The sequence below is a fragment of the Akebia trifoliata genome, chromosome 2 (assembly GCF_017979445.1).
Source record: "Akebia trifoliata isolate Shusen 1 chromosome 2, ASM1797944v1, whole genome shotgun sequence".
NCBI lineage: Eukaryota > Viridiplantae > Streptophyta > Magnoliopsida > Ranunculales > Lardizabalaceae > Akebia > Akebia trifoliata.
In genome coordinates this window covers 6864877-6936965 of record NC_141376.1, presented here as the reverse complement: position 1 = coordinate 6936965, position 72089 = coordinate 6864877, and the positions used below count along the sequence as shown (strand labels likewise).

Sequence of the window (72089 nt, the reverse complement as noted above, 5' to 3'; positions counted from 1 at the left end):
GTGGTTTGGGTTTCTTTCTCCCAATGTTTCCAACGCTTCATCTTTAGAAAATTAACAACAAAAAAGGTTAATCAAAATAAACAAACCCCAACTTCAAATTGACTTAACTAAAACTTTTATACTTTGTATATATATATATATATATAATCAATCACTAAAATATATTAAAATATGAAATATTATAATAACAAGCATGCTTTGAATATTTAGCCAATTAAATAAAATAATAATTAAAAATCAACAACTTGAATTAGTTTGGAATTTTTCTGTTTGTAACTTAACTTGGAATTTTTCTGTTTGTAACTTAACTTTGACTTTTTTCTATTTGTAAAGCTACCCAACTCTCAGAATTAACTTGGAGTTTTTCTATTTGTAAAATTAACTTGTAATTTTTCTGATTGTAAAGCTACCCAACTCTCAGAATTAACTTGTAATTATACATTTATAAGGGTAATCTGATAGTTTTTTATGCATTATGTTGGACTGAGTGTTATGCAGGTATTTCGTTTATCAAGAATATTTCATATGTCTATTTTTAATATGAGATGCTATTGAAATTTCTATAGAATTATAAATTTTTCTATATTTTTTTTTAAATTATAAATATTTGAAAATTAATACAATTATTTTTTTAAATTTTTTATATAATTTTATTATATTTAGTGTAATTATATATTTACAGGGGTATTTTAGTAATTTTTAATGCATTCTAAGTGCACTATCAACCTTAAGGGTATTCTGGTCATTTTATCCTAATATCCTAATACAATAGATTCTAGAAGCTGTATCAAACAGTAATTACCAGATTCTGGTAACAGCATAACACTTTTACAAATCTCTATCAAACAAATTTTTCAATATTTCAATTTCTAACAGCAAATTGAAGCAACTGAGTCAAACGGGACCTTAATCATTTAAATGCAATTGTAATACTTGATGCCCAATATTTTTTAATATAATCAGATTTTTTCATAACCTATATTATATATATGAGTTGTACTGTGGTGACACAGGATTTATTGTGGTTCTCACAATTCTAATGTGGAGATGCATATATAACCGTAGATGATTTTTACTCGTATTACGAGAAATACATCTATGGTTATGTGCACATTCCATGTAAGAGTTGTGAGAATCACATAAAATACCTGTGTCATTCTAGTATTTTCATATATATTATATATAATATACATAAAAGTCGCTTGGGGCAGGTTGGACTGCAAATATAAGAAAAAAAAAAAAAATCAACCCAAACCTTGAGGAAGGATTAACACATATCTGGGTTGGGCCCGCCAAAGTTTCACCCTACCTAAATTATTGTAGTCTTACCTCAGAGGTCTGACCAAATCCATTTCGAGGGAATCACATTTAAAGTAGTAATTTATTTAATAAACAATAAACGTGAATTATTAATAATTAATTAAGTTTTCTTCTTCCCCCTTCTTTCTTCAATCTTCTAGTTTCCAAATCTACGTCGATCAATATACAAGTCAAAGTCAACGACTTATAAAGTTGGAGGGTGTCTTTGTAATTTTTGAACTATTTTTGGGCAATTTAATTACAGTACAAAGCATAATACCTTATTCTCTATTCTAATAAGCCAACCTGACGCCAGCTGGACCACACTGGGTCCATTTCCACGTTGGATTGACTTGCTTTATTGAACTAAACCCACCAACTCGTACCCGACGCGTACATGTCACGCATCGGAAAAATAATAAAATGGGACCATAGGACGGCTAGAGGGTTTAGTTGAGCATTGAATTCAACCCAACCCAACCCAACAACGTGGGTTAGGGATTCCATCGGATTCTACATTAATTACACTGAAAACAATCGACACGTGTCCTTCCCTTAAATAGATCCAGGCCAATATGTCAATTTACCATGACCCGAGTCATCTCCCATATGATAATTCATAGGAGCGATTTAGATCAATTTCGATTAAATTCCACTTATATAATAGAGTAATGATATATATGTTTAATAAGTAATTATGCGAGTTGGAAACTTATGCAAGTTGCTCAACTTTACACGTTTGAAAAAGTTAACAAATGCAAATTGGCAATTTTTTAACTTTCAAAGTCTCTTGTTGTTTGTGTAGTTCAATATTCACCTCTCAAGGTGAAAGTTGAGAACATTTGTTCGAGGGTTCAACACTCTTCACTCCATCATATAGTCTTTCTCTCTAAGGTTTTCTCTCTTGAGAGTGACCGAATTCATGTGAGGTAGATGAATGAGGTTGGAGATCTGATCTTCTACCATTTTAATATTTTAATGAAATTTTAAGATAAATCCTAATTCGAATATGATTTTGCAATTTGAAAAAAAAAAAATATAAGATGTAATTTAAACTCTTAGAACAACCAAACATAAAAACTATAATAAATTCTCACCATCAACATTTAAGAACTTTCCTAAGTCTCTTAAAAAACTTTCCTCCATCAAACACATCCTAAGTCTAATCTCATTAACTTGGTAAGATTTCAAATCTTATTAAGGATTGTTGAGCTTACGTTGTAGTATCCAAGAACATGATTTGATGCCCGAAAGATGCAATGGACAAAATTTGATTTTTTTTATAATTTTTTTTTATTTTCACTGTTAAATTTTAACTTTAAATTTAGAAGTTCAGTGAGAATTCAATAACCATCCTTTTTAAAACCTTGGATCAAGTCCAAAATGTAATACTTTTTTTTTTTAATATGAAATTTTTCATAAAATCTAGAAGGGTGTAACGTTGGATTGCCAATTTAATAACTCATTTCAATTCAACCACCCTTAACAGGAAAAATTTTTCTCTATAGAATTTTCAGTAAACCAAACTTTGGAAAGAAAATCATAAAAAATAAGGATGTGAAGTTTTTGTTGTTGTTGTTGTTTCTAGTTGTAAAAAGAGTTGGCATTCTAATTTGAATGAAAATATATTTACTTTTAATTTGTGCATTATTTATTAATTAAATTATTCAATGTATTTATAAATATATTATATTTTAAAATTAAAAATAAATAAATAATGGCATACATAATGATCGAACCAGAACCAACTACTTTGTATCGTATACGTTAGTTAATGGGGGGTAACTTGTTACCCAGCCAAAAGCACCCTTAATTCATAGTACGCCACTAATACATTGCAAAGAATATGGGTCCCATAATAACCTCTACCAAGCGAAAGTGGTGGGGGAGGGCAACACAATCATCGCGGCGTGATCAAGGTTGGACCCATTTTAGTAGCAAATCACGTGGGCCATACCAACGGTTGTCGCACCATTATGGGTGGGCCTCACCTTGCTATAATAATTCCACCTTATTTCTTTGATAAATTTAGAAGGAACAGGAAGCTTTACGAATCGAAAAATAAAAAAAATGACAGGTCATCATGACGTGGACCAATTAAACTTGTCATTTTCTATTCTCTATTCTCTAACCCTAAGTCAAGTCACAAATGATATACGCCCCCCTTTAAAACCCCTCTTGTTGCCCAAACCTCAAAAACGGCGAAAGAGGAAGGAGGAGAGGGAGCCACGAAGCCCAACACAGCCCCTTCAAAGGGGTTGGAGGGTGGGTCCATGTCAGAACCCAAAGCACCGCTCCCACTGTACAGGCAGCGATCTTGGTCGTCCGATGCGTATCGTGATGAGGCGTGGTTGAGACGTAAAGGAAATAACAATAGGAGACGAAAGAGTAAGAGCGTTACGGATGATGATCTCGATGAACTCAAGGCTTGTATTGAGTTAGGTTTTGGATTTGACTCACCCGAGTTGGATCGCAAGCTCTCAGATACCCTACCTGCTTTGGGACTTTACTATGCTGTTAACAAACAGTACAACGATAGCTTCTCCAAGATTTCTTCAACGTCATCGACGACCTCTGATTGCGAAGCATCGTCATCGCTAGATAGTCCTCACACCATAATCGATCCAGGTAATTCTTCTATTTGATTAGTTTTCTAGCATTGATTTATGAATCGGTGCGTCGTGATTGACGTAATATTGATCCAACGGCTAAGATCTTGTCTGTAATTGATTTATTTGATCGTATATGTATGTTGTGTGCGTTCTAACCTTTATTTGTTGCTATATATATGTGTATGTGAAGGTGATGATCCTGAGCTGGTGAAGACAAGATTGAGGCAGTGGGCCCAAGTAGTAGCTTGCTCGGTGCGCCAATCTTCCTGATTTTATGCGAAACAACTGTGTTATTAGGGAAAAAGAAAAAAAAGAAAAAGAAAGAAAGAACTTAAATGATTTGGATTAACTTTTTCTGATTTTACTGTTTCTTATATTTCGTCTTCTTTAGATTAAAAACTAAAAATGATTCTCTCTCTCGATTTATCTCTCTTTAACTGTAACTTAGAAAACAAAATTCTTTGTCCTTAAGCGTGTTTCTCCGAGTGTGATGATGCCGAATTCTGTGAACTTTACTAACGTCAACCAAACGGATGAGGCTCTCCATCAAACAGACGGTTGAAATAAGAGGGAAAAAACAATAGATCTGTTTATTTGGGAAACACATTCTAAATCCCCATAAAAAAATGTGCAGTTGTGTATCTCGAGAACCTATGATTCTGTCCATGCCACATCAGCCGATTGAGTTCGAATATCATTACTCTTTCCTATTTTGTTTGTTTGTTTTAAGAGACCTAATAACATGACTCTCCATATGGCATGTTCAATCCACCTCCTAACATTGATATGTATGTCTTGGGATACATTTTCTATGGGAAACTAATTCCCAGGATGTACAAGTCTACGATTCTTGAACTTGTCACGTCAAGGAGTAGATCGAGTATGCCACCTAATGAGTCGTATTATCACAACTATTGTTTAAAACTTTAAATGATTAAAGAGTGAAATGTCCCTTGCCCAATACCATGTCAAGGGCAAGGGCATGCAAGTAAGGCTATGATGATAATTTTTCAGCCATTCCTTGAGATATTGACCTCCACTTAGTTTATATAAGTTTCTCCTTTCATGTTTTATTTGTTATATCACTCTAATAATCAAGTCAATAGAAAATACAGTAAGATAAGATTTTTGTTCATTATTGTGGAGTCGGGGATCACATCAACTTGGTTTTCTCTATTAACATATTTCCTTTTTCTATTATATGAATTTTTTTTTTTAAATAGTCCATAACTTTTAGGGCTTCTATTAATGAGAAATGTACAGCACTCAACCATTTACCCAACAATTTTTCCTACATGGGTTAGAAGTTTTGGAATGGGCTGATTTTTGGTGAGATCATCTTCACCAAAAATTAGCCCATTCCAACTTCTAACCCCATGTTTACAAGTTGAAAATCGTGGACCGTCCATTTTTTGTAAATCATTTGTGATGGGGTTAGAAATTTTGGAATGAGCTGATTTTTTGGTGAGGATGATCTCCTCACCAAAAATCAACTTATTCCAAAACTTCTAATCCATGTAGGACAAAACATGTTGGGCAAATTGTTGGGTAAATGGTTGGGTGTCGAACGGGACCCTCTATTAATAGCCCATTTAGTAAAACTTTTCTTTCTAATCAATCTTTGAACTAATCTCACCTCACATTTCTCAAGATTGAAACATTGAATGTGCTCTCACTGTTCGAACTTAACATTTTCATCCAAAAAATTGTATTTTAAGCATTCCAATCAAATTTAGGAGACTTCATTTTGACGTTAAGAATTTGAGAAGGAAGAAAAAATCATTTTCAAGGGTTTTGAAAATGTATGTAGAAAACTAGGGGTTTTTCAAATTTTTTTGCTTCGTTTTTAGATGAAAATCGATCAAAGATGGTTTTTTTGGTTTGAAATCATTTAAATAAGTTATTATGTCAAGTTTTTAGTCGATCTTTAAAAAAAAAAAAAAAAAAAACAAGTGGCTTTTACATTGTCAAATTCAACAATAAAACAATAAAAAGCTCGACAATAATAAGGGACCGTTAAAAAGAAGGAAAAAAAGTTTACTAAGACTGTGTTTGTTTGTGCTATTTTTTAGCGTTTAATGCTAGAAAAAAAATTCAGTACTTTTTGTCAAATTAGCATATTTATTAACTCCATCTTTTTAGCGTTTATAAATGAAAATAAGTGAAAAAAATTCAGTACTATTTTGATGCTTAATTTTTGCGTTGAAGCAATAATCACTTCTCTTTTTCAGCATGGACAAGCATGTTCATATACTTAAAAGGATATTATTTTTTATATCCCATGGATAATTATATAAGCACTCTACAAATTAATAAACCCACACCATGACCGAATTGTTTTGTCTTATATGGGTTAAAAGTTTTGGAATGAGTTGATTTTTGGTGAGGATGATCTCATCATCTTGAAACTTGTAACCACATCAAAGCAAGTTCAAGAACCATAAATCGTCCATTTTTTTTTTGGAAACCAATTTTGATGTGGTTAGAAGTTTCGGAATGGGCTAATTTTTTGTGAGGATAATCTCCATACCATATAGATCATCCTCATCAAAATTTGGCTTATTCCAAAAATTTTAATCCATATAAGACAAAAAAAAATTTATATGGTTTGGATTGCCCTTATTAATTTGTGGGGTGCTTTTATTATTACACATCCTTCATTTCCATCGAAAATTATTCATAAAAAATAACTTCTTTCAATGTTGATTTCAAAATTTTGTAACTTGTATGGTATTATTATTTTTAATTTGAAATTTGTGGGGTTTTAAAAATTAAAATTATTATTTAGAAATTAAAATTTTGAGTATTACTTATTATTTAAAAATGAATTGTATTTTAATTTTATAAGAAATAATATGTTTTACTATGTTTGATAAGAAATAGGCATTTGAAACATGTAAACAATGTATAATATAATTGTAAGGGTAAAAAAGATAATTTATCAATTTCGGCAATGTGTAATAAATAACTTTTTCAACACTTAAATTCAGAATTTATAAGTTTCAACACTTATTTTTTTCAGTTTAACAAACAACACCTAAGTGGACTACCAAGCTAGGGCCCAAAATTCAAGGATTATTAAGAAAGAAAACCCTCCACCAGGGACCTTTAAGTAATTTTCCCTTATTTTGGTATGTAAGGTTGAACAAAACCTCTTATTTGCAATATGCGGAAAGACAGAAGGACATATGTCCACGTTTAAAAAATGGAACTTTAAATAAGTGAAGTAAAGAAGTGAAAAAAGGAGCATATTTGATGCTCTTCAATACCTAAGATCGGCCTATTTGTTGAGTTCTAGCCATGGATTCAAACATATTCTATCAATAGTTGGTTGGAATGGGCTCAATGATGGGCCCAATTCCGTGATAGACAAAATTTTAAATTCATATTCTGTAAGCCAGAAATAAAGCTGTTAAATGTGGAGGTCCACCAAATAGTGGGCTGTTCCAATATGAATGTACCCAGAAGAATATGTCACGTGGAATAATAAATTGGAGGTTGAGCTGGCTACCTGATCCGCACTCGTTTTTCAAATATTTCTAAAGATTTAAAAGTATGGGTAAAATTAATGACCATAGGTCGTGAGTTTGATACCTAATATAAGCATTAATCGCTCAGGGGCTACCCGCAAGGGTACACCCTCATTTACCTGGCGAGTGAGATGTGCGGGTGTTGTACGTGCCTCGGGACTAATCCTTAGACAAGACCATGGTCTATAGACTGGGAAAAGCCCATATACGAGCTCGGTCCACTATCTACAGGGATACCCCGTTATCAAAAACATATATCAAGAATTCTTTAATTTCTAGGCGTAAATTATATACTTAGAGTTTCTTTTTCCTGAAAAAAGAGAGTAAAATTCTGAGTTGTTTCCAATTGTTAAATGTTGCTGAGTTTTTTTTTTTTAATGAAGTTTTGAAACACTGATTTGAAGTATCTTACTATGTTTACTGATTCAGATATATTTCTTGTTTACATACATAAATATAGGCAAGTCTTGTAATTGGCCAAGTTTGGGCTCATCCCGGTCCATACGATCGTGGACCTGGATATGGGTATGTAAAATAATAAATGAAATTTTTTGTCATCTTGTTTCCAGGGGATTTATTTGTGTTTAAGCATTTTTCATCATGAGCCTTGGACCCAAACATGGACCTGTTAAAAAAGCCCAAGATGGAAAATCTAAAATCCAATTTTCCAATGTCCAAAATTTCCAATCAGGTTGATTTCATTTTGTAGTTTGCTCCAAGAGGTAGGTCATAGTTAATTTGGGTCAGTGAAGACAGTTTTGGGTGGACCTAAGTGAAGCCCAAGTCCAAAAGATGCTACCTCATTGAAGTTCAATTACAAGACGTGCTCCCTTGTACCGATTCATGGCAAGACATTTAAAAGAAAGAAAAAGCCATAACAGGTGTTACAGTTGGAACGATTCTGATGTGGTTGGTCAAGGTCACTCTGACCTAGACCAACGGTTGTAACCAGGTCATGTGCATTATTCTCTATTAGCATCGTGTATCCTTGATCCATAAGAATGTGGATTGAGATCGTGAAAGGTGACATGAACAAACATTTGATAATAATAATAATAATAATAAGAGTGATGCTAAATGGACGCTTTTTTTGGCCAACGCCTCTTTCTCTCTCTTGTTCATAGTGAAAAAAAAGCAAACTTTATGATTTGATCACCTTGTGACATTCAAAAACATGATCTGATGCAATGGAGTTATAGAGGACAAAATTATATGAACTTTAAAAAAAAAATAGTTATTTTACACAGTTGAATTTTATTTTTAAATTTGGGTGCTCGGTGGCTGTTCACTTCTAACACCTTGGACCAAGTTCGAAAAATAATATTTTTTTAATGTCTCTCTTTTTCTAATATGAATATTTTCATGAAATCTAAAAGACTATATTGTTGGATTGTCAATATGATAATCAATGTGGGCCCAACGACCCTTTATAAGATTTGAAATCTAAAAAAAAAAAAAATGTAGGCAGGAGGTAAGAGAGAGAAGCTCTCTCTATTGCTGATGTCATTGTGCCACAGGTCAAACGTTTGTTGGGCTGTGAGCCAATACGTCATAGGGTGTATGGAGCGTTGGCCAAAAAAGGTGTTCATTTAGCATTTCTCTAATAATAATAATAATGTGGCTATGGACAAAGTGGAATAGAGGAATATGATTCATTTAGCAAATCCTAATTTCTTGGCTTAGGCTTTGATGATGATGAAAATCTTGTGGATCCTATTAAATATCTCTTCGATTAATATATACTTTGCAAAAGAAGTCCGATAGCAAAGGGTGGGTTTGAGATGCGCGACATGCCCAATCCTAAAGAGCTGGATTGTACCTTAGCTAGCCAGCCCTTAAAATTCTATGGGGTTTGGGTCAAATTCGTCCTCGACTCATGCTTGATAAAGTTAATTGTGAAAACTTTTAGTCACAGTTGTGGGCTTATATGGATAACATTTTCGGTGATCCAACCTAGCCTTGAAGAATCTACATCATTATGATCATTGTGAGGGTAAAAAATAGTGTCCATTCTAACATTATTATTTTTGTAAGAATAAAAGAAGACATGTAATCTCTGGTGTTTACGTGTCTTCCCTAAGATTTCTGATAATATGAAATGGGTGACCTAACACGAAGCCCATAAGTTGGAGGAGTCGGGATCTTATTCATCTAGGGTGGCGGATTGAAACCCTCCTCCCACACCTCAATACATGCCATATCCCACTGAAAGGAATAGTCCTAGCGTAGTGCTTGCATGTACATAAAACTCGCATGACAAAGGGCTCTCAAAATGTCAATTATGTCAAGATGTTTCAAATGTCATATATCATCTCAAAAATGTGCTGAATGCTCCCGCAAAACCTCAAAATGTGATAAGGAAAAAATGATAGTTATCCACTTTTAAGTCCATTTAAAGACAAATGTATACGATTTTCTCTAATCCAAAACAATATTAAAATAGAAAACTGACACGAGAGATCGATGAGTTAATCACATTTTGTTAAGGTGTCAAAAGGCACATGGACTTGGATCGGACCACGCTGAAACCAAAAGAGGTGGACTAAACCTTACCCAACCTTAAACTCATACGGCCCTCAAGTCTTGCTTGTCCCTTATAGTGCGCCTATGTTCATAATAAATTGATTATAAACATTTTACTCCCTCAAGTGAGGTCATGTGGAAAACATTTTGATTCATCACACTGAGTATTGAGTAATCCTCATCATGATGATTATACAATTTTCTCTAACCCAAATTAACACTGTGAAATTAGAAACTGATTTACGGTTTAAAGTGTAAATTACTACCACCTCTTGTAAATAAGAGAATGATCAGATAAGAGTTTACCAAACGGACCTTACTTCTTGTAACGCTCTTGAGGTGTTTAGAAGATTTTATCCTCAAGTACAAAATGAATAGTAAAATTGTTCTAAAATTCAGTAAATTGAACACTCCAATTTAACTTCAAAATCAACTTTTCTTGAGATTATGAATGTCATTAATGGGGATTGAATTTTTATAAGGATAGTAGTGATGTTGAACCATAAAACTCAAATTAGTTTTGTTATCCATTTCGTCTATAGTTGTTTGTTTTCTTGGTATAACTCATAATCACAATTTGAAGTCGTTTTGATAGTCTATTTTTTATTTTTATTTTATGTTTGGAGAGTAATTTTATAATTTCAGTCTTACGGATAATTTTTTACTGCTTGATTGGAATTTCAAATTTGCTTTTCATGGATGTAATCAGTTTATACATTTGCTCTAATTTGAAAGTATATTCTCATCTCCCTTGCTTCATTTTAGCCTTAATCAAGAGAGTAACTATTACCACACCTACTTTTGTTAATGCCAAACCTATTCCTATGTAAATCACCACAGAATTGCACACAGTTGGTGTGGCAATATCAACTCTCTTAATCAAATAGCCTCCGATGTATATATGGACAATTTATGCTGCGTCAGATAATCTGCGCAAATTCAACCCTAATTGGATTATATTAGAGTGTTGATAATTAGACGGACTTTTGGCACATGCACTTGATGTTCGCTAATGTTGAATCACATAACTTATTTTAAAAAAAATCGAGAAAGTTTCTCTCTCTTACCCATTCTCTGCCTATATATTTATTTTTTTAGATTTCAAATCTTAAAAAGATCGTTGGGCCCACATTGATTACAACATTGACAATTCAACAACTCAGTCATCTAGATTTCATGAAAACATTCATATTAAAAAAGAAAAAAAGAAAAAAAAAAAACAATTGTTTTTTGAACTAGATCCAAGGTGTTTAAAACGGATGGCTACCGAGTACCCAAATTTAAAAATAAAATTCAACGGTGAAAAATAATATTTTTTTGTTTTTTTAAAGCTAATATAATTTTATCCTTTACAACCCCATTTCATCTGATTATGATTTTGAATGTCACGATGTAATCAGATCTGAAAGTTTCTTTTTTTCACTTGGACATGAGAGAGAAACTCTCTCTCTCTTAAAAAAAAAAAAGAAAGTTATGTGCTTCCACGTTAGCGTGCGTGCCCAAAAAGTACGTTAAATTATCAGCACTTATTATATTAAAATGCAATTTTTTTATATTTCTCTTTGATAAAAGTTATTACTTTTGTCTGGTTATGAGCTACCTATGCTTTAAATTTCTAATGGCAAAAATAACTTTTGAGTGGCAGTTTACCAAAACACAATTTTAAATTTAAGATATGGGAATTTTTTTAAAATAAATCTAAGATTGGATGACGTGGATTGTTTCTTGACTCTCTTCTCTTATTCACCTTTACTTGCCATTTTTCTCCCCCACTATCTTTCTTCGATCAAAACCCTTCAATCTCCTCATCCTCTTCAATCTCCCTCTCTTCCCCGATAATAGGGTTGCCAATGGATTAGGTCTGAATCGGATGCTATTTGGTATCGATTCAATAAGGATCGGATCCAAAATTAATTCGATAAATATCAAGTCAAATCCTTATCAGAATCCAAAACATCGATCAAGACCCAAGGTTATCCAATTGGAATGAGTCAGATTTTGGGTTTGGTCCCATTCATTGACAACCCTATCTAATAGAATTCATTTTTTTAAATGTATCATTTTATTATTAGGAATTTTTATGCTCATAAAGGCTTTTGTCGTGTTAAAAAAAAACTATTTCAATCATAAATTATAATAATTTTTAAGAAAATAATGACTATTATATCCGTTATTTTGATGTTTTCCACATCGATGGCAAAGCAGACTACTTATAAAATTAGTTAGGTTAGAGGAAGTGATCCACTGACATATCTTAATATGGTTTACCATCACAATCCCTCTCCCTACATATTATTTATTAGAAGAAACCTATTGTATTTTCTCCACCTTGACTGATCCAATTAATTAACCAATTCTTCTCTAAACTCGTTTACACTATTACATATAAATCAGTTTTGACTACTAAACATTAATTGGACCCCTTCATGTTCTTTCTATTTGCCCCCCACAATCGTTGAAAACAAGTACAAACCTTGACAACCTCCCCCATCCCAATTTTTTTTTTTTTATAAAGAAAACCCATATGTAAAATATCAATTTTATTTTATTTTATGTTTGAATTTGGACCCTATACACCTAGGGAGGATGGTTGAAATCGCACTTCCACATCTCAAATCTTGCCACGTTCATCGCTTGTCAAAAGATAGAATAATGTTGAAGTGACCTTGAGATTGTACCTCATATCGCATGTCATGATGTGAAAGCGTGTAAGAGTCAGTAAAAAACATTTATGATTCCTACACACTTTTTCGTGAAGATGTACGATATGAGGTACAATATTAAGGTTACCCCAGCACGACTCAAAGAAATAATATCTTTCTTTTATCATATTAATGAAGAGATCTAACTGTTAAGATTTGAGGTGTGAAAATGCTTAGAATGTTTAGAAAAGCACTCCCTCTCCTTCTTTTTCAAGTATTAAAGAAAATGAGGTATGTAAGTGGCGTTAATTTTACTCTGTTATATATGATAGGAACTAGACCATTATTCATATGGAATTGGTCTTCTATAACCCTTTTTCTATATTTTTTAGCTGTGGGATTGCGATTTGGTGGGATACGGAAGGGCACTATTAGACCAATAGGACTTCCATCCCCACTTAGATTTTAATTAAAAAATTAGGAGCGATTGATAATTGAGAGAAGAATAAATATGTTGGTTAGGCTTTTAGTTTTAATTTGTAATCAAATATTTGACTAATGTTTCAAGTCCTCGATGGGAAATCTAAGATGTTGCTTCCAAATACCTATCAACCCATGTATCGGTCATTCCAAAAATTAATTATATTGGGACGTATTTCTTTCTCTTTTTTTTGGTCGGTAAGCTAGGGTTATGAAGGCCCCACCTTATAATATTAAAAACAGAGGCTAACGTCTAATACAATTACAAATTTGATCCTCTAAATGAATTAAAATAAAATTACAAATTTGGCAAAGAGCCCCTTTCTTCAATCCATGACTTGAGGATCTCTTGACCCATTCTCCCTCATTTTTCCTATTTGATGAGATCATTCTTTTAAGTGAACATATAACTTCAAATGAAAGTATAACAAAGGGTTATAAGGCTTGGACATAAGGACTTGTTTGGAAGGCCTAGTTGTGAAAATTGGGGTCTCGAGAGTTGACATTTAACAACAACTTCCCAAATGAATTTTAAATATTTAACTCTTGATTTGCTCATAATAAGTAATCAAGGTACTATATATTAACCGATGGATGAGATGGAGGGGTCGTGATTTGACTTTGACCCTTTTATTGAGAGTTACAATTATAGTTTAAAATATCAAAATGTACTGGTCGATAAGTATCATAGAGACCCATACAAAATATTGACTCCAAAACATTGAATGTTTCAAGATTTCTAATATGTATCAAAGTATATAATATATCCAGTTGTACCATATCAATTTTTTCATTAAGCAAAGCATTTCTTCGATTTGGTATAGTGATGCAATACGTTTCAACTTTCGTTTTATCACGTTATACATGTGCCTTAACTCACAAACACCAATGGGATGGGTGCGCCAACCCTAAAAGATGGCTAAGTAGGACAAATACTTGAGCTTCATTTGCAGATGTACTTCGCTGAATCAATCAAAATTCTTTATAGAAATTAAATAAATTTTCTCCATGATGGGCCCCAGGAATTTGGAGTAGAGGCGTGATAAATAGACGCGGCAAAACATACATAGTCTGAATGCAGTTGATGTGGAAGGATACAGAACCGTTGATTTTTTCCTTCAGCGGTTCTGTATCCCACGTACAAATTGTGTATGTTTTGCCATGTTGATTTATCATTAGTCATTGGAGTATTAGACCCGTTTGCTCCAACGAAGATGGAAGATAATTGTCTTGCATGGTATCACAAAATAATATCTCAAACAGAAAATATTTTTAAATTTTAAAAAATTACTTAAAGGACCTTGACAAAAAGATTTATTTCTAAATAATCCTTAAGTTTTGCATGTTAACTTGATATGATATTTAGTAAACTTTTTATTTCTTAATTGTCCTTCATTATTGGCGAACTCACCGCTTTTTTATTTGCTGTCGAGTTCACCACTTTTTATTTATTATTGAACTCGACGCTTTTTTTATTTATTGTCAAGTTCATAGTTTTTACTATCATACTCACCACTATTTATTGTCAACTTAAAAAGTGGGGAACTTAACTGATAAAACCCACAAATTTTCAAAATTTGAGATTTTTCTACTAAAATATATAAAAATATCGACTAAAAACTTGAGATAATGACTTCTTTAGATGATTTCAACCCCAAAACAACCATTCTTAATCGACTTTCATTCAATAATTATATAATATAAAAAAGTCAAAAAAAAATATCTAATTTTTTTTATACATCTTTTAATTATTTGAAAAAATCCTTGAAAATGATTATTCTTCCTTCTTAATTCCTTTCCAACATAATGGAGTCTTTGAACTCGACTGAGATGTCAAAAATCTAATTTTTTGGGATGAAAACCATGAGTTCTAAAGGTTAGAGTATTCAATCATGAAAAATGTGGGAGATGAGATTCACGAATGGGTAAGAAAATAAAAGTTTACTAAATTGACTATTAAGATACATGCCCAAAACTTAAGGATTATTTAGAAAAAAATCTCTCCATTAAGGTCTTCTTAAGTAATTTTTCCTTAAATTTTTAAGGATGGTTTGTATTTGGGCGGAACCAAAGCAGGTGGAGTCCTTTCTTCTGATTTTTCATCTAATTAAAAAAGAAAAAAAAATGTAAATAAGTTTAAAATTGTATGAATTATAATATGCTGATTATATACAGTATGAAATTCATTCCTTAAACTCAACCATAAGATTTAAGCTGAAAAATGATCAGTTTGTTCCTATTTTTAAGAGTAGGGTGCATCAAGGATGATGGTCCTCAAATAGGACCAAAAGAAATTCCTTTAATGAAAAATTCATTGTTAAAAATATATTTTATTTTAAATGAAAATATTATTAAAAATTCTAGACCCTTTTGGAGAAATTGGTACCACCTTTTTGAAACATTTAATGGATACATCTTCTTTACAATTTCCATAGAAGACCCAAAACACGCGTTCAAACTTTAAAGTCTCTCACTTTTATTACAGTTAATAATATCAACTACCACTTGATATATTATTTTATAAATAATAATAAGAATAAAAATTTAATATTATTCAACTTGTAAAGTATATTACATCTTATATTACTTTATAAGATTATTGATGTATATATATAAAACATTAGGAGATCGTTCAAGGGATATAAGTAAAAATAATCATTTTTCAAAATATGAGTTAGAGGTTTCAGGTTGAGCTGATTTTTTGTGAGGATGATCTCTATGATGAGAAGATCATCCTCACAAAAAAATTAGTCCAATCTGAACTTTCTAACACCATTAAAAGTGATTTAGAATGTGGATTGTTGATTTTTACTAATAATTTGTAAACTACTTGTAATGGATGTATTAGTTTCAAATTGGACTGATTTTTTGTGAGGTATAAAAAATTAACTCAATCCGAAAATTTTAAGCCATGTTTTGAAAAATGATGTTTTTTACATATATTTTTAACTTATGTCCCTTGAACACCCCCATAAGACTATTATATATGTTGAAAAATAAAGATTTATCCCCACGCCTTTCATAAATCATAAGCAAATCCTTAAAAGTTATAAATGGTTTCCAAGCATCTAAATTGAGTCCAACAACTACTAATGATTTTGTGTGACTTGAACTTGGATTTTTGAAATTCATAGATGGAACATATTCAAATTGATCTATATCAAGTATTGGACCTACAAATCTAATAAAAAGGGTTAATTCATGATCATGTCGATAAATTCACCAAATGGATTGATCCAATAATCAAATAGCCTAATGGTGAGTTTTATCACAAGAATGAGACCCATGAAAATATCTAAAACCATCAAAAAAGGAATGTGACAAGTTGACCATGATAAGTAGGTAAGTGCACATAACTGTAGAACTATCCCTTGTGTATCTCAAAGAAAACCATCTATGATTCTATGCACTTGCCACGTCTATCACATACAGATCACGTATATGATAGCACGTCATTTACCACCACTCTTCAAATTTTGATGTAAAAAAATACCTATTCCACCTGATCCTCTCATTATAATAATAAAGATAAAAATAATAATAATAATAATAATAATAATTTGAAGAAGCCCAAATATCAGAGAATTTTCTTTAATCTCAAAAGAGGGTGATGGACAACTAACTCAAAAGTATTATTTTATTTTAAACATTGGATGGAGACTAAACTTAAAGAAAGATAAAAGAATGTGTATGTATATAGTGTTGAATGAAGAATTCGCGTGGTCGTGGAAACTTCCTCAGCTGCGGGTCCATCTGACGTACGTAACAGAGACCAACATGGTCCCACCAACTGATATTCCTCGGCCAATAGGGAAAACCGAAACTCTTTATATAAATATATATGGGTCACGTTATTACGACCCCCTTTGCGACACACCTTTTTGTCTTATATGGGCAAAAATGTTTGGAATGGACTGATTTTTTGTGAGGATGATCTCTATGGTGAGGGGATCATCCTGGCAAAAAATCATCCCATTCCAAAACTTCTAGACCGTCCGATTTTTGTTGAAAAATTATAGACCGTCCAATTTTTGTAAATCAATTTTGATGGGATTAGAAGTTTTGGAATGGGATGATTTTTTTCCAGGATGATCCCCTCACCATAGAGATCATCCTCACAAAAAATCAGCCCATTCCAAACATTTTTTCCCATATAAGTCAAAAAGGTGTGTCGCAAAGGGGGTCGTTATAACGCGACCCAATATATATATATATTTTTTATAATTCTGTTCTTGACAAACTGTTACATTGAGACTTGACAACTCAAAATTGGCCAGTTGTCAACCAGTTATTAATGAATGGGACTATAGGACAATATTGATGATACAAGGTTTTGAATTTTATTAAGGACGGCTGTAGTCGTCTCACGTCAAGCTGTTGGACGGATGAGAATCACAATCACCATGAATCCAATGGATCTACTAGTAACAACGATGGTCTAAACTCGATCATGGTTTTGAGTTCTTGATTTGGCTCTCTTTCAATCTTCATATATAGGCGACGATTCATGACTGATTCATGGTTAGGATGACAAGTGAAGCCATCCGAAGCAATAGTTTTAAGAGTGACAATGAATCAGGTCATGTTGTGTCGAAGTAAGGATGTTATGAAAATTTAATAAACCTAAACTTGACTTATTTAATAATTGTGTCAAAAACTTTAATTTGAATTTGACATATTTTTTAAATAGGTAATCTGATTTGACTTATATAATCTATTTAATAAAATTCTGTTATTTATTGAAAAAAATAAAAAATATATTTATAAAAAAATAATTTTCACATAACCATAAAACCAATATCTATCAACATAAATTAAGTTTTATCACAAAAATTGAATGGTTGAAAAAAGAAGAAAAATAAAATAGATAATTATTTTAAAAAAAATCTTAAAACATCATCTATATTTTATGATTTAAAATGAAATGTTAATGACAAAAAAATTAAACGTGTCAAAACAGGTTGACATCCTTAACCTAGACCTGACCCATTTAATAATATGTTAGACGGGTTAATACTATTATAATCCAAATCCAATTAAGCTTAATCAATACCCACCAATTTCAAGTCATTTTGAGTTTTTTGCCGATCGTGTTAAGATTACCACTCCTAAATGGCTTAAGTAAAATATCAAGTCATAGAATAAAATCGATTAAATATCAAGGTGTCCAGATATTGAACACATCTACAATTGAGTCACCAAGTCTAATTTGTGACTATAATAAATCCAAAACCTTTATTTGACTCGTGATTGTGGATATTTCTACATTGATAGGATTATTTTGGTCATATTATTTTAAGGATAATAATGTGTGTTCTTTTCTTCTTTAGTGGTAGCTTCAAGGTTCAAGGGTCGCTAACCACCAAACACTTCCGAACGGGTAATTTGTTGTCCCCTTATAGACAAGAACCTTGATGTTGTCCCCTTTCATAGAGATCATCCTCACAAAAAATCAGCTCATTCCAAAGCTTCTAACCCATATTTTGAAAAATGTTTGGCACCAAACTTGGCAAACTTTAGGGCCGCTGAACCATCCCCATATATATATATATGAGCTGGATGAGTAGAAGGATATCTGAGATGAGTAGAATTTTTCATGTTTTAAGATTAAACTATCGTCAAAACTGAAATAGAACAATTGAATCTAAGTTATGATAGTAGTTTCTTTTCCTTCTTTTCTTACAAGTGAATAATTTCGATTTGACGAATTCAATTATCTTACTAGTGGGCTTTGGATAAGCCCACGAGTGGGTCTATTAATGCTTGAATCCAATGGAGGTTTACAATATATAATAAGTATATTGATCTTCTAACACACGCCCCACCACAGAACCGTAGATCATTTACCTCAATATACATATAATCCTAAATCTTTTTCTTGTGTATCCTGAGGCAAATGATCTACAAATCTGTAATGGAGGTGTAGGGGGGAGTGTGTTAGAGGGGGGTGTCGTATTGTCACGGCTCATTTAATTAGGTCTATTAATGGTGTATTTTGGGGTAAGTTCTCTCAAGTCCAAAAGTGAATCAAAATTTTCTCCAGTCCACGATAATAATGAGTTTCAAAAGAAAGAAATTAAAGAAGGAAAATAGTCAGTGGCATGCGCCATAATGGCCAGTTTCTTCCAAAGTTGGCTGTAATGACTGTTTAACTTTTTGACATAGAATTTCTTGTGAGGTCACTTATGAAATAGTAAGTGTGATTCAGTTACGTAGGGAATTAATTTTTCTTCTCTCACCTTTTATTTATTTTTTATTTTCTTCTTTTATACAAGAAAAACAAACTACCAACTAACAAGGCGGATTGACACTTCCCAACAGTCTATGGATTAATGAGCTATTGCAACAGATTAAAAAAATTCTAACACTATTACCCCACGAAAAAAAATTCACTCTTAGTTGTCCTCACAAATTTGTTTCTACTCTTAGTTGTCCCTATGTGGGTAAAATCTTGGCTCCGCCCTTGCCAACTAGATGTGTTAATGGATTGGTTCCAATTTAATTTTTAAAGAAATTGGAACTAGAATTGTTAAATTTTATCCATTTCAATTCCTATTAATTCGGATTTGATTATCAAAATAATGGAACTAGAGTTGGAGTTGTTGTCAAAATCTTTATCCTTGAAGAAGAGGAATTCTTATGATGTTTTATGCCATCAATGTGTACATAATGTTACTACCTCAAAGTAACCATTTTCGTTATTTAGATTCAATTGTCCATGATAATTGAAAGATTGGTGAAGATGTGTGACCCCATCAGATTAATATTTGATGGATAAAGTAGAGGAACTCTTTATGATGTTTTGTATAAGGAAAATGCTGAATTAATATTGAAATTGACATTGTTTCACACATTGCTGATGTGAATATGTGCACAGAACCATTGATACTTTTCATCAAGATACGAGTGAAAAGCATATACAATTAAGTGCACCAATGTGTGAAACTATGTCAGTTCTATGTCACTCCAACACGATTCTTTATGCAATAGTGTACTAGTCAAACTAAATTTTTTTGAGTGACCTCATCAGGTGAAACCTTGACGTGATGGCGCACATGTTCGTAGATGCGTTTTACTCTTATCTCTGAGAAAACACATCTACGGGCATGCGCATGCCACCACGTCAATATAGTCCCCCTGTGTGTTGCCCACTAAGGTCACTCCAGCATTAATCATATATTTTTGTGTGCATGAAATCAATTATATCATCAATGATGTTTGAATGAGTTGAACAGTTGTCAGTTAAAGAAAAATAATGAAGTAATATTGAAATTGACATCGTTTTAGACATAGTTGACGTGGATGTGTCCATAGAATCATAAATATTTTTCATCAAGATACAAGTGAGAAGTATCCATGCATGGTTCTATGCATACCAATATCCCAAATGATGTCAATTTCAATTTTACTCTAGCCCGACTCCAAAACAAAATATCCATAGAACAAAGGAACACAATAAATATGAGAATATTAATATAGATAAATGGTTAGAATAAAAAACATGAGAATATTCAAGGGAAAAATAGAAAATATAAAAATAAATCCAACTAGAGATAAAATTGAGGGTAATTGTTTAAGATAACTTTGTTGCTTATATAGAAGATTGATAACATATAGACTGATGGCAAGTTGAATCTATATATATAACAAGATATGGAACATGATAAGATATGAAGATACATGTTTTCACCAATGATAGTAGATCCAAAATAGAGGAATAAAAATATATAAGATCTGTAGAAGTAAAATCTCGGATATCGTCGATTTCTTGAGATTTACCCCTAACAATTGATTATCACTGTTATTGATGCACATGAACGATCAAAATCACACAAAAAATCATTAAAGAAAAGGTAAAAAAGAGAGAGAAGATAAAAAATAATATTTGTACACGGGGTTTGTCCCAAATCTGGACTACATCCCCAGGCTCCATAAAGCGATTCCACTATTCTTGAAACAAATACAAGATTTACAAAAACCAAACCTCCTTTCCTTTCAAACCCTAAAAGGAAAGTAAAACAATTAAGAGATTTTCTATTTATGAATAAGACTACAATCTTCACTAAACAAATATAATTCAAGATATACCAATCAATGCCTTGAGATACGCATTAAAATTTTTATGTGATCAATGTTCACCTTATTTACGTCATGTGTCTAATGTCGATTTTACCTACTACATGATCCTTGTACCAAATCCAACAATTAGGATAATATATAAGTTGGAATTTTAATTTTAATTTTATTTTATTTTTAGAAATATATTTCTCTTATGTTCTTTTTAGTGGAAAAAAGTAAAGATCTTGTTGTCAGAGGCGGATTAACAGTGAGGGCAATGGGGGCGTTTGACCCCAACAAATTTTGTAAAGTTTACAAGGGACTATGATCTATTGCGATAGATAATAGCGGTAATTAAAAAGATTTGTTGTCATTGCCCTCACAATTTATTATTATTTTTTACTTTCTTTTGCCCCCACAAAAATTTTCCCACTCTTACTCTTAGACGAAATACTGGCTCCGCCCCTGTTTGTTTTCATTACCTAAATCAAAATTTTGTAAACATAACAAAACTTAAAAAAGACAAATGATTGAATTTCCATGGAACTTATTAAGTCTCTAAAGGAAAATTATATTTGCAAAAACTTCAAATTAAAATTATCAACATCTTCAAAGGGACTATTTCACCAAGAACAAAATAAAAATACGGACCATTTCAATTCTTCATAAATAGAACAATGCTAGAGTAACTGCGCAGGACACCGAGCTGATGTTATGGTATGCACGGAACCATAGATGTTTTACTCTCATATCTCGAGGAAAAACATCCATAGTCTTCTATACCCCTACACTTCCGCGCAATGTTGCAGGAAATCACATTAGCATTATTCTTGTAGCATGGTAGCATGAGGTACTTGATACACACCAAATCACCAATCATCACACTGATTGTAGTTTCTTGGATATGAGCTTGAGCTTTGTGGACAGGCCCAAGATCAAAATTCTCAAATCGGACGGGGAATCACGAATGACATCAAACTTTTTTATTAAGATATTGTAGCAAATAGATTTTCCACAAACAGTCTCTCTAAAGTCAATTTTAAGATTCCAACATCGCTGCTTGCAAAGAAAAAACGTTTAAGCTTCCTTGTTCACGCCACCAGAGAATTATAAACGAAACTGCTGAGCCGACTTATTTCGACACTGCGCTCAACACTATACTGACGTGGCAGTACGTAGAAAACCATATATTTTTGTTTGACAGCTATCTCGAGAATTTTTTTTGTGGTTCTCCACACTGACACGTCTGCGCAATATCGAAGGTAGTCAGTTTAGAACAACTCAAAAATAAATTAAATCCAAGAATAAAACAAAATTTTATTGTGACAGAGAGGAAAGGGTACCTTTGAAGTACCTTACAAAAACAGCTAGACTTTTTCACACCTGGCAAAGGTTTTCTTGAATTTTCTCTCTCTCTCTCTCTCTCTCTCTCCCACCAATGCCAGGAAGCTTCTTATGAAATAACGTACATGTTTCCAGACCTCTTCTCTCCTTTAAAACCACTAACACAATCCAACTTTGTACCCTTTTTATTCAAGTTTTTCTTCTGGCGAAATGGGTTTTGTTGGATCTTTCAAGAAGCGAAATTCCAGAAGTAGGGTTATGGAGGTTGGTTCGATTCGAGTTCTTAGGCAAGAGGCGTAGTGATGGAGTAAAGAGAGGCGTTATTACGGTTCAGTTTCTTGGTTTATTGTTAGGGTTAGGAGTTATTTGAAGATCGAAGATTGAAAATCTGAATTAGAAGAAAAGAAACTGTGTTTTTGGTTAAATTTTTGTTGGAGAATTAATTGTAAAATAGTTGAGGGGTAAAAATGGGAAATAAAGGTGTTCCTGCGCCATTTCTGACGAAAACGTACGATTTGGTGGAAGATCCGAGCACGAACGATGTGATATCGTGGGGCGAAAATGGTACTACGTTCGTGGTGTGGAAACCGGCAGAGTTCGCTAGGGATTTGCTTCCCAATTACTTCAAACACAACAATTTCTCAAGCTTTGTCCGCCAACTTAACACCTATGTAAGTTTTCGTCCATCGAAATATCAATTTTTTTTTTCACTTTACCGCTAATCATTGGATTTCGAATCAATGGTTCTGAGTCATCATCAGAATAACTTGGGATTAAAAAGCAGTTTCTTGAATCATAATCATAAAATACTATGGATTTTTAAAAATATTCCTAAACTTCAACGAATTAACGTCAATCATGAAATATGATAACATTTTAATCCTTCACCTCCAAAATTTTAGTTTTTTTAACATTCAAACATCAAGAAGAATATAGGATTTTAGAGAGACGTTAAAGATGATAGGCTTTGGTAAAAAATTCAATAAAATATTTTATATAATTTTTAAAATTAAATTTTATAGAATTTTTTTCAAAATTTTCTTAAATTTATTTGAACTAATCAAATTGAACCTTTACTGAATAATTGTGGAATCTGAATTTTGCTACTATGTTTTGAATTATAGGAGGAATTTGCTATTTTGCATGATAGAAAAAAGGGTAAATTATTATTTCGTTGTGAAAAATTTATGATTCAAATTTGTCATTTTAAACTTGTGAAAGTCATTTTAAAATGAACAGTGAGCCGGAATGATAACTCTAGTGAAAGTTGATCACGTTTTCATAAACATCTTTAGTAAAAAACTTGATATCTCCCATGTAGTATCTTAGATCCCCTTTTTCTAGATCCATTATTATTTTGCCATGGCTGGAAATAATTATTTACATGATTAATATATAAATCTAATGATCAAAGGTCACGATGATCTTTGGTGTGTTTCCAAATATTCATAGGTTTATGTCGTGTATATGGCTTGATGTGAAGTGCTGGTAGCAAACTATAACCTTGGGAAAGATTCGTCAAAATTTAATAAATCTTTATCCATTGAAGTCATCGTTTTGATTTTTAGTATGTGGGCCCACTCATACGGTCCCACCCTATGATCTTATCAAATTATACGTTTTCCCAATTTGATTAATTTTTTATCAATGGACACGTGGAACTCTATACGCGTGTCACGTTTGTTTGCGCGTGATCTTTCCTATATCGAAACTTCTAAAAGCGTTTCTTGTTTTGCTCCTTTGACCCAAAACCAGTAACGGGACTTGCACGTTAAACGCGTTGTCTAATTTACATGGAATTATTTAATTTTGTATGATTAAATAAATATTTTATTTTTAATTTTCGACTTCGTTGGGTGTAAATTGTAAATTGTAATTTGCAGGCCTTCCGTAAGATAGTGCCTGACAAATGGGAATTCGCGAACGAGTTTTTCAAAAGAGGAGAAAAAGAGCTCCTGTGCGAAATTCACCGTAGAAAACCGGTTCATGTATGGACGCCTCCGGGCCATGCTGCTGGAAAATCCAACGGTGGTGGTCCTTCTTCCCAATCAAATTCGGGTGATGATCTAAGATCAAGCTCGACCTCATCTCCCGATACGAAAAACCAAGTGTCGGACGAAACGACTGTTACAACGATTACCCAGCTAACTAACTTATCGGGTGAAAACGAGAAATTGAGAAGAGAAAATCTGATACTCAGCTCAGATTTGGCGCGGGCGAAGAAGCAATGCGAAGATATGGCAGCGTTCTTCTCCAAGTGCGTCAATGTCGCACCAGATCAGCTGCATCGAGTCATGATGGGAGTAACTGGTGGGCCCGGTCATGATCGATTAGTAGAGATTTGTTCTGACGAAGATGATGTTGAGTCAAAAAAAGAAGGTGAAGAGGAATGTTTGAAGCTATTTGGGGTTTGGATGAAAGGGAACAAGAGAGGGCGTGATGAGAGGGGTGTGGAGCTGCCCCCAATGAAGGACATGAAGATGATTGGCTATGATGCGCCGTGGATGAAGATCTCTTCTTCGCAGGGTGATAACAGCAAAGTCTGCAATTGATGGACTTTGTATGATGGTGCGTATGTTAAGCTCTATGCGCACCATAGTTCATGCTTTGGTTTCCTGTTTTGTTTAAAAAAAAAAAGGAGTAAAAGTAAGTAGAGTTACTAGGAAAGGAAACCGTTTGTGCAGTTATAATAATGTACGGTTTTGATGGAGTTTCTGTAATGTGGTAGTAGGATAAAAGGTTGGTAGTTGGAGTTGGAGATCAAAAGCAAATGGGTCTCTCGCTCTCGCTCTCGCTCTCACTCTCACTCTACTCTACTATAAGGATTATGACGACTCTTTTATTTGTTTTAAATGTTTAAAGGATCAAAACCATAATGGTTTCTAAGATGGTATGAATTTCACTCTTATTTCTTATGCATGTCGTATTTCTTTTTTAACCTTAAGAGGGTCATGGGAGCCCATTTCCATCACTCCGTGAGATAAGGGCACGCGTCCTTTTATAATCTCGGTGTCAGATCTTGCAATTCAAGAAATCACATAGTTAACCAATAAGTAAGATCACTCATGTCAAAACGATAAGATAAGCATCGAATAGTTGGAAAATCCTATCGAACGAGAATGATGATTTTGGGGCGAGGACTCGTTTAGCTTGGGTGAAGTGAGACAAAAACCTAATACTAGTCCGCACTTGATCATGAGCCAAATCCCAACATTTAATGTGATATCCACGGTGCTCATCAAAATTGTGCTGATAACTACTTTCTCTGACTTATCAACCCTCCAAATAGTAAATCAAATTAGTAATTAATGTGTTGGGACACTTTGAATCAAATTCGAGTGCACATGTTAAATGAGGGTTGGGTGTTAGACCCAAGGGTGTAGTCAGCTATTGAAGTTAGTTCAAAGCCCATTTGGCAATACACTTGGACAAATCATGTGGTAACACTTGTCTTAGACTCGGAGTTATAAAACTCTCACCCAAAGTGGGAGAAGTGGTGGAATCCCGTGAATAAAAAAAAAATTCGGAATTCAATCTGTAACTCACTATTCGTCATCTTCTTCATCTTTACTCATACTAATGTTTATTTACTATTTCATCTCAATTTCTGACTTAATCTTTGGAGGACTTTTGGCAGGCCCCCCATCCTTTATCCTTCAACCTTCCAAAGGCAAGGGATCAACCATGTCGGCAACTATCAAAGAAGAAGATTGGAGCATTAAACGCCAAAGGAGCAAAGTCAGGGGAATCACGATTCTACAAAGTTAGATAAAAGATTTTGTATATCTCGAGGAGTGATGTCCAAAAAGCCCTCCACAAAATCCTTATTCAAGGGAAAATGAATTCTTTAGGAAAATCAATTGTTTTTGGAAAGAATAATGTTGAAGTGAACTCAAGTTGGAACCTCATATCGTACTTCGTGACGTGAAAGTGTATGAAAACCATAGATGCTTTCATCGAGATACAAGTGAAATGAAAAGTATTTATGATTTCTATAAAAAATAATAATTACATAATTATCCAAACCATATACGTGTCCACGCTGATTAAGTGGTATCATGTGTAAGTTAGCATTCCCAACAGTAGGACAAACCAAGGTAGAAGGCATCCAACTTGGCATGTAAGACAAGGTAGCATTAGTATATACTTGATTTGTCTGGTAGGGCAGGTCTGGCCTGGGAGGTTGCACAATCTTGATTTATACATGTCAAGTCTAGAGCTCTCGGAGGAGATCTCCTTGGAATCTTGGACCCAATAAAATCTCAATTCCTTTTAGGATCCTGGTAATCAAGGGATTCTCTTAGATCATATCCTGTTAGAGGGGGAACCCTGATTCAGAGGAATGACCCATAAATAGAAGAATTAAAAGAGGTTAAATGATCTTTTGGCCAATTAAGGAAGAACAAAGTTTTATCGATTATTATTGCTATTCTTTTGCAACTCTAATTTAAGCGTTGGAGAATTCTTGGCAGGTACCACACCGATGCTTACAGAGAGGAGGAATGGGCAACTTTGAATCAATCGGACAGAATCCATCATTGCATCACCAGATTTCCGCCTCTACAGTTCCTATATACTTTTATGTCAAGAAGTGTGATATGATGTTTCAGCTTGAGGTCACTCCAGCACCACTCTTTGGGAAATGAATTATATTGTTTTATTGCCTCTAGTGGAAAAATGCAAAATCATTTGACTTAAAATTGTGTTTTTGAGGTAAAATCTTAATTCCACCCATTTTCCAATGGAAAAGTTAGGGTTAACACAATAAAACAAAACAAATTTCGCTAAGTCTTATGATATCTTGATTAAAGATTATTTTTTCTTTCTAGGTAAGCTTTGTGTTATGTTGTTATTATGATTGAGGAATTTCCGTAGATCTCTTCTTAGATTGTTTTTTTAATCAGTACAAGATTACATCCTTGCATAGAAAAAGAGGCATGTTTGACATGCTAAGATTAAAAAATTTGTGGTGACTTTTAAGATATTTGACCTTGACCTAGTCAAATTTAAAATGTTTTAAGAACGAAACTTGATGATTGGATCCCACCATGATTTAATTTCGTTGAACCAATTTGCGTTTAGTCAAGAGTTTTAAATTATGTATGATTAGTTTACTTGCAAAACAACCAAACCTTTGCCCTTTTAATATTTTCATGAATCGTGCTGGAGTCACTTTAGCATCAATGTATTTTTATTTGTTTATTACTTTTGATGTATGACCGTTAAAATGATTTTAATAATCTTTTCAATAGACTTCAATCGATGCCCAATCCTACGACCCAATTTTGATACACTTACTTTTTTATTTTATTTTATTACTTTTAAAAATTGAAAAAAATAAAAATAAAAAAATTTGTTTAGCTGAATTTTAAAAGATATAGAAACTAAAATTTTCCAAAGAGTAGAAAAAAAAAAAAAAATCACTTTCTACTTTTTTACAAATAATTCTACTAAAATTACTTTTCTTACAATTACTTTCTACTTTGTATCCAAGACCTATATATTAGTTGGAAAGTAGAAATCGAATGATATGTAAGGTTGGGATGAGCCAAATCACTAGAAGTACTCTTTGAACGGGTGGGAGACATTAGCCTGATATCATAAAAGGCACATGTAATTATGAGTAATAATAATAGTAGAGTGCATATGGTTATACGGAAGAAAATGCATCCCTTTTATGGGATTATATATCTATATATTACGAAGTAAACTAATTTCATTTCATGAAGAATTCACTCTTTTTATCAATAATTGAAAGAGGTTTCTTGATTAATCATGAATATATAACTATAAAGAACTTGGACGAAAAAGGCGACAATAGAAAACTTCTAGATCTTTATAGAATTAGATATTTTACGCTTCAATGTAAATTAAACGAGGGAGAAAAATAGTATTTTGGTCGAATCCAGGTAAAACCCCATTCCATCAGTCTCTTTTGGGCCCTATTAATAAGTACATCTCCTACACTTGCTCAGCTAGGCTTATTTAAGCTCAACGAGCACAACTTGATATTGGGCTAAGCTTTTGTACTTCTAAGTGGGCTTTTTTCCACTGAATCTCATGTGATGTGATCCCAGCCCAGCCCAGCCCAGCCCAGGCAATATTGCATTTTCATCCCCAATTCTCGAATCTATCAAACCCTAGATTTGATTCAACTAATCTTTTGTGCTCAAAGTCAAACACGATATAAAGACTTGGCAGGACTTTACTGTAACACAAGGACTTAGTGGACAGCAATACAAAGCCACCCGACGACTCACTACTCACGACTCAAGACTCAGATGAGGAAACTGGAAACATTAGCAAAAGCAGCAGAAGTAACCGAATTTGAGAGCACGATCAAACACAAGTAATCTCTGATCGACCATTCGATCACTAATTAGTCTCTCCATCTCTATCTTGAAGAATCATCAATGGGTTTCTACAGAGCTATCTTCATCATCATCTGCTCTTTCTAGCATCTCTGAGAACAGAGAAGAATCGATCGATCGAGAGAGATCATTAATGGGTATCGTAACAAGCCATAGAGGAACAACAAGAACATCGACGAACCCAGAAGGCTTTGGTGTTGGTGTTGGTGGGGTTTCTACAACAATTAACAACAAGAAGAAATGGTCGAATCTGATGCCCTTTATTGTCGCCGTCATCGTCATAGGAGAGATCGCCTTTCTGGGTCGACTCGACATGGTGAAGAACGCAGCCATGGTCCACACCTGGACCAAATCCTTCTATTACGATTCGTTGGGTGAGGCATCCGTGTCAGAGCAAGATTCCTTGAGTGAATTAGCTCTTGACAACACCAGTGATCGAGATGCGGAGAATTGCGAGGATTGGTTGGAGAGAGAAGATGTCGTGGCCTATTCTAGAGACTTTAAGAAGGAACCCATCTGGATTTCTAGTTCCGATCAGGTTCGCCTTTTTGTTTTTTTGTTTTTTTTAGTGCAATTATGATACAATTATAGGGTTTTTTTTTAATATATACTTTGTATTTGATCAGATAATGTATGTTTTATTGAAATCTCTTGTATATATTCCTCCTTTGAATGAAAAAATTGTGGATTGGGGTTTTAATTTGTAAAACTGAATTGGTAAATTAATTTGAAAGCAAATTTGATTTAAATTGTAATCTGAGTTTGGGGAACGAATTACAGAAATGCTGAATTGATTGAGTGCTCTTATTTTAGGTGTTGGTATGTATAGAAAAATCATGGAGTCAAATTGTTCCGAAATGGGTTCATTCATGTTTGTAATTCAAGGATCACTTAATTTTCATTTGTTAGTTAGGGTCTTTGTTCCTCGGTAGTTCTCCTCGACCTTTTTCCATGCTTCCCTTCTTTTTGTTATATTTTTGGGCTTTATGAAATCATTTTTACTTATTAAGCATGAAAATGTTTATGACCTCATCAATTGTTTTCCGAATCTGGCTAGAAATTATTGAAAATTTGTCAGCAAGAGCGCCAAATTTCCTAGCAAAAGCGCTCAGGGTCTTCAGGGCATTGATCCAGGAATTGGGTTGCAATTTGATCTAACTGCGTCCCATGCCATTGTGGAACTCTAGGTAAATGACATCCAAATAGTCTCGTTAACCTTGAGGAACGTAGTAGTTGACCTTATAGAATTACCTAAGGTTGTTTTAAAGCACCTTGACGTTACTTTCTTACAAGTTGGACAATTAGCACTAAACATCGTCATCATTGAACCATGGGCACTAACTTTTGTGTTATGAGACAAGAGAGATGAAGAAGAAGGCTTTCCGAGAAATTATAATCTTGTTATTTTAAATTATCTTCTTCTGAGGCCAACTTTCAAAATGCATGACAAAAGAGGTCACTCTATGGTCATACTTGTCTGACATGCATCTTTTTCTAATTCTTATTTTGCAAAATTGACAGTAAGCACAAGAATCATGGAAAAGCTATAATTAGCTTATGGTTTGGTGCTTCTTTGAATAATGGTGACTTGAGATTGAAATTGGAAGATTTTCATACTTAAATCACTTTCTAATAGCCAATCTCAAGTAGAGTCCATGACATGGTTCGGGCTTTCCTAGAATAACATGTTTCATTATACATAATAGCAATAAGTATGCTTAAAAAGTTTAGATACTTTCATCTTATCTCCATAGAAATTGTTTGCAAAAGCCTTACTATACACGCAAACCTTCTTGGACTTTCTTTTCAGGAACAAATCTAACCTTCTTTTTGGTTGAAAATTATGAAACCCATATCATTTAATCCCATAAGTGTGTCTTTTTGTAGAGGTCCCTTATTGCTTTCCTGTTCATTGGTACTATAGCTCACTTTTCAGTTATGATGTTGAATTCCAATTTGAGGTTATCATGCTGCATCCACTTTTTACTAGATCTATTTAGAGCTGACACTGGGGGCATACCCCACCCCCCCCGTCATATATCTGAAGTTCTATACTGCTATAATGCATTTCTATCCAGGAGTTGCGCTCTTGCGCCGTGGGATGTAAGTTTGGATATAACCCTGGATCAGGTAAGAGGCCCGATGCTTCATTTGGTGTAGTTCAAGATGCAGAAACAGCTGGCGTCCTTCGATCTATGGAATCCTCTCATTACTATGCAGAGAACAACATTGCTCAGGCACGACGGTGGGTAAGCACTATCTAAAATATATATTTTTTGTCTATAAACAGGCCTGAGTGTCGAAAGTTAGTTTTAGCTTGGTTTTTATCATAATAATTATATGAGCAATGTTCTTTGATAAGAAAATGTATTAATCTAAATGCTCAAACAAAGTCTTGCTGATGGGAAACAGATAAATCAAGAAACAGGAAAAGCCTGGTACAAAATGGGGATGTTACTGAATTAATACATAGGAATTAAATGAAAAATAAAATCTCTAAATAATGGTAAACAATTCTTTCACGGTAAACAATAAAGTAGCAAATAACAATTATAGGGAATTGCAAAAAATTGTTGTAACTTTTATCTGCTCACAATTATTCTGTTGGCTGTGGATTATCAACACATCAAAATTTCTCTTTGCAAATGAAACTCATTGAAGAACTGATATTTATTAACTTTTTGTATGTCTTAGGAGAGGGTATACTGTCATCATGACAACTAGTCTCTCATCAGATGTTCCTGTTGGTTATTTTTCATGGGCTGAGTATGACATCATGGCACCTTTGCAACCGAAGAGTGAGAGTGCCCTTGCAGCTGCTTTCATTTCCAACTGCGGGGCACGCAACTTTCGTTTACAAGCCCTTGAAATGCTAGAAAAATTGAATATCAAGATAGATTCTTATGGTGGTTGTCACCGGAACCGTGATGGAAATGGTAATTATGGCAAGCATTACTGCAGTTTTGTTTTGTTGTTAATTAACGTAGTGTGGAAAGAAATAATTGTGGATTTAGAACACTTAACAGGAATCTTGAGTTTTGACGATTACATACATAATTTTTTATAATGCTGGTGTTAAGTTCTTTACATAAGTTTTCATGTAATGAAGTAGTAAGTTACCATTGATATTTTTCTGGGAGTTATATGCTTGCTAAGTATCTTCTCTTCCTTTTTTTTTTTTTCTATTTAAAGTAGATAGGAGCATTAGTTACTCTCTGATCTGTAAAAGGCGATTATTAAGGAGGAGGTTTTGGCCTTGGAAACAAAAGTAGGTTTATTTACCCTCCTTTTTAACAAATCAGTTTTTGCAATGGTAACTTTATGTCTTCCCTTCATTTCTGTTCTACAAACGAGGCATTATTTTCTGTTGATTATTAAAAGAATAATGCTCAAGTGACCTCAAGATTGACCTCATTTCACACTTTTCTGATGTGGAAGTGTGTAGGAATCATATATGCTTTTCGTCAAGATACGAATGAAAAGCATTTATGGTTCTGTGCACACCTCCAAGTTAGAAAAATGTGAAATGAGGTCACTACAACACGACTCTTAGTAATAGGTGAAACAAGGAAGGGATTGGTGATAGGAACTTGCTAAGACCCTTGAGGCATAGTGTACAAGAAACTACAAGAATACAAAAAAGAGGGGGACTAAAGACGCCTCGTAACAAGGTCCTCAAAATGGAAGGCGAAATCATCTAACCGAACATCTTTGAAATCATTTGAACGCCTCATAATAATGGCATTGTTCATTTGGTGTCTTTCCATCCCTTCAATCTTAAATATCTTTAATTACTAGGATTTTCTTACTAAAGTCACACTAAATAAGTTTTGTTTTGGTCCTACTTATCTTAAAACCCTCAGTATCCGGATATTCCTTCCTTATTCTAGTTTGGATTCACTTCTCTACTTTAATCAAGCAACACTTCATCTGCAAATATCATGCACCACAGGACCTCCCATTGTATAGGAGCTGTTAATCCATTCATTTGAACATTTGCGCAAACCCTTTGTAACGGGAAACTCACTTGTTCAACCACTAACTGTTTATCATTGATTACAATCTACTATGCATATCCTTTGTAATATCAATGTGCTTGTTCAAAACTTCTTTTTTTCCTCAAATCCTGGTATTTGATAAGTCCTATTCAGGTAAACCGCCTGGGCCAATTCTTAACCGTAGTAGACTAATTTCAAAGTTCCATCTTCCGTTACTCATGGATTGTTTTTCTGTTATTCCTCTAGTAAAAGTAGGTCTATCATGATTCCTTCAAGTTTCATCAAAAACTTGATGACATGACTTGATTTGTTGGGTTGTAAAACTATACCAAGTTTAACCTCGACTTCTTGTGTGAGGTGATTTAGCCAAGTCTCATTTTCATTTTCATTCATAATGGGTTGGGGCTATTAGCTTTTTTTCTCAATTTTCTATAGTAATGTTCTTTCCATCTCCATTGCTTGAGCTACAGGAGCAATGGAGCCTTTTTCTCCCAGATTTATGTCCTCTTGAGGTAAATTCCCAACACCTAAGTTTGTAATATTTTCCTGCTCTTTTGAATAAAGTTCTTCACTTGCCCACACCCACTAAAAAAAAAGGGGGGGGAGGGGGAAGGAAAAAAAAAAGCAATCAGTGCTTAAAAACTTCTATCCCGTTGTCAAATTATGAACATTGTGGAAGACACAAAAATCACACTAGGTCCTTGGGGATGGTTGGGTATCTTTTGTGAACTTGAGAGTAGGGTGTAGTTTTAGTTTGTCTTTTGTACATGTTCTCATGAAACCATTCTGAAGAGTTTTCTAGCTACCTATCCAATGTGTTGATAGTTAATCTATGGAATCACTATATAATTTGGAAATAGCAAGGGTAACTTGGGAAGCAGGCTTTGGTGAGGATCTTCGTGAAAACATCATCTTTGCAATCTGGCATCTTTAAATGATACTTTCTGAGAAGATTTCGGCTAATCCCTATCCACACTAGAGCATTATAATAATCAAGAATCAATTTACAGACCGATGTTCCAATGCTGAAGGTTAAGACACAGAATATTGGAAAGTATGAAACTATGGATGTGTTAATATTTAATTTGATTTTGATGAGTTTAGTATTTGGATTTGGATATTAAGCTTGTGAAATTGTGAATTATAATAATTTTTTCGTTTTTCCCTTTTAGATATTTTCTTGATTTTTTTTCCTTTTTATTATAATTTTTTGTTATTTATTAATTTGCATATTTAATTATTTATCTATTTAAAAAATGCATGCTTTGAAGGCTTACTCCTTATGTCTTCAGATTCACACCTCGGCTTGGCTAGTGAATCTCCTTGGTGTTTAAAAACAATGTTACTGTAGAAGAATCCGGAAATCTGATCTCATAGAATCAAGAAAATAGGATATTCTTCTTGATTATTCTTGATTACTCTTAACTTTCTAGAATATTCTTGTAATGTTCTACAATAGGATAGTTGGTTTATTATTCTAGAATATTCTTGAAGTTCTAGATTATTCTTGTAATAGGATAGTTGGTCTATAAATACCACTATTGGGGCATTTGTAATGATCATCCAAGAATTCTCAATAAATTCAATTTTTCTACATGGTATCAGAGCACTAGGTTCTGATCTAGGGATTACCTATGGCGGGTCAAAATCCGTGGAAGACGGCTTTAACCGGTGCGACTAGTAAGGACTCAGTGGTGTCAGGGGAAAGCACCACAAGTCCGAACCTGAACTCCTCCATCTCATTTAGTGGTTCAGAAGGGTCCACGAATTCGTTCCAATTAAATATCCACCGTCTAAATGGAAAAAACTACACGGAATGGTCGCAAATCGTTCGTTTGATTTTGGAAGGCAAGGGGAAGCTTGGATATCTGACAGGAGAAGTGACAAAACCTGCCGATGTAGATTCGACTCTCAAGACCTGGAAATCAGAAAATTCTTTGATTATTGCGTGGTTAGTGAACTCAATGGAACCCGCAATTGGCAAGCCCTTCATGTTCTTGCCGACGGCCAAAGATGTTTGGGAAGCAGTCAGGGATACGTATTCCGATCTAGAAAATTCTTCGCAGATTTTTGGTTTAAAATCCAAACTTTGGCACGCGAAACAGGGTGACCGAGATGTAACCTCCTACTACAACGAGTTGATGACATTGTGGCAGGAGTTAGACCTCTGTTATGATGATGTCTGGGAGTGTGCGAATGATAGTGTCCGGTTCATGAAACGACAGGAGAATGATCGTGTATTTATGTTCTTAGCAGGACTTAACAAAGAATTAGACGAGGTGCGGGGCCGAATTTTAGGGAAAACTCCTCTGCTAACAATTCGTGAGGCCTTCTCAAATGTTCGGAGAGAAGAAGCACGGCAGAGTGTGATGCTTAACAACAAATCGGTTCCTAGTACTACTAACTCGGAAGTAGAAAGTTTTGCCCTTGTAACTCGAGATTTTCAGGAGGAGGTGAAGAAGGATGGTAAGCGTTCTGAACGGCCGTGGTGCGATCACTGCAAACGTCCGTGGCACACACGGGAAACCTGTTGGAAAATTCATGGCAAGCCTCAAAACTGGAAGAAGATGTCTGGTGGAGCGGGGCGTGCACTTCAGGCCAGTGTCTCGGATCAAAAGCAGCAGTCTTCTTCAAATTTGTTTCCTTTCACCAAGGAGCAGATAGACCAACTGTACAAGATTCTCGAGTCTCAGAAAAATCCTACTTGTTCTTTGGCTCAAAAAGGTAATTACCTGAAAACAGCTCTCATTGGTGTCAACCCTGATCGCACCTGTATCATCGATTCAGGTGCAACCGATCATATGACAGGGTTGTCAAATCTTTTTTCTTCGTATAATCCTTGTGCAGGTAATCAGAAAATTAAGATTGCAGATGGCTCTCTTTCAGCCATTGCAAGAAAATGTTCTATTATAGTATCTCCATCACTCACTCTTCACGATGTTCTTCACGTTCCCAAACTTTCCTGTAATCTTTTGTCTGTCAGCAAGCTAGCCCGTGATCAAAATTGTCAAACTAATTTTTTCCCAACTCATTGTGTGTTCCAGGATTTGACCTCGGGGAGGATGATTGGCAGTGCTAAACAGAGTGGAGGACTCTACTTCCTTGATGATGGATCTGAATCGAGGCGACAATCTCAACAAATAAGTTCCTGCTTTGAATCTATTTCTGTTTCCAATAATAATATTATGTTATGGCATTTAAGATTAGGTCATCCAAGTTTCAAATATTTAAAACATTTATTTCCTAAGTTGTTTGGCAATAAAGATCCATCTATGTTTCATTGTGAAATATGTGAATTTGCAAAACACCACCGTACATCTTTTCCTTCACAATCATATAAACCATCAAAATCTTTCACTATTATTCACAGTGATGTTTGGGGTCCTAATAAGATAAGTACACCTTCTAGCAAGAGATGGTTCATCACATTTACGGATGATCATACTCGACTCTGCTGGGTGTATTTATTGAAAGAAAAATCAGAGGTCGAACGCGTTTTTAAAAATTTTTACAATATGGTGCAGACTCAATTTCAAACTAACATACAAGTTTTCAGGAGTGATAATGGGAAAGAGTATTTTAACACGACCTTGGGAAATTTTTTTCTTGAAAAAGGAATAATTCATCACAGTTCTTGCATCGATACACCCCAACAGAATGGTGTTGCAGAAAGAAAAAATAAACATCTGTTGGAGGTGGCTTGTGCATTACTTTTTACAACTAAAGTTCCCAAGTATCTATGGGGAGAGGCTGTTTTAATTGCTGCGTATTTAATAAACAGAACGCCCTCCAAAGTTTTACAATTTCGAACTCCTTTCCAAGTTTTCACAAATTGTTTTCCAACTACTAGACTTTCTGCTGATCTACCTCTAAAAATATTTGGTTGTACGGTTTTTGTTCATGAACATCGAAAAATTGGAAAACTTGAGCCCAGAGCTATAAAATGTGTCTTCATTGGTTACTCCCCAACTCAGAAAGGCTATAAATGTTTTGACCCGATATCGAAAAAATGTTTTGTCACAATGGATGTTACATTTTTTGAAAAACAATCATATTTTAAGGATATTCATCTTCAGGGGGAGATTTTTAAGGAAGATTCATTTAACTCGGGCAATGTTTTTCTCTCAGATGATGTGTTTCTCTTGCAAGAATCTGAGTCTAGTATCTCTGCACCTACAATAAATGGCCAAAATTCATTCCTTGAAAATCCTCCTATTATGAGTGATGTTTCCCCTGAGTCTAGACCTACATTTGAAAAACAATTTAAAAATCAGAATTCTGAACAACAAATTTTGGAAACCGAAAATAAGGAACAACCTACTATAATGTCACAACATGATAATAGATTCAAGGATGGTGACCGAACTTGGAAAGGGATTGTTTACTTGAAGAAAAATCATAAGAAAAGGAAAGACGAATTGACTCTACAGCACAGCCATGATTCTGAACCAAGGATGAATCAACAATCTGAGTCTGTTACAGGTAATTCTCTTTCTCTTTCCAACAGTCAGTCTAAGCCTTCTGATTTAGACATTCCTATAGCTCTTCGTAAAGGGGTTAGATCTTATACTAGTCATCCACTGTCTAAATTTGTATCATACTCGAAATTGTCATCATCTCTTGCTGCTTTTACCTCTCAATTGTCCAGTGTAGAAATTCCTAATAGTGTACAGGAGGCTCTAAAGGTTCCAAAGTGGAAGGAAGCAGTACTTGAAGAGATGAAAGCTCTTGAGAAGAACAATACTTGGAGTGTTGAGGCATTGCCAGCTGGGAAGACCACTGTGGGTTGTAAATGGGTCTTCACTGTGAAGTACAACTCTGATGGTTCAGTGGAAAGATACAAGGTTAGGTTGGTGGCAAAGGGATTCACCCAGACATATGGCATTGATTATTCTGAGACTTTTGCTCCTGTTGCAAAATTAAACATGGTGAGAGTACTTTTATCTATTGCTGCTAATCTGGACTGGCCCTTGCAACAACTAGATGTGAAGAATGCCTTCCTCAATGGTGACTTGGAGGAAGAAGTGTACATGGATAGTCCGCCGGGCTTTGAGGAGAAGTTTGGCTCAAGAATATGCAAACTAAAAAAGTCCCTGTATGGTCTCAAACAGTCTCCAAGGGCTTGGTTTGAGAAGTTCACACAGTCTGTCAAAAAACAAGGATATTCTCAAGGACAAGCTGATCATACCTTGTTTTTCAAGTTTTCTCATGAAGGAAAGGTTGCTGTGCTAATAGTTTATGTTGATGATATTATTCTCACAGGTGATGATGTGATCGAAATAGAGAGATTGAAGAAGAGCCTTGCTTTAGAATTCGAAATCAAGGATTTGGGAGCACTAAGATATTTCCTTGGCATGGAAGTTGCTCGTTTAAGGAAAGGAATCGTTGTCTCTCAACGAAAGTATATTCTTGATTTTGAAGGAACCGGGTTAAGTGGTTGCAGACCGGTTGAGACTCCCATGGATCCCAATGTAAAGCTTTGGGAATAGGGAAGTGTTCCTGTTGATACTGGTAGATACCAGAGATTGGTTGGAAAACTAATCTATTTATCTCATACTCGACCGGATATTGCCTTCTCTGTCAGTGTTGTTAGTCAATTTATGCACGCACCTTATGAAGAACACCTCGAGGCGGTCTACCGAATTTTGAGATATTTAAAGTCTACTCCTGGAAAAGGTCTGTTTTTCAAAAAGACAAATCAGAGGAATGTTGAGGTATTTACTGATGCAGATTGGGCAGGTTCAGTGAATGACAGGAGATCTACTTCAGGGTATTGCACCTTTTTGTGAGGAAACTTGGTTACCTGGCGAAGCAAGAAGCAAAATGTTGTTGCCAGAAGTAGCGCAGAGGCTGAGTTTAGAGCAATGGCTCAAGGGATCTGTGAGGTATTGTGGATATACAGAATCCTCGAAGAACTCAAGATGACTGTGGAACTTCCTCTGAAGCTGTACTGCGACAATAAGGCTGCAATAAGTATTGCTCACAATCCTGTCCAGCATGATAGGACGAAGCACATTGAGATTGATCGACATTTCATTACGGAAAAAATTGAAGCTGGAACTGTTTGCTTGCCGTTTGTGCCTTCTAGTCAGCAAACAGCCGACATCTTGACTAAGGGGCTTGCTAGACCTAACTTTGAACATCTGATAAGCAAGTTGGGCATGATTGACATCTATGCACCAACTTGAGGGGGAGTGTAGAAGAATCCGGAAATCTGATCTCATAGAATCAAGAAAATAGGATATTCTTCTTGATTATTCTTGATTACTCTTAACTTTCTAGAATATTCTTGTAATGTTCTACAATAGGATAGTTGGTTTATTATTCTAGAATATTCTTGAAGTTCTAGATTATTCTTGTAATAGGATAGTTGGTCTATAAATACCACTATTGGGGCATTTGTAATGATCATCCAAGAATTCTCAATAAATTCAATTTTTCTACAGTTACAAACTATTTCTTTGTAGGAAAGATAACATTAATATGTTCATTCTGCATGTAAGATGAGCATTAATTTAGTGTGTATAATACTAATAAAAATGTGAGTATTTCTATAGTTGCATTAGTTTGTGGATGAAACAAACGAAAGGTACGGAGCTGTGTAACTTTCTGTGATGTCTGGTGACTTGACTTGGTAGTTAACTCATCATCTGTGGCATCCCAAAAAAATTTGGGTTCAACTAATGAATCATTTTCCTCGATTCAATTTTGTTAAAGCCATGTCTTCTATCAACTAAAGGATATTTCATGTCCGCTCTTTAGACCTCACTATCCACGTCCTTGATCTTCCTCTCGTTCTTTTAGAACTCTTCAACTTGCATGTTCCTTCTAGGTAGGGCTATTACTGATGTAGGACAACCTAGGTAGGTTTTATCAATTATGGGTCTTCTCCTTTAGGAAGAGTGGGGGAAAGACTAATTTGGTGGTGAACAAGAGCGGAAAATTATAGAAAGGGATTTCAAGGGCAAGGTTTCAGGTCGAAAAGGTTTCAACAAGGCCAGTTGGGTAGTGAAACCCGAAGTTTTGCAATAGGCTGTTGTAATTAGGTTTAGGTTGGGGTTAGGGATTGATCTCAAATAGAAAATAAAGAAAAACAGATGAAGAAAAATAGATGAAGAAAAAGATAATAGAAAAGAGAAGAATTATCTTGGAATCACACCAAGGGTTCTTGGCATCATACTAAGTCTCACACCATATCCAATCACTGGAGAATTTCTCAAAAGGATTTGTAATTTTTTTATTCTATAAACTAAGAGGAATCAATTACAATAGCTATATATATGTGTTCTCACATTATAGACTCAAACCCTGATCCTAACATGACTTAAACTTGGACTTTTTTGACCTTGAGATGCAAATCCTGTGTAAAACTAATACCCTATTCGTATTTTGGTCACAACTTTTTCAAAACACATCAGATTCACAAAATCTTGGGCTCGTTCAATAGGTAATTGAATAACCTTTTAAATGACACGAAAATCAACATAATATGACAAGTTTGGTCCCTCAAAATAAGGCCTAAAGAAAAGTGACGTGAATAGTATCCTAAAATGACTAAAAGACTATTCAAAAGTCTAAACTAGAATATCATATATCTAACTACTCTAAAACTAATCCTAACAAAAGTAAAAGTGATACAAAAAAATCTTGACCGAAAAAATAATAGCCATTGAAGCCCGTGCCTGTTGGCTTGATTTGCATCCTGCATTAATTACCATACGCCAACCTAATGGAACCTCCTTTCTCTAGGCTTGGGACTAGTATTGTAGAGTAAAAAAACACTAACATAGGCGGAGCATTGACTTAGTAATTAACGGAAGTTGCATATTTTAATATCAAAAGCAAATTTTCTTGCACTCTGGCTTTCAACTCTTCCTAGGTTGATTTGCAAATTTTTTTTTTTTAGAAAAATTATTCTACAAGTTCTCTTCAGAAGCAGATATAAAGCTCTGGTGAAGATAATGCCTGTGTAGTAATGGTTTTTGTTTACATTATGTCTTCCTAAAGAGTTGCCTTGCTAGCTCATTCATACCAGTAACGAGTGTGAGGGAAAAAAATATTATCCCATTAAAAGTTGGTGACAGTGTCAACTTTCTGCCATTCCTGGATTGATCTCAGTATACTTGTGAATCCTGTAGAAAGGAACATAATTGTTTCTTTAGAAAGTTGAATACTTCAAACGCTGTTGTGGGATGAATGCTTTGATGGATTTGATTGTGATTCAATTTACCATCATCCTATAGATGGTCTAATGAGGATTGTAACGTTAACATTTTCTAGTCAGTGTAGTAAATTTTATTTTTCACTAATTTTGCAGTTGAGAAAGTAGAAGTTCTGAAACGGTACAAATTTAGCTTGGCTTTTGAAAATTCTAATGAGGAGGATTACGTCACAGAGAAATTCTTCCAGTCTCTTGTTGCTGGTATGCCAAATTCTCTCTCTCTCTTTGTGAAACTATTTTTCCATTCCATTCTAGATATTTTGACCGGTCTGATAATTTTTCTGGATGTGGTGCATTGACCATTCTTTTATCAGTGGCATTGAAGTTATATTGTTTCATAGGGTGCCTTTCATCATTTAATAAAAAAAGCTTCTTAGAAATTTGTTTTCTGATATGTTGATCTGGTAATAAAACTGTGTAGGAACTGTCCCTGTTGTTGTTGGTGCTCCAAATATCATGGAGTTTGCTCCTTCTCCTGGTTCAGTTTTACATATTAAGGAGTTGAGCGATGTTGAATCAGTCGCCAAGACCATGAAATTTCTCGCAGAAAATCCTGATGCATTTAATCAATCATTAAGGTAACAATACAGGATGATACTTTGGAAAATTCTATCTTGAAATGTTGATGGGGGATTCTCACATTTTGGTTCCTCTTATAGGCCCCTTCCGGCTAACAAGGGATTTTTTTGTTATGTAGGTGGAAGTATGATGGTCCATCTGATACTTTCAAGGCACTTGTGGATATGGCAGCAGTTCATTCATCCTGCCGTCTTTGCATTCACCTGGCGACAAAGATCAGGGAGACCGAAGAAAAGGGCCTTGGATTCAAGAAGCGACCATGCAAATGCACCAGAGGCTTACAAACTGTGTACCACTTATATGTGCGAGAGAGAGGAAGGTTCGAAATGGAGTCCATTTTCTTGAGGTAATCTCTTGATCAGCTATGTTAAACTTGGAAATCAAAAGTCCAGTTTTTAGGGGAAGTCAGGTTTCAAAGGCTTTTAACAAAAACACAACTTTTCTCATCCCTGACAAATCGTTGGACAGGTCTGGAAATTTGACCTTGGGGGCCTTGGAGTCTGCAGTGCTAGAAAAGTTCAAGTCTCTGAATCATGTACCCATATGGAAACAGGAAAGACCGAAAAGCATCAGAGGAGGCGATGAACTGAAAGTTTACAGAATTTATCCTGTCGGAATGACACAGAGGCAAGCTTTATACACCTTTAAATTCAACGGGGATGCTGATCTTAGAAGCTACGTGGAGAGCAACCCATGTGCAAAGTTGGAAGTGATTTTTGTTTAGGTGTGAAATCTCATTATCTATCCCAATTGATTCAGTTAAGTTAACACCTGTGGGGAACCCCAACTCCTTTTGGGGAAAACTTTGTTTCTCACAGATAGGTCTTTTTAGGATAAATTTTTGGGTATTTTTAGGATGAATGATTGAACAATTAAATTATACATGCTTACAGTGGAGAGAATACAATTTTATTTGAGTTTTGATTTAGATGGAGTTTAATGGAGGATGGAGGTTCGAATAACACTTTGATGATGATGATCTCCATTTCTTTATGTCAACCCTCTGAACACCTAAGAGGAGTGCTTGGATGTAAGTAATGAGGTGTCACTTCGTTGTTCATCAAACGAATGGCTGAGATAAAGGCATCTTTGCAACATCAACATCTATTGCTGATGTTGTGATGTAGTAGTGGAGGTGGAAACCTGAACTTGCATATCAAGTCAGATTTGATCATATCTGGAGGACCCAATATGATTCGAATTCAGATCCTAATATTTGGATCCAATAAAAAGAAATCGATCTGATTGATCGATTCTAGGTTTGGTCCTATCCATCAGATCAGTCCCAAACCCACCTGGATCCAATCTGGACTGATCCATTGACAACTCCTTCATGGTCCTCCTATATATTAAAACTTAAATAGAGACCCGTTAGACTTGATTTTATTTTTCAACATAGTAGTAAAAAATTAAAATAAATAAAAACCCTCAAACCAAATTTCTCGCACAAGATCAAACGTGTGGCTGAGAGGGAAAGAAAAACACAAATTTTATAGGAATCGTTAATTTTTCATAGGGATGGAAATCACTAATAAGTATAATCCTCTCTCAGCCGTTTATTTGATGGAGAGTCTTTAACCACGTTTGAGGCTATTTTTCTTTTATTTTTCATAGAAATTCATTCATGTTATAAGCATGAGTGGCATTCGCGCGTGTTGAAAGGGTGTCCAGCTCGATAGCTGACCCTTGGTGTCCTCACAAGGTCAATCTCTCTCTCTCTCTCTTAACTTACCACGTGTAGGTTGGCCCTAGTGACCCTAGGTGTTGAGAAATCGATGGTTAAAGAAAGAAAGATAAATGAAAATGGAATCACACATATTTTTATGTGATCCCTTGAAGGTTGAGGGAGGTTCACATATCACACCAATTTCACTGTAAATAAAAAATTTACAATTACAAATTACACCTTTTTATTTAAAAATAAAAATACATAATCTCAAAAAAATTTAAAATGAAATTATTAAAATACCCTTAAGAATTTGATTGTGTTAAATAATGAAAATTACTCCTTTTTAACCAATACCATCAAACTCCACAAACCATAACAGTAGATGGAATTGGACTCATAGATCAATGAGAAATTAACAATTAAATTGGAATCTGGGATGGGTTGTATTGGGTCTATCTCTCTCTTATTTGTCTTTATAGGGCTAGAAAACACCCTAGCATCAAAGGATTAAACAATTAACTAGCCCGAGAAGTGGCAGTGTGAACTCCAACTCCTGAGGTTTCCCACCAATGTAGAACCCGACATTGTCCCAATCTCTATAAGAAAAAATGAAGATGGTGTTTCACCTCAAGTAAACAACAAAAAGTGACGAAACCAAATAAGTTGTATCTTGATATTTAAATAAAATAGTAAGTATTATCAAATATCAACATGTGTTCATTACATGTAGGACAGCCTCCTTGAATTCATGGAGGAGCCATACCATGTATTGTAATTTTCAGTTGAAATGACATAGGTAAAAAGGTAAGTATTTCTAAAGGGATTTATTTGATTGTTAGTATAACTCATAGTGTCTCAATGGAGATAAAATTTATGTCAAATACTAAAAAACCACTGAGACTTATGATTGAGAGTGTAGAATTAATCTCGAACAGCTATACACAATGTGTGACAATAGGGTACACTTACTTGGAAATTGCAACAAATGCTAAGAAAGAATACGGTTGAATCCCAAAAATTATGAAAAATAAATTAAAAAAATCAAGGCCAAGGGGTTTTATTACTTCTATACGTCTGTGTTTAACAAAAAATCAAATAATAAAAATGTAAAAGGAAAGATGCCATAAAAAAAAAAAAAAGTCCTTAAGTTATTAAATGAGGTAAAGAAATTCATTTTATATTTGAGTTGCGCTGGAGTGACATTGAAATTGACATCGGTTCACACATTACAATTGCAGAGTTGCGTAAATAGCACCACATGATTTTCACTTGAATATCAAAGAAAAGCATTTATGATTTTGTACACGCATCCACATCAGAAATGTGTGAATCAGTGTTACTTTTAATGTCAGTCCAGCATTTTCCTTTTAGATTTGATTGCAAATGTGACTTTAATGCCCATATTTTTTTGGCGGATGTAACACTTTTGATACGAGCAAATTTATGAGATTTGATCACACCTAATTAATTAATTTAATGCAATCAATCACATTATAATATTCATCTCCCTTGATCTATCATTTATTTTTTAATTACCTTGTAAGATTTACATCGATTCTCACATTGCCAATGTGGATTAATGTACAAAATCATACATGCTTTTCATCGAGATACAAGTGAAACGCAATCAATGATTACATGTACACCTCCACATCAGCAATGTGAGAATCGATGTACTTTTCAACGTTACTCCAACACGATTTTATTAAAAGTACTCTACTTGTGACGATTAATTTCGTAATTAGAAGCCAACAAATGGGACAGCTTAGTAAATTGGCATTTTCTTAGCCAAAGTGACCTTTAGCGGTAACGAAGAGCCCATCATCAACTCAAGCAAACAGACTTCCAATGTCCTTCCTTCCCTTCCAAAGGATCGAAACAACACTACAAAAAGGGTTAGATCCACAGATGACTATGAGTTCTCTAGAGGTGCGCATATCACCACCACTCGTTCTACTTAGCTTTTTCACGAGAGATGTCATCTTCTTCGTTGAGATTTCTCACACCATCGGTTCCATCACCGATCCGATCGAATCGTCCACGGGTGAGTCAGACAGTCGCACCTTCGTCAATCGATGAGGAGGTACTGAATCGGTTGGAGCCAAGAGTGGAAGAGAAGGGAGGGTATTGGGTGCTGAAGGAGAAGTTCAGAAAAGGAATAAATCCTCAGGAGAAGCTGAAGCTTGACAAGGATCCTATGAAGCTGGTCATGGAGGGAGGGCTCAACGAACTTGCGAAGATTCCTCTCGAAGAGATCGAGAAATTGAAGCTCACTAAGGACGATATTGATGTTCGTCTCAAGTGGCTTGGCCTCTTCCATCGCAGGAAACACCACTGTAAGTTTTCTCTCTCTCTGTTATTTTCGATTGAGTTATGGATATTTCTGTTTGGTGGACCTGCACATCAATTCTTGCAATTTGGTCCTCTGTTTCTCGATCTTGACCGTTCAACAGGTCGACCACCTCTTTGATGTTGTAAATGCGTTATTGATGTTTTGGTGATGATGGAGCATCATTGTAAATGATTTATGGTGGGAGAGAGGGAGATCTCTCTCTTCTTGGATCTTTGGTCAGTTTAATTCGTTACGATCTAGAAAGCAGAGTCTGCGGTTCGATACGAGAGACGGAGAGAGAGGACACGTGGCGAATGCTATGAGAGTATAGCCATTTCAATTTTTTTTTTTTTCTTTTAATGTAAAACTTTGGGTATTTTAGATTTGCCCCCTCTGAGTTTTTGGTGAATATTTGTGATATTCCAAGGGTGTCAAAGCCTTGACTATGGTATTTTTTCAGAGGCTCACGAAATCTGACTGAAATACTCCCATCTTCAATGACAACCCTTCAATTTCCCCACCCACACTAAAAATACTCTTTGTTTGCACACCAAGCTTTAGTGAAAACTTGACTTTGTTTTTCTTCTGTTTGATTGAGAGGTCTTCTATTGCACACCAACGTTTACCTACAGCACCCCAACATGTGTATTAGATATCATATGAATTGGGGTGCTCTAAGCAAAAATTGGTGTGGCAATAGACGTGGGTCAAATATTCTCAAATATTCTAAAAAACCTGAGCGGTATTTCTAAAATAAATTACTCTCAAACACTTCAATACAGGGCATGGTTTCAAAACTTGTCTGAGACCAAAACGTATCGTCCGAGTCGTCTCGGTATCAGGCATGAACGAGACGGACGCTTAAGGCAGAGCTAGTAAGGAGCTGGTGTGTGTGGGGTGGGGGGGCAATTGCCCCCACAGAACTTTGAGATACCTCTATATTTTCAACTAATTAGATGCCCCATTTGTTCCCACTTCCTCACCTCTCTCCCCATTTGCCCCAACACCCTCACCTCCCTCCAATTTTTGCCCCCTCCCTTCAATTTTTTTGTTGATGACATTGTCTCTTAACCGGGCCTTCTCATATACTAATTGGAAATGACCTAAATATCCTTTTCTTCAACTTTTAACCGAAAACCTCCGAATTTCTCCCTAAAACCATTCATCTTCAAGTTCTTAACTATACAAGTAACCATAATTTTCCCCCACTACAAGAATATCCTGGCTCTGCCCTTCCGCACAAGTCAATTTTTAGAACGAGATTTAATACCTCACATTTCATTTTTAAATTTTTTGGATGAGACGTCTCAAACATATCGGAAAACTCATATGAGACGACTCGGTATCAGGCATGGATGAGACGAGACATGAAACCAAGTTTTGAAACCATGATACAGGCGCTTGTTTGTTTCTAATGTTTGATGCAAACCAACCCACATAAAAAGCCACCACCCTATCACCAATCTGGAACTGCTTGCCGAGTCAACTCAGATAGTTATGTTCTTAATTTGTTTTCGTTTGGTGATGAATAGATGGGAGGTTTATGATGAGATTGAAGCTACCCAATGGAGTGACAACAAGCTCGCAAACTCGTTATCTTGCGAGTGTGATAAGGAGATATGGAAAGGATGGATGTGCCGATGTGACCACCCGACAAAACTGGCAAATTCGTGGGGTTGAGCTGCCTCATGTGCCGGAGATAATAGATGGCCTAAACCAAGTTGGGCTAACAAGCCTTCAGAGTGGTATGGACAATGTGCGGAACCCCGTTGGGAATCCGCTTGCAGGTATTGACCCACTTGAGATTGTCGACACCCGGGCTTACACCAACCTTTTATCCCAATTCATCACTGCTAATTCACGTGGGAACCTCGCCTTCACTAATCTGTGAGTGTCTCACCTTCTGCTCTTTTCTTACTTGAAACGACTATGCTATGTATTAATCGAGTATTAGTATTCTAATGAAGTGTAAATTAGTAGAGATATGCTAAGGTTCAAAATTTATTGGAATGTTAGCAACCTGCACGACCATCATTCTTATATAAATGCCCTTAAATGGTATTTATTTATATTTTAGTACAAAAAGTAAGATTTTTCTGTGAGATTTAATTCATAATAAATCTCTATCCACATAACTATTAGTCTATAATTTTCCAAGATCAAGAATCATTCATATGTCTCAAGAAACCTATTCATGTTCCTAAAGATTAAAGATTAGAGCACTTACCTTGTGCCATAAGTTAAATCGATAATCCAATACGTGGGAGGTGTTCCTTTCGCAATCCATGTGCTTATGATCCGATGTGCGCAAATCCCTAAATCGTGTGAACCTTGTTCCACGTGTTCTCTAATGTCCACACTCACCTTCTCTTTCCTCTCTATGTTGGTTCGGCCTAGGATTTTAGTGATTGTTGGAGATCATCACGTTTCAAAACCGCTGATCCACTTAAATAGATGGAAATAGAGGGCCTAGAGATCCTCTTTTAGTAGGATTCCTATCCATCAAGGTTTCCTTCTAAAACCTAATTAGTATTTCTATTTCTAATTTAATTGGGATTAACCGTTAATTATTGACATCTCTAATTGTGTAGAATCATTGTGCAAGTCAAAAACTAAGAAACGTGTCGGTCAATGGGCCACACGGTTATTGGGTTCTAACATTTTCTTGTCATTATGCAATGAAATTTTTAACGTCTTGAGACCATGAATGCTTTTCAAGGGTGTTTATGGAAAACCCATGGTTGTGGAGGTTGCTAACAAACTGATGAAGTCTTGGACATAAATATCTCTAATCTTAATGTATTGAGTAATGCTGGAGTGACTTCCTACGTCTTTGGGCTGATGCAGAGGTGTGCACTCCACTGTAAATTCTTTTCACTTGTATAGCATCTATGGTGGAGTTCACACCTCCATGTCAGCTCAGTTTTGAATGCAGTGTCGTAGGAAGTCACTTTAGCATTTTCCCAAGTCACGATCCAGAGTGGTGTCCTGTTCCTATATAATAGAAATTGTCTCTATGTGGCAATTTTTGGTTGGAGATTAAACACATTGGGCTGCGTACTATGTTTTAATCAGATTGTTTAGAAGCCCAGTGTGTTTTGAAGTCCAACCAAAAAGTGTCACGTAGACACAGTTTCTACTTTATAGGAATGGGACACCACTCTGGTCCCTCATCCTTTGCCTAATATATTACATTCTTAAGGGTGGGAAATTTAGTGTAATGTATTGAATTCTTCAAGAGACCCTAAAATTTAGAACTGTTGACTAAATTTAGGACCAATTTTTAGCATGCAAATTCAATAGAAAAAACCCATGGAAAGAAGTAGTTGAAATGTTATCAATGCCAATATGTGTGTTTCTGTGTGAGCAGGCCAAGGAAATGGAATGTGTGTGTCGTGGGCTCTCATGATCTTTTTGAGCATCCCCACATCAATGATCTTGCTTACATGCCAGCCATGAAGAACGGTCGTTTTGGTTTTAATTTGCTGGTGGGCGGATTCTTTAGCCCCAAGCGATGTGCAGAGGCAGTGCCTCTGGATGCCTGGGTTCCCGCAGACGATGTTATTCCAGTTTGTAATGCAATATTAGAGGCTTACAGAGATCTTGGTACCAGAGGAAACCGTCAGAAAACACGGATGATGTGGTTAATTGACGAACTTGTGAGTTATCCTTTCTTCATTTCTTATGCTAAGCAACTTTGATTAGAACGAAACTCTTATACGTGTGAGATGATATAGAAACCACCGACCAGTAATGTGGTGCACATTGTGTCATTATTCCATAGTGATGGTATTCCTGTTTCATCACCATTGTATCAAATGTAACGGCAATATGATTTTTTGTATGCGGGTTCTGTTTTTGGTTCTCTTCACTGCTTCATTGTTTCACACTAACCGCAGATCTTTTTGTGTTATGTTCGTATTTCCAGTTACTTTTATTCCTTCTCGTGATTTGATCTATGGTTTCGTGCTCACAAATGGCACTTTTTTTTTAACTCATTTCCTTCTCCAATTATGAAAATTGCAGGGGATAGAAGAATTCAGGTCAGAGGTGGTGAAGAGGATGCCCAGACAAGAGCTAGATAGATCATCTGAAAACGACCTGGTGCAAAAGCAATGGGAGAGGAGAGATTATCTTGGCGTCCACCCACAGAAACAGACAGACTATAGTTTCGTGGGGCTCCACATACCAGTGGGCCGAATCCAGGCTGATGACATGGATGAGTTGGCCCGGTTGGCTGATGAGTACGGCTCAGGCGAGCTACGTCTCACAGTAGAGCAAAATATCATAATTCCCAATGTCGCCAACTCGAAACTCGAATTGTTGCTTAAAGAGCCTCTGTTGAATGATAAGTTTTCGCCCGCGCCCCCTCTTCTAATGAAAGGATTGGTGGCTTGCACGGGAAACCAGTTCTGCGGACAAGCCATCATCGAGACCAAGGCAAGGGCAATGAAAGTAACGGAGGAGGTCGAAAGGAGAGTGGCGGTGACTAAACCCGTGAGGATGCATTGGACAGGCTGTCCTAACACTTGTGGGCAGGTGCAAGTAGCCGACATTGGGTTCATGGGGTGCCTGACGAGGGATGAGAATGGGAAAATGTGTGAAGGTGTGGATGTTTACTTAGGTGGGAAGATTGGGAGTGACTCACATTTGGGAGATGTTTATAAGAAAGCAGTGCCTTGTAAGAACTTGGTGCCCCTGGTGGTGGACATCTTGATAAAGCATTTTGGGGCAGTTCCAAGGGAATGAGAAGAAGAGGGAGGAGATTTGGTTCAAATACAGTAATATCTGAAAAAACCCAAGGCATGGATGAGGGTTTTTTCTTGACTTGAAATGAGGAAATTGTATGTGGAAGGCCATTACAAGGAATGTTGCTAAATTCAGAAAATTTTCTCCTTAGTGGCTCTCCAGTCTACGTGCTATTTTATTTCTAAATAAATAATTATGATCTTCAGTTTTTATGTTTTTTGGCTTTCCACCTTGGTGTACTCTACAGAATTAATCCATTTGTCTTCCTCAGTTGACTTGGGTCATCCTCATTGGTTGGAGTCAACCATGATGCCCTCCATAAGGTCTCAATTCAATCTGTAATCAGATGGTAAAACACATTGTTCCTTCGATTAGATCATAGAGAATGAACCATTATTTTCTCTTCCATATCGAGACTGTTGAATCTTCCGATTTTATTAATATAAGGGTAGGCCCTCTATAGCCCCAGCTTACTGATAAAAAAAAAAGAAAAAAAGAAAAAAATAAAAAAATAAAAAAATAAAAAGAAACCATTGAATCTTGGATGTAAAGCTTTAGAGGCTTAGCACCAATGCAAGATCATGCAGAGGATGGTGAAACTCCCTTAGGAAGTTGTCACCCTAACCAACAAGTGATTCTACCTTCTCTTATCTAAATATTTGTTGATTGATTCAAGTTTCATCTTCATTGGATTTGGTTTGATTTGGCAATATCGATCATCTCTTTAATTGGTTTAATTCTTCAATTATATTCTGTATTTCATTGTTTTTTTTTCTATTTAGTGTAATAAAATATGATGAAAAACCAGATTATAACATGATCATTTGGGCCTCTTTTAAGCCTAAATTTACGTGGCGTCCACACACTTTTTGGGGTGGGACCAGATGAAAATGTGAGGAGAATAATGTTGTATATTTGGTTGCCAAAAATAGTAAACGAATGAATAAAAAATCGACTCCAACGAACCCCTACTTGTATATAAAAATTAGTATTAAATGTGGTGAATTTTATTTACACCATGTCTCTTCATTTCTTTTAAATAGGTTATTTTAACCTTAGTGTTTTCATTCGATTTTCTTGCTTTTTGAATTTTCGTGTGTATTCTTTGAGAGTGAAAAAACACAAGTGTTGCTAGGCGTGTAGATTGAAGTGCTACCACTGTACGATTATGATCATTGTATCCTGGAAGACAATGTTTCACAGAACTGTGGGAACTAATAACGATAACAAATCTGCCTTAAAGACATTGTATTAGACACAAGCCTTGATCAATTCCAAAATTCTGGTTTGATGTTTATTGTCATTGTTTTTTAATTTTTTTTTTATATGTGAAACTTATTTCATAGTTCTAACAACACCAAAACCAATAGTTGGATGGTATGGCCAGGAACATTATTGGAGGAGTTGTAGGTAACTTTGAACCTTATAGGTGGGAGTTGTATCTCTGTCTAGTGTGGGAGTTAGGGGATTTGGGAATAATTCCAAAAAGAGTAATGCTGGAGTGACCTCAAACTGGAACCTCATATTGCACTTCATGACGTGAAAGTGGATAGGAATCATAGATACTTTTTCACTTGTATCTCGATGAAACACATCTATGATTTCTAGACTTTCATATCAAGAAGTGCGATATGAGGTTCCAGCTTGAGGTCACTTCAGCATTATTCTTCCAAAAATCTTAATAGGACTGAAATAGTGTTGGCAATATCTTTCAAATCAAATTCTATGACTAGTGCTCCACAGCCAAAGACACCAAATTTTACTCATGTAAGGCGAGTGGGATATAATGACTGGTTGGTCAATCTTGGACTTGAAATGTTTGGACATGTAATGGGCTGGTTTGGCAAATGACATTTATCCCCGAGAAGAAATGATAATAAGTCAGCCCAGTCGAGCCCATATATAATCTTTAAGTTATTAGTCCTGAGTTTGGGCTATAGCCCAGTGCATCTATTTTGGGACTTGAAAGGCCTCTTTGGCAGGCGAGGTCGGATTGCACTCTCAAGAGTTGCAGCTCCTAAAATCCAAACTCCCAAATTTGGCGGAAGTGCAATTCTTATATGAGTATAAAATTTGCTGTAGCTTTTAGTTTATGTAGCTTTCTTAATCTAATCTTCTAGAATTAGATTTGGAAATTCTTTGCTTCGTCTGTGGTTACAGCCCAAACCAGTATGATCATCAAGTCAGTTGAATATCCGAAAAAGTTTAGGCCTCAAGATGTGAGAATAGCAATCCTTTGCTTTCAAATTAACTCATATTTATAGTATTTTAACAAATTTTGATGTATAATGAATTTTTTTGATCAATATTATGTTTATGAATATTGACACAAGACTAAATAGACATACGTTTCCATCCTTCGAAGTCTTCCTATATATATATATATATATATGACATAAGTAGGCATCCTTTTGTCCGTTCACATGACTAGCTTAATTTACCTCATTTCCTAGGCAGATTAACCACTTCATTAATTTAATCACTCTAGCAGAGTAGTGTCAGCATGCCAGTTCAAGCTGACCACCTTTGTCAGTGTGCGTGTGTGGGTAGGCCTCGCCCAAACTTTATTAATTATCCCATTTCTGACTAGGATTTTTTTTGCTTCAGTCTCGAAGTTGCTATTTTCTCTTAGACTCAGTAGCAGATATTTTTTAGTACACACTTACCAAATTAGGGCTTGCACACACTACGTGAAAATCCCAATTTTTTCTAAAAAATTTTGTTGGGCATGGCCCGTCGAATTTTAAACCCGAAATTCCGCGGCCTGTGGACCACGTTTTCGGTCCATCACACTCACTCTCTACCTCTCTCTTTCTCTCTGCCTCTCTTACTATTTCTCTCCGTCTCTCTCTCAGTCGATCGATCGACTTCTCACTCTCTGCCTCTCTCTCTCACTGTTTCTCTCTCTCTCTCTCACACACACTCAATCGATCGACCTCTCCATTACTTTCTCATTGTTGATAGATTTCTCTCCCTGTCTCCCTCGATCTCATCTCTAGATCGATCTCATCTCTGGAGTATGGATCGATGTCATCGCTCAATCGCTCGATTTCTCCATTTGTGATCTATTTGTCTATTTTGATCTGGTTGTTTCTGTTAATGCTTCTACTGTGAATCGACCGTGTACCAGGCGCTAGGTCGTTTGATTTTCTTTTGGTTTGGTGAGTTTTGTTGATCGATCTGTAGATAAGTTGGTGATTTGGTTGCATTTGATGTTTTTATTTGGTTTTTGTGTGAATCGAGTTGGAAAAAAGGAAATTTTGTTAATTTGCTTTGTTTTAGTTGTTTTTTTCTAGGATTTGTTTGTGCATTGAGTTGTTCTTGCTGTTCTTAGTGATATTTTTGACGATCTGTTACTTGATAAGTGATTTTTCACTGTTTTGTCTCTTTTTGAAAGGATCTGAACTCCTGAAGACGACATTTCCTCGCTTTTTATTTGTTTTTTTGTGTGCTCATTTTGTTCTTTTTTATCTCAATTTCCAGTAAATCAAGTGGAGAGAGAGTGATTTTTCCTTGTTATCTCATGTTGTCTGGCTTCACTTGTTTTCAATTGCCGTCTTTTCTCCAAATCAAATTGGAACCAAGGCTATCATCCTAAAAAACTTCATTTTTCTGCAAATGTGTCTCTTACCTTTCACATTTATGGCTTGTTTGGTTGTTTGAATCGGTTAATTTTAAAGGTGTCTCCAAATGTGTCTCTTACCTTCTAAACATTTTAACCAGTAGAAAACCTGAGTTCTGATTTTTTTCCTACTGATGTTATTAGCAATATATCTGATTTCAGTTGCATTCTGAAACATCACAATAATTTGTATTTCAGAAAACTTTGTTTAAGGTTCTGATATTCTACCGACATAATAGAAGAAGAAATTAGTCTATTTTCTATTTTTCTTATATTTTGTTTGTAGTCTTTTGTGGACTTGTGTAAATATTTCACAATGGAGAATGGTGACCACTCAGTGAAGAAGGGGTACAAGTTGTGGAAGCTCTGACTAGAAACATTAGTCACAATGTGCATTGCACTGAGTGCGGGAGCCAGTCCATTGATATTCTCAAGCAGATGTCGCTATTCTCCTCATAAGGGTACAGTTTTTGGTTCACTTCTTTTCCATTATTTTTCCCATTTGACCTCTGAATCACTACAGTTAACATGCTTGCTATCTTCCAATCATATATTTATATCCTTTAGTCAATTGATTATTGATGAGACTAGGTTGTATTTTGAACTTCGACTTGTGTTTGGTGACACTATGTTATTTCTTCATTTATAACTTCAGTTAACATTCATTTTTTCTGCTTAGTCTACTATAAGGATGCAGTTAGATTCATTTTCCCTGCTTGCCGGAATTTAGCCAGATTCTTGCCAATGTTCAAAATAAGTTCTTCTTCCTCTTAGATTTTTTTTTTTTTTTTTCATTTCTGAGAAAATGAAATGCTGAACCTGTTTTCAACAGATGACATGCCCTTGACCTTGGTCTTCAATGGAAAGACCTAAGAAGAAATAACTTCAACATGGGTAAACGTGTCCCCGATTGAGTGGATCATTTTTTTTTACTGGTTTTGGTCAATTGGAACGAATTTTAGTAACGTTGCTGCATGATGTGTGTTTCTTGTTAGTTAACGAATTTGATAAAAGTGAAATTAATCTTGGTCAGGCCAAGGTTTTTCTACTCAATATGTTAGGATTGATTGTGGGACCATGGGGCAGTGCCAATGGTACCCAGCTCATACATAGCAGCCCCTGGGCCCTTTTCTGGGACCTTGTGAGATTTTGATTGGGCCCTTTGTTTTGGGCCTTGCTCTGCCATGTGCGTCTTTGATTGGGTCCCACATCTTAGTTGGCTAAAGTTCTAAGTCAGGTATGACTGTTTTGGCCCTTTGGGAGATGTAGACCAAGGAACTGCCGCCATGGAAAATATTCTCCTCAAATAATGACCCACAACGTCATGGATTTATGGCAAATCTTAAATCATAAAGATCGTAAAATATCATAATAGTTATGAACAAGATATTTTGATGCTAGTTTAGGAAAGTACATGAGAGTTGGGACAGCTTGGTTTGGTCTGGTACTCAACTACTGAGATATCTACCTTCCTAGAGAAGGGCTGATAAGGTCTAAAATGAGGTCTCTTTTTTCTCTCCCTAATGGAGTGTGGATTCTCTCTGAAAAAAGTGAAAAACATTTGATTTCATGTGAGACCCACATTAGAAAATCAAGGGAAGTATGGCGGCAAAGAGCTAGAACTCATATTATTTCTTTATATATACCATACCAACTCAACATTTAGATAAATTTTAAAATAACAGAAACTATTAATTATAGAACAAATAACAACTTTCATTTCCTCTGATCTCATTACATATTCTGCAAGCACAAGTCCTTTTTGTCATGTAACGTTGTGAACCATGAGTATTGCCTTGTCAGAAGTTATTGTTCATTAGTAAAATTATTTAGCTAAAAGTCTTCATTAACTGGACTAAAAATATTCATCAATGTTGCTTTTGAGTATCTTAGCCAATTTTGCACTCTCTGATTCTCGAATTCCTAATTATACAAGGAAAGTCGATGTGTATAGCTTTGGGAGCTCACGACAGCTCTACTTCCATTTCAAGGGATGACTCCTGTGCAGGCTGCATTTGCTGTGTCAGAGAAGGTTGGTTATTTGATACTTCTCTAGTTATTTTTGGCATATTAACATTTCAGATAATTTTCAGTAACTCCTATCATTTTATATTAGATGATTTGTTTATTATTTATATATATATATATATCGCCTTGGGATTTTACAAAAGTAAAGTTGTTTTAGAATTAAGTGTTTAGAAAAGGTTCCTAGAGAGAAAGCTAATTTGATTGTATGATTCAAACTATCGATTTGGCTGATTATCACAAAAATGAGATAGACTTATTTGCATGCTTATGAAGAATTTCTGTATGTCTTTCTAATAATGAAAGAGGTGCCACTTTGGCTTGAAACCAAAGATTGTTCTTCTTTGATTTTAGACATTTAGTAAGTTCTCCTAGAGTCCCCCTTTAGAAAAATCTAGTCATGGAAGTCCCTAGGACATTTGCTTTTCTCTAATTGAAACTTGTAATTTATCTCCCAAGAAGCTTAATATGTTTGTGTTGATGTCCCAGATCTGGGTTAAACAATAACAAGAATAAGCTCAAACCTGCACATCATTTATATTGTCTCTAATCCTTCAATGGAGTATTTTATCTCCCAAGATCTATATCCAAAAAACCTTTCTTCATGTAGGATTTGTAAAATTATTGTATTGACATCAGCAGTTTGACAAGGCTAAAAAGGAGTAACATGGTAATACATATATGCAGAAAATTCAATAGTACTCACAATTATAATTATATGATACTGACGTCTCACTGTTATTGCAGATTGCTTTTCTCATATAAACAAGAATCATCTTGTAAGAGGTATGCATGCCACTATCACATTTTGAGTCCTTGTTGCAACTTTGATATTTAGGTTGACTTGTTGGTACCTCAATTTGATAAAACAATTAAGTCAATTTATATGTATCCATTCCAACTGAATACTTTACCTTTCTTGTGCTTCAACAACTTCAAATCAAATATGTTGACTCCTAGACTGCTATTTAGACTTCAGGGAAGAGCTTGAAGTTTTTGCTTCAGATTTTTCAAATGATGTACTCTTTAGCTACAATTACAGTAATGATCCAATAGTTGAGTATCTATCATTTGTTGATAGTGATAACTTCTCTGTTGATGGTGTGCTGTCTGACTTCCCTATAACTCCATCAGAGGGCATAGGTAAGTTCTTGTCTTAAGTTGCATCACAATGGCTATACCCTAGAGATGGGCATCAATTACAATTACTATTTTTACCGTAATCCTGTTTTTACTGCTTTAGATGCAAATGACAAATTTAATGCAAGAATTAATACAAATGTGTGCTCCCACATCTTTTAGCACTATCTTACACTTCAGTTCTTCAAATTTCTGATAATTATGCATGGATTTTATCTTTCTATAAATTTTGCGTCCTTGAATGTCATATTTTGGCTCTTACAGCTTTTTTTAATTACTGGAAACTATGTTGGAGACCTTAAAAATATTTTATGTGATTTATCTATCAAATAAAAAACAATATTCTTTTATGAGATTTAGATGTTTCTCATTGTCAGCTTGCTTTCAGTGAGCACTCTTCATTTATTTCTCAACCTGAATACGACACAACCCAATCTGTTTATCAAATGGGTTATGTGGATTGAGTTGTGTCATTTGTTACTTGTAGTCGGGTTAGGGTATAAGGGTTTGACATGATCATTAAATGGGTGGGGTAAAATTCCAGAATATCCTTATCTTAAGATGACACAAACAATACATGACCCAGTGCCACCACTGCTCAAAATAGTAAGGTTTTCTCTTGCTTCTGCAACTCTCATCAACTTTAGGATTTCTTTTTTTTGTCTTTTACTTCTCTCTGTTGAGCTACTAATTGTACGCGTGAGATTTTAATTGGGTTTCTTCTTTAAGACTCTTCAACTTAAATTGTTCTTTCTTTTATTGTTTTTGTGTTCAGACCTACCAGATTTTGAATTCGGATGATCACGCTAATTTCCTTCAGAAATATAATCAAAACCCTAATGATTATAGGCCCTACATTGTTCACCAGGTTGGTGAATTTCTTAGTTTTGGTGGTGTTTTCACTTTTCCTGATTTTGGGAAAATGTTTTTTGGCTTTTAATTCTATCGTGAAAACTTAATATTCAAATTTGTCTATCCAAACAGACCCTTAATTACTCAAAATATTGAATTCCAAATCCTAGTAGCTAAGCCCTTTGCTAAGTTTTTATAGTATAGAATTGGTTTTGCATGAATCATGATTGTAAGTGTTTATGTTTGCAGGCTCTCCTCGCGATATTAGATAGCCCACTTAATAAGGCAGGGAGATTACAAGCCCTTTACGTTAGAATCGAGAAAGGGGTTCTCTTTGAAGTTAAACCACATGTTCGAATGCCAAGAACGTTTAAGAGGTTTTGTGGCATTATGTGTAAGTTTATTAATTTACATCCATTGCTCGTTGGAATGTTTTGATACTTGGAAATGAGGTTGTGTTACACTTAATCATCCAATTAGTGAATAGGGTAACCCCTTTTTGTACCCCTGAAAATAAATCTGGGCAATATATAACAGGGATGATTGATTTTGTCATTTCACAGCATTTGTGGAGAAAATTTTGGGACTTGGCTATTCAATATTTTCCTTCATTTTTTTTTATAAGTGTAAAATGTCTGTATAATGCCAATAATGTCTCTTTCTTAATAATCATCACAGTGCAGGTGCTCCAAAAGCTGAGTATAAGTGCCAGTAGCAAGCGTGAAAACTTTTGCGTGTGATTAAGAACCCAATAACTCGACATTTACCTGTCAACTCTCGTAAAATAGGTGAACATTTGATAATTCTGCAACTCTTTCTGTTTTATTTAGTAGCAGTAGAGATAAGAAACTATCTTGCTGGCATTTCAGGCCTCTCTTATAGTTTGGACAAGTTGGTTCAGTTACGGGACTATGTTGCTGCTGCAAGTGATGATGTGAACCTTGTTTTTATTGTAAGTTATGGATTATATTGGCGTTCACCTGCAAACAACCTCGTATATATACATATATCATTTCGTTCTTCTTCTTCTTCTTTATTATTGTTTTTATTGTTCTTCTTTCGATAGGTTTATTATTGCTTAACTCGTTATTCAGGATTTCATTTGATAAACTAACTTGGAAAACAAATTTTATTTGCTGCTGGTTAATGGCACAAAATTGTTATTGCAAACTTTGTTTCAATCAAACAGGTGGGGTACCTTGGTGTTTGTATTGCTTGAGATCCTATTTTGGTGTCTTTTTGCATCTTTATATTTTATTGGGTCCTGTGAACAGCTAACATGGAGAGTATGGGTGGATAGCTAACATGGAGAGGACAATGAAGGCACAGCTCTGAGGGACTCGAGCATGGCTGGGTACATATCAAGCAAGAAGACAATGGTGATCAATCCAGAGAATCCCATTATGGAGGAGCTGAGGAAGAGAGCTGATGCATACAAGAATGAAGTAAATCAAGGATCTGGTTCTGCTGAATTTTCTTCGATTTAATGTAAAGTTGGGTCTATTTCAATTTCAAAATATTAATTCATGAATATTGATCATGAATATTGATTCAGTTTTCTCTTTTTTGTTCTTTAGTCAATATGGATGCCCATCATATTCTTATTCTATGATTTTTCTTTTGTTTTTTATTCTTTTGATTTTTTTTATTATTATTTCGTGATTGGTGAATTAGAGGACCATGCTATTGTTTGTTAAACCTCAAAATTCGACGGTCATATTATATGAATTTTTTTTTTTTTTTTAAAGCCCATTCTCCAATAATTTGATAGTCCAGGGCCGTCAAAAAAAAAAATTCTACAAGAGAATATTTGACGGGCATATTTGATGGGAGGGTCCGTCAAATTTCTCAAAATTTGACGGGGCTAAGGCCGTCAAATATGGGCTTTTTTCACATAGTGACATGCCCATTGAGAATACCGAAGCAACAAAAAGAACAAAGATTGCACATAAAAACACAAGGATTTATGTGGTTTGGTAGTGTGTCTACGTCCACAGATTAGATCATGAATAATCATTATTTTTTTTGAGTTTTATAGCCTTAGAGATCTCTATTTATAAATCCGAGAGTAGTAGAGAAAAACATGCCCATCACCCTAAGTGTAGAACCCCACCCCCCAAAAGTAGAAAATCCTTGAGAAAATATTACATAATTGTTCTTTTTCGTAACCCTAACACCCCACATAGGTAGTTCTCTCCTATGCCCAGACTGCATAGGTGGCGTAGGCCGACTGCACCCTCCAAGCTACACTATGGTGATAGATGTTGACATTCTGTGTTTGGTATCCTATGATGATTTTTGACTCTAACTCAAACATCCGCAGACAACCAAACTGTGGAGTTCAATATAGTATAGTCTACCAACTGTCAATACTCCAATGCAACTCCACATACAACTTCACCTTCTAACAAGGTTCAATGTTCATTCCAATCCAAAGTGGATAAATCCTGAATGCTTTTTAATTCCAATGGGCCTTTACAACCCCTCTAACTCTTCCAATTTAGTCAAAATCACTTTTAGTACTGTCCAAAAGGATTAACACGACCGGCATTACCCAATAGGCCCCATGACACCAGGCCACCATTTTATTATTGGGTCAGGTTACATATACTCACACAGGGATGAATGAGATTGAAACCGAATTTGTAAATGGACCATAGACTTGGACATTGGACATGGCTTTCCCAATTAAGTAGGGCAAGGTATAATGATGATGATGGGGACTATTCCGAAGACCAAATAAAGAAGGAGGATCACATCAGTTTGGCAATTCATGTAAAAACCTCGATACCTCGTAGCATGAATCTTGATCATACATTTCATTTTAGTGTCCTTCATAGAGAGAAATGGTTGGGGCTATAATATTCCCGAAGCCAACCACTAATAGTTGAGATAGAATGAGACATCAACAATCATGTATAATGGTCATGAATGCTTGATGACTTGAGAGAGTATGTCAGCAAAAAAAGTTTTGGATAAGCTGCAGAGAAACTCCAACCAACCAACTAACCAACCGATATCACTTCATTAATTATAGAAGACCCAAAAAACCGCATCTATAATAACAATTTGCATAAACAGTTAATCAGCACACGGCATGACTGACATCAATCGTTAACAATGAATGAGAGAGCGAAATGTAGGCTAAAAAAAATCTAAGGAAAGTATACAAATGATTAGGACATGGAACCATTGACAGCCCCACGTACATATGGAAATGAGTAGATAGTTTAAAAGCATGATGATTTATTGTCAGTTATAGAGTTGTAGTTAATGGATGACAGTGGAGCAAGGATATGGGTCATGGCCATGAAAAATCACCCCCAGATGTGATCACCCACCCCAGATGTGGAACAATTGTTGATAGCCACAAAATCAAAGGTTCATGCCCTTTCAGTCTTGTCGGCATCAGATGTGCCAACACAAAGAAGAAGAAGAAGAAGAAGAAGAAGGAAAAAAAGGAAGAAAAATCAACGAGTTGAGATGGTGAAGGTGTGTGAAATTGAAATAGAGTTTGAATGGAAGCTCTTCCCAAAGTCAAAAGCTAATTTAAAAGGAAGAGAAAATAACAAATTATTAGGTGTGGGAGCTTTCAAAACGGTTGACAAGTAGAGAGATACGTGAACTAATGCCATTTATTATCATTAATTGGCTTTTAGCATTAATATATATATATTTCCCCACCATTCGGTGAGACTAATCCCACGGTCTCACGCACCGTCCCCTCGGAAAATCCTACATGCAATTGGTTGAATTGAGGGTCAACCCGACCTTGGAGAGTCCCCCAAGGAATTCATTGCTTTGTGGGGTTTCGAATACTTATCAAGACTTGACTTCCCACTAGGCCAACCCCTTGGGATCGAGAACGAGTTTGATACTAGCTCCAGATGAGATGATGATTCGCCGTTTTATAATTAATACATAAGTACTTTTGATGCCCACCTCTAGAAAATACCAAATTCACACACTTAGTTCAGCCTAATACACTGATCAATGGACCATGGTATTTTAACTATATATATTGTGATATGTATAAAAATAAAACAAATTCCCTAAAAGTTATACTGAAAAAGCAAGTAGCCCAACAAATGGAGTCTGTAATTGCTTGGTTTAAATCAATATTCAATATTCTAAGTAGATAGATATATTAATTAGATACTTACTGTAAAGTCCATGATTTTAAAATCTCAACAACTTGAGGAGTAAGGCTTGCGCCTTTTCTCATTGTGAATTGCCTACCTTGATGACTCATCAAAAAACTAATTCAACTCGACCGATCAGCCATTTTTTGAAAACTCATTGTATTGATTTAATCAATTGCTTAGATATCAGTGTGAGTATTTTTCATATATAAATAAATTATTCTAAGAATTTATATATTTATAGAGATTTTTTAATAACAAAAAATTGAATGGAAGAATATGATTTGTTTGGAATAAGGTTAATTTTGATGATGAAGATGGTGGGTGGAGGGAGTGGGGGGCTAATTTTCAACCACTAACCCACGGAAACATATTTGATGGTCTAAGGTGTCAAATTCTTCATTGTCGAATCTTTTTTTTTCTTTTCTTTTGACTGGTTGAAATCGTCAAATTAATGAGAGATATGAGAAATTCGATAGTTTTATCGAATCTGGGGAACATAAAAAATTTCAACAACCCTAGACCGTCAAAATTCGATTTCTAAAATTCATGGGCCTAGACTCATTGAAATTTTCAATTTTCACGTGGTGCATCAAGCCTCTAGGTGTTAGTATACATGCCCAAAGACACAAGAACTTCATACCAATGAAAATGGTTAGGGCTGGGAAGCTCATCATACTAGTCCAATGAGAAGTATTCAATCACTAGTTATAAAGCAATCCCTTAAAATTAGTGGTCGTTGTAAAACATGCACAATAATAACACCAATTTTGTTAGGAATTGTTGTCCGAAGCAGAAGACCATTAATTTATGGGAAAATTACTTAAAGGACCCTCGTGGAAGGATTTCTTTCTAAATGATCCCTTGTACTGTCAATTTCACAAATTTTACTGTCGAACTCAACGCCTTTTTATTTAGTGTCAAGTTCAAAAATTTTATTATCGAACCCATCACTATTTACTGTTGAGTTCACCACTTTTTATTTACTATCGAACATGATACTTTTTAATTATTGTCGAGTTCATCACTTTTTAAATAAAAATTGGTGAACTCAACACTGGCAAAATCCAACCATTTTCAATTTTCGAGTTTTTCCGACTAAAATATATGTAAAGATTGACTAAAACTTGAGATAACAACTTACTTAGATGATTTCAACCCAAAAGAATCTTTCTTGATCGATTTTCATCCAAAAACTAAGGAAAAAAAAGGTGAAAAAACATTTAAAAATGGCTTCTTCTTTTTTTCTTAAATCCTTTCTAATGGAATGGAGTCTCCGAAACTCGATTGAGATATCAAAAATTTAATTTTTGGATGAAAACGATGAGTTCTAACGATTAGGTCATTCAATCATGAGAAATGTGGGAGATGAGGTCCATGGACCATTTAGAAAGAAAAAGTTTATTAAATGTCCTACCAAGAAACCGTTGAAAACTTAGGGATTATTTAGAAAGATACCTTTCCGAGAGGGCCCTTTAAGTAATTTTCTCTTAATTTATTAAAGAGCAAGGTATAAGGTTCATAATTTTATATCTCGAAAGATTTTTATTGGAAAATCAGTGATTTAACTTAAGTAAGTTTTGGTGCAAGTACACCTCAATGCAATCAACACACAATTCAAGATTAATTTACAACAACAAAGCTCAGATCACGAGGGAATTTTGGATATTAGCACCCATAATAATGATGCTATAAGTGAGATTGTGTGATTTTAACTTCTATTAATTCAATTTAAAAGAAAGAACTAGTTGTAATTATAAAGGTATATTTATAAAATGGGACCGAATAGTTGCACACCACTAGTGGCTGGTTGCACCTCAATCTTAAAAAAAATTACCTCTTTATATATATATATATTGTAAGGGACCATCTAGTTGCACACCACCCACTACCAATTGCTCTCCATCACTAAATTTTTTCCTTCGCACTCCCTTTAGTTCATTGCACTAAAGATAAAAATATTAAACTCCTTTACTTGATTTTTGTTCTTCTTCAAACATGCTCAAATAAATTATTGTTGGTTCAATAATTTTTTGTAAGAAATTGATCATATAACAAGTTTGTTTAGAATTTACATATGCAAAGAAGACGAAGTTACGAGAAGGTGAATAACCCTAAATCTTAATGTTGTTGATAATGAAGAACAATTAGAAAGTTATAAAAAAAAAAAATATTTTTAAAGGTTGGTATGAAAGCAATCACTAGTGGTGTGCAACTAGTTGGTCCCTTTTTGTAATCTCTTGTAACCTACAAGTTGAACTTCATTAGGATAACCTACTTGTTGATCTTCTTTAATCTATTTGTGTTCTCTTTATTTTAAGATATTTATATATTATTGATTAATTGATCGAGCTAAAACGATTTTCTTTAATGAAATTGGAAATGCGTCTTGATCTATTAAGAAACCTGATAAAAAATCGATCAAATCCCTTTTGCACAAATTTATGAACAAGTAATAAGTTTTGTAGGCATGGTTGAACAAGAAGATGAAGGAAAAAGAAATAGAGTGCAAGCTTTTTATTTTCTATTTTTGTTGAAGTACAATCAAATGGAGTGTGATGTGAAATTTTTAGGTGAGGAGTGCAAAAAATAGTGTGATTCCTTGTACTCTACCGATTCAATCCCTTGTTAGCAATTTGGAATACGGCAAAAAATTGATTCATGAAAAATTCGAGTTCTATTTGATTTTGGACGGCAAAAATCCAGTAAAAAATTCGATAAATGAAAAATATGCGATATATGCTTTATATGTGTATTATCCGTTTCTTTTCAAAATTTTGAAAATAAAAAATTCGGCCATATGATAGTGATGGTGATGATGAAATTGGTGATGGTAATAATGATGGTAGTGATAATGAAGACATTGAGGTTATTGTTCCATCGATTTTTAAAAGAAAACCAAAGTCACATAACAAGTCATCAATTTGAAAAATTAAGGTCTAATCTCAAATAAATGTAGAGGGGCATGTCATTATTTTTTTAAAAAAATAAAATGGATATTTGTCACCTAAAAAGGTGAATTCTTCCAAAATTTTAAGGTATGGCAGCTTCAAAGTCGACTTGTGTTATACGTCATAACTTACAAATTTACACTTTATAATATACAACAAGTTATAGTAGCATTTTTTTTTTATTTTTTTCTATCAAGTTTTATAAAAATTTATCAAAAACATAAAATTCGAAGAAAAAAATACGTTTTATTCTTTTCAAATTTAAAATTTATGAATTATTTAGAATGATTTAATAATTCAGAGAATAATATTTTCATTAAAAAAATGAAAAATTCATGAATTTTTCAAGAATTGGAAGGGAGATTACTAAGAAGGATCCAAATCCCAATAAAGGGCTTCCAAAACAAGTCCAACTTTGATGCGGACCGGCCACTTCAAAATTTTGAAGGAACCTTCCATGTTATAAGACACGTGGCATTTTAAATTTATTTCATGCCGCTATTTTCTGTCAAAATTTGGAATGCCTATAGAAAGGCCACGTGTAATTCAATGAAGAGCGTTCTTCAAAATTTTGAAGAGGTCGGAACGCTTCAAAGTTTTTTCCTTCCAAAACCATGCCCAATTCAGGTCCCATTCGTTAACTAACTTTTGAAGATCACGTTATTTCTTCGTAGTGTGCCGTCAGTCGTGGTAGACCATCGTCTCAAGGACCGGACAGAAAGATTCGCAATCACGAATACGAGGATCATCCAATGGTTCGGAACTGGTGGAGACGATTTGCATTGGATATGGTTTCGTCTCTTTCTATCACAAGTTATTGGCACGTGTACCACAAATGGTTGCCACGTGGAAAGAAAATGTCATTTTTAAAAGAGTTTTTTGGTTACAGCTAGAAACCATGAAAACGAAACAAAGTTGATGCTACCCCGAGTCGGGTAATTCACGAACATCAGCCCCCACTCCACCCCACGCCACCCACCCACCCACCCACCCACTTATGCATCAATCTGAGTTAACTCGTTTGTGACTTGACTCCATCATCTCTGAATCGAAATTTCAGTATGAAAGCAATAAGTTGCATGTCTTTGAGTTTATAATAAGTTTTGAGTTTCAATTTTGGTTGAAAGCAATAAGTTGCATGTCTTTGAGTTTATAATAAGTTTTGAGTTTCAATTTTGGTTGGAAATAAGATGAAGTTGATAGAAGATAGTACAGAGACACAGTTTTTAAAAGAGTCCTGCTATAGATCTTGATGAAAGCATCTATGATTCTAACAAACATCCTCGTCAAAAATATCTCTCATGACGCACATTTTCATGTTACTTCAACATTTTCATTTTTAAAATTTGGATCAAACTAGTTGTTTGAACGATTTGACCCAATTTTGTAATTAAATAAGTTCCACATAAGTTTAATTATGAATATTTACTCTACATTTACCTTACGTGTTTTGGTGAGGATGATCTCCATGGTGAGAAGATCATCCTCACCAAAAGTTAGTCCATTCCCAAATTTCTAACTGATGTAGGACAAAACATGTAGGATAAATAGTAAGGTGCCGAACATTTTCTATATATATATATATATATATATTATATATATATATATATATGGGTCCCGTTCGACACCCTACGCTTTACCAAACGTGTTTTGTCCTACATGGGTTAGAAGTTTTGGAACAGATTGATTTTTGGTGTGGAGATCATCCTCACAAAAAATCAGTCCATTCCAAAACTTCTAACCCCATAAAAAATGATTTACAAAAAATGGATGGTTCACGATTTTTCAACTTGTAAACATGGGACTAGAAATTTGGTGAGAAGGAACTTCTAATCGTAGAAATCATCTTATCAAAAAATCAGCTCCTTCCAAAACGTCTAACCCATGTAGGATAAAACACGTAGGGTAAAGTATAGGGTGCCAAACATTTCCTTTTATATATATATATATATATATATATATATATATATATATATATAATATATATATATATATATATATATATATATATATATGTGTGGGTGTGGGTGTGGGTGTGGGTGTGGGTGTGGGGGGGGTTCCGTAGACACATAAAGCTACAACGTTTTTGTCTTATATGGTTAAAAATGTTCGGAATGGACTGATTTTTTGTGAGGATGATCTATGTGGTGAAGGGATCATCATTGCAAAAAATCATTTCATTCCAAAACTTCTAACCCCATCAAAAGTGATTTACAAAAATTAGACGGTCTAAAATTTTTTAACTTGTAAACATGGGGTTAGAAGTTTCATAATGGGCTGATTTTTGACAAGGATGATCTCCTCACCATAGACATCATCCTCACAAAAAATCAGCCCATTCCAAATATTTTTGCTCATATAAGACAAAACACGTTGTAGCTTTATGTGTATACGAATCCTAATCCTATATATATATATATATATATATATATATATATATGGGTCGGGTTCCTGCAACACACATTGCGACACACATATAGACAACGTGTTTGTCTTATATGGGCAAAAATGTTTGGAATGGGCTGATTTTTTGTGAGGATGATCTCTGTGATGAGGGAATCATCCTGGCAAAAAATCATCCCATTCCAAAACTTGTAATCCCATCAAAATTGATCTACAAAAATTGGACGGTCTATAATTTTTCAACAAAAATTGGATGGTCTAGAAGTTTCATAATGAGCTGTTTTTTGGCAAGGATGATCTCCTCACCACAGAGATCATCCTCACAAAAAATCAGCCCATTCCAAACATTTTTGCCCATATAAGACAAAACACGTTGTCTATATGTGTGTTGAAATGGTTGTCGTTTGAACCTGACCCCATATATATATATATATATATAGATATATATATATATATATATATATATATATATATATCTATATATATATATATGTGGAAGCGGTTCAGCAGCCCTAAAGTTTGCCAAGTTTAGTGTCAAACATTTTTTGTAAATCACTTTTGATGGGATTAGAAATTTTGGAATAGGCTGATTTTTTGTGAGGATGATCTCTACGGTGAAGAGATGATCCTCACAAAAAATCAGCTCATTTTAAAACTTCTAACCCTAGTTTACAAGTTGAAGAATCGTGGACCGTTCAATTTTAGTAAATCACTTGTGATGGGGTTAGAAGTTTTGGAATAGGCTGATTTTTGGTGATGATGATCTCCTCATCATAGAGATCATCCTCACAAAAAATCAGCTCATTCCAAAGCTTCTAACCCATATTTTGAAAAATGTTTGGCACCAAACTTGGCAAACTTTAGGGCTGCTTGAACCGTCCCCTATATATATATAGGGGAAATGTTCAGCAACAAACATTTTGACAAACATTTTGGCAAAACATTTTTCTAAACATGGGTTAGAGGTTTTGGAATGGGCTGATTTTTGGTGAGGATGATCTCTACGGTGAGGAGATCATCATCACCAAAAATCAGCCCATTCCAAAACTTCTAACCCCATCAAAAATGGTTTACAAAAAAGGAACGGTTCACGATTTTTCAACTTGTAAACTAGGGCTAGAAGTTTTGGAATGGGCTGATTTTTGGTGAGGATGATCTCCTCACCGTAGAGATCATCATCACCAAAAATCAGCCCATTCCACAACCTCTAACCCATGTTTTGAAAAATGTTTTGCCAAAATGTTTGTCAAAATGTTTGTTGCTGAACGGGACCCATATATATATATATATATATATATATATAGGATGGCGTTATTACGACCCCCTTTGCGACACACCATTTGGTCTTGTATGGGCAAAAATGTTTGGAATGGGCTGATTTTTTGTGAGGATGATCTTTGTGATAGGGGGATCATCTTGGCAAAAAATCATCCCATTCCAAAACTTCTAACCCCATCAAAATTGATTTACAAAAATTGGACGGTCTAAAATTTTTCAACTTGTAAACATGGGGCTAGAAGTTTCATAATGAGCTGATTTTTGGCAAGGATGATCTCCTCACCATAGATATCATCCTCACAAAAACTCAGCCCATTCCAAATATTTTTGCCCATATAAGACAAAACGGTGTATCGCAATGTGAGTCGTAATGTGAGTCTGCGGAACCCGACCCATAAAATGTTCGGAATGGACTGATTTTTTGTGAGGATGATCTCTGTGGTGAAGGGATCATCCTTGCAAAAAATCATTTCATTCCAAAACTTCTAACCCCATCAAAAGTGATTTACAAAAATTAGACGGTCTAAAATTTTTTAACTTGTAAACATGGGGCTAGAAGTTTCATAATGGGCTGATTTTTGACAAGGATGATCTCCTCACCATAGAGATCATCCTCACAAAAAATCAGCCCATTCCAAATATTTTTGCTCATATAAGACAAAACATGTTGTAGCTTTATGTGTATACGAATCCTAATCCTATATATATATATTTATATATATATATAGGATGGCGTTATTACGACCCCCTTTGCAACACACCATTTTGTCTTATATGGGAAAAAATGTTTGGAATGGGCTGATTTTTTGTGAGGATGATCTCTGTGATAAGAGGATCATCTTGGCAAAAAATCATCCCATTCCAAAACTTCTAACCCCATCAAAATTGATTTACAAAAATTGGACGATCTAAAATTTTTCAACTTGTAAACATGGGGTTAGAAGTTTCATAATGAGCTGATTTTTGGCAAGGATGATCTCCTCACCATAGAGATCATCCTCACAAAAACTCAGCCCATTCCAAATATTTTTGCCCATATAAGACAAAACGGTGTGTCACAATGTGAGTCGTAATGTGAGTCTACGGAACCCGACCCATATTTATATATATAAAAGTTTGTTAATAAACATGAATGGGTCCTTATTGAATTATAACAAGGTCAAATTATGGTCCAACCAATTTGACAAATATTCGATCCAATCATTGATTATATTTTTAAAACACTGCTAAGGCAACAAACAACTAGATTGCGGTGTAAAGAATCTTACATTTCAAGATTGGGACATGAGATACTATCTTGAAATAATTTTCATCTTTCTTTTGATACTGGTTTTTAAGAATACAATGAAACTTATATTATATTGTTACTAGTTTCATATTCAACAATCAGATTACAATATGTATTACATTCAGGTTCTATTTAATTACCTATAGAAATGAGAGGAAAAATTTCCTTGATTGACTTTGCAAAAATGATTTTTCACCATAATCCAAAAATTCAACAAAGGTTAAATTTTATTTTCCCATCTATTCTCATAGAAAATTGAAATCCATCACAATAGGAAAATGAAATTCACCTTCATATCAAAATCCTAATTTCTTCTTCTTCTCATCACCATGACAACTCCCGTTAAGGTCAACCGCCACATTACAGTCATTGCTGTCATCGTCATCTTTGTTCTCTCTCTCTCTCTCTCTTCTTCTTCTTCTTCTTCTTCCATTTCCCCCTCCTCCTCCTCCACCTCATCCCTGCTTCGCTTCTGTCTAGTCCCCTCTCTCATTTTTTTTATTTCTCCCCTATTATTTTTCAAAGTGTAATCAAACGATAAAATCCTTTTTTTTTTTAAAGATTTCTACTTTCCACTTTGCATTTATCAAGGATTAGGAAATGTATGGAAATTTATTTTCCATGCAATCAAAGAGACCCTTGATACAAATTAAAGTGATAACATCCAAAAATAAGCATTATATTATAGTTGTTGCTTTTTAATATTTGATTTTGAATGTATATTATTTATTTATTTTTAGACCTAAATGCATCCTTTGAGAGGATCTACACATAATAACTTGTTCATGCCAGTTGATGCAACACTTTTTGGTAAATCAACACGTCACTTTGCAGTAGGTCAATTTTTTTATATATATTTTTCTTATTCTATATCCAACTAATTTATAGTATTTATACATCTCAACGCATCCTTTGAGAATCCACATGTACTCTAAATTTAATTGTTGTAGGCTCCTTTGCTCAGCTTACATCATCTTACGTATCATCTCTTGCAAAAAAAAAAAAAAAATCATTTTTTTTACAATTTAGATATTTTATGTGAGTAAACACACTTTATTTAATAAATTGTTTGCCTTGCAAAATATAATTATGCTCTACCATGGTCCATCGTATTATATTTTCAATCACCCCACATCTATGGTTTAGTTGCATTTTTAGTATTATTTATCTAGTTTGCCTTTTATCATCCTTCCATTAAGTTACAACAAACTAATTCTTGATTAATATTATGAAATATGTTTTAGTAATTAAAAATCAATATATATTTTAATGATTGAAGTTTCTTCTATTTTGAAGGTTTAAGATTAAGAGTCGTGATAATCTGACATAGGCACATGGAATACTCAATCGACTTACCTGACATGATAGGTTCGAAAATTGTAAATTTGCTTTCTTCAGAATATAAAATTATATTATTTTTTTATGGGGAATCATAGTTTTGTATCTTGAGAATAACAGATCTATGATTTTCGAGCCTATCACGTAAGGTAAGTCAATTGAGTATAACATGTGCCTAAATCAGATTATCAATAGTGTAAGATTAATTATATAATTACATAATAATTGCATCAATACTTCGTAGTAATATTTAGTTTTGATGACATACATAACTAATATTTATTTAAAAATTTAAAAAATATTTAATAGATGGATGAATTGAAATTATTCATCAAGAAGTTTTCAACATTTTTAAGACCCAAAACACGAAAAAGAGGTTAAAAAGTGAGAGTGCCACCTCTAAGAAAAGGATTGGTCCACTAAGTTTTAAAGCATAATGAGTCATCGAAAAACTTGAACCAAGTTTGAGATGTCCACATGAGTCATTGTGAAGTAATGATCCAAAATCAGAGTCCTAGATCCTTATTACTACCCAAAATTTGTTGTTAGATAGACCATCACATCGTCAATCAAATTATATATTTGACAGAACGTCGTAGATTCGAAAATCTAATAGATTGACAGCTGTCCTCTAACTAAATAA

At 34.7% G+C, this 72089-nt stretch overlaps 4 protein-coding genes and 1 pseudogene across 5 annotated transcripts; all 5 read left to right on the top strand.

The window, feature by feature from the left end:
• The first annotated feature begins 3470 nt into the window (after nt 1–3470).
• Nucleotides 3471–4270, top strand: LOC147409189 (uncharacterized). The gene is made up of 2 exons (XM_086426309.1): nt 3471–3927; nt 4102–4270. Exons 1-2 carry the CDS (start codon nt 3573–3575, stop codon nt 4179–4181), a joined length of 435 nt encoding a protein of 144 aa, XP_086282435.1. The 5' UTR covers nt 3471–3572; the 3' UTR covers nt 4182–4270.
• An 18327-nt stretch (nt 4271–22597) lies between these two features.
• Nucleotides 22598–25341, top strand: LOC147409188 (heat shock factor protein HSF24-like). Its single transcript, XM_086426300.1, has 2 exons — nt 22598–23159; nt 24372–25341. Exons 1-2 carry the CDS (start codon nt 22956–22958, stop codon nt 25038–25040), a joined length of 873 nt encoding a protein of 290 aa, XP_086282426.1. The 5' UTR covers nt 22598–22955; the 3' UTR covers nt 25041–25341.
• A 3354-nt stretch (nt 25342–28695) lies between these two features.
• LOC147409187 (glycoprotein 3-alpha-L-fucosyltransferase FUT11-like) lies at nt 28696–42585 on the top strand. Its single transcript, XM_086426289.1, has 7 exons — nt 28696–29397; nt 30938–31104; nt 31554–31795; nt 41175–41279; nt 41500–41656; nt 41776–42003; nt 42126–42585. The coding sequence occupies exons 1-7, from the start codon at nt 28993–28995 to the stop codon at nt 42379–42381; spliced, it is 1560 nt and encodes a 519-aa protein (XP_086282415.1). The 5' UTR covers nt 28696–28992; the 3' UTR covers nt 42382–42585.
• A 2574-nt stretch (nt 42586–45159) lies between these two features.
• On the top strand, nt 45160–50815 carry NIR1 (nitrite reductase 1). Its single transcript, XM_086426286.1, has 4 exons — nt 45160–45662; nt 47191–47545; nt 49029–49317; nt 49685–50815. The coding sequence occupies exons 1-4, from the start codon at nt 45302–45304 to the stop codon at nt 50405–50407; spliced, it is 1728 nt and encodes a 575-aa protein (XP_086282412.1). The 5' UTR covers nt 45160–45301; the 3' UTR covers nt 50408–50815.
• A 6389-nt stretch (nt 50816–57204) lies between these two features.
• LOC147409185 (uncharacterized) lies at nt 57205–59574 on the top strand (annotated as a pseudogene). Its single transcript, XR_015172893.1, has 6 exons — nt 57205–57800; nt 57970–58062; nt 58296–58440; nt 58725–58834; nt 58916–58998; nt 59321–59574. The product of XR_015172893.1 is annotated as an uncharacterized LOC147409185 (transcript).
• The last annotated feature ends 12515 nt before the right edge of the window (nt 59575–72089 follow it).

Excerpts from the sequence above, each read along its gene's own strand:
- LOC147409189 (XM_086426309.1), top strand. The coding sequence starts at position 3,573 with ATGTCAGAACCCAAAGCACCGCTCCCACTGTACAGGCAGCGATCTTGG. Across the intron at positions 3,928-4,101 it reads TCACACCATAATCGATCCAG|GTGATGATCCTGAGCTGGTG; the intron begins GTAATTCTTCTA and ends GTGTATGTGAAG.
- LOC147409188 (XM_086426300.1), top strand. The coding sequence starts at position 22,956 with ATGGGAAATAAAGGTGTTCCTGCGCCATTTCTGACGAAAACGTACGAT. Across the intron at positions 23,160-24,371 it reads TCCGCCAACTTAACACCTAT|GCCTTCCGTAAGATAGTGCC; the intron begins GTAAGTTTTCGT and ends TGTAATTTGCAG.
- LOC147409187 (XM_086426289.1), top strand. The coding sequence starts at position 28,993 with ATGGGTATCGTAACAAGCCATAGAGGAACAACAAGAACATCGACGAAC. Across the intron at positions 41,280-41,499 it reads CTTCCAGTCTCTTGTTGCTG|GAACTGTCCCTGTTGTTGTT; the intron begins GTATGCCAAATT and ends AAAACTGTGTAG. Across the intron at positions 41,657-41,775 it reads GCATTTAATCAATCATTAAG|GTGGAAGTATGATGGTCCAT; the intron begins GTAACAATACAG and ends TTTGTTATGTAG.
- NIR1 (XM_086426286.1), top strand. The coding sequence starts at position 45,302 with ATGTCATCTTCTTCGTTGAGATTTCTCACACCATCGGTTCCATCACCG. Across the intron at positions 45,663-47,190 it reads CCATCGCAGGAAACACCACT|ATGGGAGGTTTATGATGAGA; the intron begins GTAAGTTTTCTC and ends GGTGATGAATAG. Across the intron at positions 49,318-49,684 it reads TGTGGTTAATTGACGAACTT|GGGATAGAAGAATTCAGGTC; the intron begins GTGAGTTATCCT and ends TGAAAATTGCAG.